General features: G+C 38.8%; 1 protein-coding gene across 1 annotated transcript; it reads right to left on the bottom strand.

Annotated features, from left to right (window-relative positions):
- Positions 1 to 14435: 14435 nt before the first annotated feature.
- CD200R1 (CD200 receptor 1) lies at positions 14436 to 69912 on the bottom strand. Its single transcript, XM_040980479.1, has 7 exons — positions 69732 to 69912; positions 27090 to 27158; positions 25110 to 25427; positions 22399 to 22647; positions 16402 to 16501; positions 16142 to 16184; positions 14436 to 15477 (listed from the first exon to the last, which is right to left on the bottom strand). Exons 1-7 carry the CDS (start codon positions 69880 to 69882, stop codon positions 15400 to 15402), a joined length of 1008 nt encoding a protein of 335 aa, XP_040836413.1. The 5' UTR covers positions 69883 to 69912; the 3' UTR covers positions 14436 to 15399.
- Positions 69913 to 72089: the final 2177 nt, after the last annotated feature.

The following is a 72089-nucleotide window of genomic DNA, read 5'->3' as shown; positions in this document are numbered from 1 at the left end:
TGGGTGCACTAATTTACATTCCCACATAATATATGAAACTTCACCTCTGTCCACTTCCTCATTAGCATTTGCTGCTCTCTATTTAACTATGTTGAACCATATTCACTTCCTTCAAACAATCATCATTTGGTTGTTGTGAAGAGTTTTTTGTTTGTTCGTTTTCTGTTGGATTTGATTAGTAGACAGTTTTCTGAATGTCTTTAGAACAGTGTTTGCATAATTTTATTTTTGTTGTTTTATCTTTGCCTGGTTTTGATATCAGAATAATTCTGGCCTTATAGAATGAATTTAGAAGAAATAACCTACCAAAACTGTCAATAGTTAGGAGTTTCTTGAGAAGAACTGGCAGTAGTTCTTCTTCTCCTTCCCCCTTTTATTTTGTATTTAATTTTATGGTACAATTCCATAGGCTCTGGGATTTCCCTTACCCCCTCCTCAAATTCCCTACCCCTAACTTATTTCCCATGTGCTTGCTTCAGCAGCATATATACTAACTTATTTCCCCCATATTGTTACAATAGTATAGTCTTTCATAAGTAGTCATAAGTCCATTGTTTGGTTATTTCAGTGTATCCTGATATTGCTGGTACAGACATTGGCAAATAGCCCAACATCCAATAGTCTCATCGGGAGTCCTTCTTTGATTTGGAAGCAGAGATGCATACTGCACTGTATCTTCACATCTGGATATGACAGTCTCTATTATGCAGTTACTATACATTCCCTTAAATAAAAAGCTATAAAACAAAATCAACAACAGAAATAAAGTTGAAAATTTTGCAACACCATGGAGTTAAATAGCCTACTACGGAATAATCAATGTGTCAATGAAGAAATAAAACAGAAAACAAAAAGCCGTCTTGGAGAAAATGGTGCTGCACTATGATCTGTGAGTCAGTGAAGAATTTAATGAGAGAAAAGAAACTATTGTGAAGAAATGAAAGTAAAAACAAAAACATCAAACCTAAAATCCATGGGTCGCAGCAAAAACAGTATTAAGGGGGTTATTGATCTTATAATTTGTGCAAAGGTTGCCTTATATCAGAAAGAACATATGATTTTCATTTCTTTAAATAAAATTTAATGTTTCTTTGTTGATCTTTTGTTTGGATAATTTGTCTGTTGATGAAAGTGAGGTGTGAAGTCTCCAACTATTATTCTATTAGCATCTATCCTTTTACATTTAATAATGTTTGTTTTACATAATTGTTATATAATAATTATATATTAATAGTTATATAATAATTTTATATATATTCACAAATATTGTGAATATATATACAATTATTACTTGTTCTTATTGAATTGATCTCTTCAATTGCATGGAAATTTTTAAAATGTTGTAGCATGTGATTTGAAGTCTTTATCATCTGGTAAATATAATCATCTTTATCATCTGATAAAATATAATCATTTGATAAAATAAAATCATCTGAAAATCATTTTTAAAATCATCTGATATAGCTAGACCTCCCTGCTTGATTTTGGGGTCCAGTTGTGTAGCATATATTTTTCTATCTCCTGCTTTTCAGCCTGTGTACATATTTAATGTTGAGGTGAATTTCTTATAGACAGCACATAATTGGGTCTTTTATTTTATTCAGTCATCCAACTTATATCTTTTCATTGGGGAATTCCACTTTTAATTGTTAAACTTATTCATTCAGATTGAAGAATATTATTAAGTAAAATATTGCTCTTTCTGAAAGTTTGTTTCCACTGATTTTGCATATCCATTGTTTCTTTTTTATCTTTGTGGTTTGCTGACCTTCTATATGATATCTCTTTTTTAATCTCTTGAGTATCTACTGTTGAGATTTACATTTTCATGTGTTTTCATGATTATAGTTGCATTTTTTGCTTCTTAAGTACACTTCCTTAGGCATTTCTTCTAAGTAGAATCTGATGGTTATTAATTCTTTCAGGTTTTGTTTGTTGTGGGAAGTCTTTATGTCTCCCTTATTTTTGGAAAGATACCTTTACCAATGGCATATTCTTGATTGGTATTTTCCTTTTCCTGTGAGTTGTATAACCAATCACTTCTGAGCTGTAAAATTTCTCTCAAAAATTCTACCATTAATCTAATAGCAATTGTCTCTTAAGTGACTACAAGCTTTTCCCTTTCTGTTTTAGAGTTCTCTGTCTTGTATTTTTGACAGTTTGGCAGTAATGTGCCTCAAAGAGGAACGTTTTTGTTCAAGTCTATTGGGGGTCCTATCGCTGTCTAGAACCTAGGTTTCTAAGTGTCTCCCCAAACTGAGAACCTTTTCAGCAACTCTTTCATTGAATAGTTTTTCTCTAACTTTTGCTTGGTCTTCTCTGTTTTGCCCATAATCAGTTTTCTCCCTTAATAATATCCAATTAGTCTCAAAGACATTCATTCTTCTTGTTTTATTTTGTTTTGTTTATTTTCTTGGTCTGACTTGATTATTTCAAAAGTCCCCTTTTCCACCTCAGAAATTCTTCTGTCTATCCATTTCTGCTGCTGATTTTCTCCACTTGTGCATATGCATGTGTGTGTATGTGTGTGTTTTATCTCACTCATTGAATTATTTTTAACTCCAAGGCTTTTTGTTGGGTCTTCTTTATGACTTCTGCGTCTTTATTGAATCTCTCCTTCTAACCGTGAATTGTCTTCCTAATTTGATTGTCTGTATTTTCTTACATCTGATTTTGTTATGCAAAATCATTTTTTCAAGTGCCTTGAAATCCAATTCATCAACTTCTATTTCTTTGTGATCTGTAGCTGGGCTTTTTCTTTATTTTCTTTTGGAGATGTCATGTTATCTTGAATTTTCATGTTTCTGTGTTTCCTTTGTTTTGCTTTTGTTTTGGTGTTGGGGGTATCTGCTGGGTCACTTGCCTCTATCAGTTTTTGTAGGGTAGATTTCCTGGTTAAAAAAAAAAAAACTCTGTTAAAACTCTTAGAATATTAGTTGAATATACTTTTTTTGGTACTGGCCCCTGTTGGAAGACTTAGTGTAATGACCTTGTAACTTTTTGGGAATGCCTGTGGGTGGCCTAAGTTGCGAAGCTTTGGGAATGTGCCACCAGTTACATTACGATGCAGCTTCCTGAAGTGGAGCAGTTTTGTTGGCAGCTATGTTTGTAGTAGGCTTGGCCTCATTAGTTTTTGTGAGTTGTATAAGGGTGAGGTCACACCTTGGCCTACATGGATGCAGGACAGCATGCCCAGGAGCAGGGAAGGTTGCCTCTCAATGTCTCAGGAATGTGAATGAGCAAGACCACACCAGAGTGCCACCTGATAGGGTATCTGTCAGTGTCTGAGGGCTGCGCAGGTGACTTCTTAGGGGCTCCCAGGGATGATCTACTCAGCAAGACCTTCTCAGCTGTTTCCTGGAACTGAAGATATGTGGGTAGATCAAGTGTCTGCTTCTCAAGGTTTCAGTGCAATGAGATTCTGAGTGTTCACCCGCTTCACAAAGCCCAAGAAGAGAGAGCAGGCCTTCCCAGTTGCTTCCTGTGGACCTCAGCAGGCTGAGACACAGGGGAAACCCTGCTCCTCTCTTCCTGGGGTCATGGGTATGTGCACCAGGATCTTTATCTGCCTTTCTTCGACCTCTGTGGGCTGACTGCCCAGTTGTTTTCCTGAGCTAAAGAATCAAGAAGAAGAAAGCTGATTGCTTTCTGAGGCACGGGGTGGGTGACAATGTCTCCACAGATTTTTTGGGACAGTGTGATGCTTTCTAAATGTCACCCACAATTGTTTTCTGCAGCACTAGCCAATTACAATGTGACATCTAAATTCTGCCTTGGACCATTGGAACACAGAGGAGCCTTCTTTCTATTTCATAGGGTTGCATCAACGGAACCATCAGGAGTAACTTCCTTCCACTTCACAAGACTCTGGGTAGATGGGTTGTCAACCTAGCTGCATGCAATAGGAGCCTGGGTATGGAATGTGAGCTGGGCACTTTCCCTGTAGCAATGCATGAGTGTAGTAGCAAAGCAGTTACTGAAACTGGGCTCAGGGCTGGCAAGGACCCCAATGTGATACAACTGTAAAAGCATAGGATGATTTGGGCTCAGGTTAAGGCTGCTAAAGACTCCTGTAAATCATTTCACCACCAAGCAGAGGCCGTCTTGGTTCAGGGTTGATCCTGAGAAACATAATGACTTTAGTGTCCTTCTTTGTAAGGCAGTGATATGTGTGTAGGCTGTGCAATGCCTGAGCCTGTGTTCGCTTATGATGTCCTAATTCCTAGCACATGAATTTTCACTCAGTTCTGTGCTGAGCAAGGCTTGGCAAGGGGTGATAAATGCATTCTCTTGGTTGGCTGGTTAATATAGCTCCAGAGGTTCAATCCAAATGTACTGTTCTGGGGGCAGGAATCATGGAATTTCTGTGCTGATTTCACCATGATGAATGCAGTTTGGGGCTGGTACTAAGACCTGAACTTTGTTATCTCTTCTTCCCCTTCTATTTACTTTTTACCATGGTTTGAATATTCCAAACCCTTGGAGCCTTGTTCTCTTTAAAAACTAGACTCTTTTATTCACATTAGAGATAACCTGTTCCCTAAATGCCAAAATAGGTTCCCTTTTAAAACAACTTTTGGAAATTTTTGCAGCATATTTCTATATTTTCTCACTTGCTGTTACCTGATCGTGTCAGAAACTTCAGCTAGTCTATAACCCAACAAAATTAGCTTGGATTACCACCACCGCCACCACCACAATCACCTCCCCACCACACACTGCTCTGAACAGCCCTTCTCACCCTTCCCTCTAACTGCATCTCTGAAGTTCATATTTAATACCGAAATGGTTACCCACATAAATTTCCTGTTCAGGTTGATTTTACCACAGACATTTCCACCACTAATGCAAGCACTTCATCTAATAGCATTAATTGCACAAATACAAATACAACGTAGACAGCCAAACCAAGTATCAGGTTCTCACAGTTGGGTTATTTGTTTTTGTCTGAACTGACCTAACTTAGAATTAATTGTTCTTTGTTTATTTCTCATCTGAACCACAGGAGAGGTGGTTTGCTTCTGTAGCAGCTCTGACATCTAAAAATCATATTCTTTAATCAGTAGTCGATAAGTGTTTTCATTAATTTCTTTATTTTCATTTTACCTGAAGGCAAAAAGCCAGAGATAGACAGCTGAGAAGAGAGAGAGAGAGAGAGAGAGAGAGAGAGAGAGAGAGAGAAGCCAAAGCTGGGAGCCCAGAATTTTGTCTGGATCTTCCACAAGAATATCAGGGAACCAATTACTTGAACTATCATCTGCTATCTTGAACATTAACAGGAAGCTAGAAGTAAAAGTGGACCAAGACTCTGGAATATTAACTATTGTACCAAACATTTGCCCTCCAAATAGTTTTACTTTATTCCTAAAAGAGACTCTTCTTTGGTCTTTTTTTCTCATTACTGTGAGTAAAACTAGCCTCGCTAATGATTTAGCTCATTAATTTACTGTCAAAATAAAATATGCTGCTGAAAAAGAGGTCACAAAGAAAATTGTTTATTATTGCACTTTTAAGTTTCCAGAAAAATTGAGTGGAAAGCACAACATGTTTCCAAATAACCCTTCCCTGCACACACATAAATACAGCCGCCTCCACCCAAAAACATCCCCACTGAAGTTGTGCATTTGCTGTAACAGACGCATCTACATTAACAAGATTATCACCCAGTCTATAGCTTATGGTGATGTTCACTCTGTGGCATTGCATGTGGTACAGACACTTTCATCTAAAATTTAGTAACTGCTTCAATTTATTTCTCAAGTTTAAAATCAGTGAACAGGGCCCAGCAGCGTGGCCTAGCGGCTTAAAACCTCGCCTTGAATGTGCCAGGATCTTATGCCATAGCAGTTGCTTCCCCTAGTCTGCCACAACTGTTGAATATTAAGTTACTAGAACTTTCATAGCAGAATAATAAGTTTTAAGATCTACAGAAATGTTTTTCAATAAATATCCTTTGAGTGCACGGCTCATTTTAAATAGTTATATTCCTTGTATCCAGAAAACCTGCAGAAATCCACAAGTCACTTCCCAGTCAGAATACCCAGAGGAAAATAAGGATGTATACACAGATCCCAAGGAGCTGGGGAAACTGGAGGCTCAAACCTTTAATCACAAACAAAAGCAATGACCCAAAATTATATTCCCCATTGACAACTCAGTTTAAACCATAATATTCATAATAGCAGAACTTAGTCTAAATTTTCTACCAGATTTCCCTAGAAGGAGTCTGTAAATTAGCAAATTTATGTTAACATTCCAATGAAAATGTTATTTTGTGTGTGTGTCATTTGATACCTTAGAGAATTTTAAATTGAAAAAATAAATAACACTATTATTTATCCAAAACCCTGAGTGCAATACTTTGGAATGTATCTGATATATTGAATAATAATTTTAAAAAACAAAAGAGACATCTGAGGAACACTGTGCTTACATGGTGTCTCTGATCTTCCCATCACTCCACTGAAATTGTCTTCAATGGTCATCAATTAAGAGACAATTTCATTAGAGTCAATTAAGAGTCATTTCATTAATTTTAATTTAATTTGTCTTCCTAACAATAATAGCCAAACATGTTTCTGAGATACTCAGTGGTAACTCAATATGTGTACACAATCTAATGATCCAGATTATTTATTTGTATTTAAAACCTTACAAAAAACTATAGTCACTCTATCATAACATAAAACACCAGGACACAGCCCTTCTTTGACATTTTAAACTCTAACTCTGTCTCTTAAAGGAAGTGAAAACTTTTGCTGCTTCCTCCCTCAAATTCTTCTATTGGTTTCCATTGGTTTTACTTCACTATTATCTCTCTTGGATTATCTTCCCTTTTTGACCCACCCCTTAAAGGTGGGTGTGCCCCAGACTCCATCCTGTGCTTACTTCTCTATTCAACTCAACATCTTGTCCAAGAAAGTTTCATTCATTCCCCCTGATTTACCCATAACATATGGGGGAAAATCCTCCAATTCAAATCTTGTAATGATTCCCTGTGCTTTAAAAGTCATATCCCAAACTCATCTCAAAAATGCACTGAATTTAAACAAAGCATCTCCACTTTTCTTTTTTGTATAAAATTTATTTCATTTTGGGTGATGTTCACATAGCTAAAAAGGTCATATCCCATGTGGACCACTGACTGGATGAAGAGGAGAAGGAGAGAAGAAGAGGAACACCCCCAGTACCCTAACCACACCAGTACCCAAGTATGTGGAATGCCCAGTGTGGAGCATGTTTCAAAGGTACTGTTTAAGTGGTTTTGTTCTGAGATGCTGTTGATTTTGTTGCTCCAAGGTTGAAAAAATCCTTCTAAGGTCCATCTGCTGACATAGTAAACCCTGGAGTCTCCACTTGCCCAGATACTTGCTTTCAAAGCCTGCCTGGGAGACTGGTCCAGTTTGCTCTGCCATCCATGATATTGGGAGTCCTCTGCAGACCTCAATGATCTGTCATTTCTGCCATGTGCACCTAGGCATGCCATCCACTGCCCAGGCTTCCACAGCCAAGGAGGTCCAGTTCTGACAATATGCACTCCATGATCAGATCCTGTGGTTTTCCCATGCTTAGAGTTCTGGGTCCAGTGGCCCAGTTGAGGGCTCCCCTAAGAAACTTCACCAGAGGTGTCCTCAGACCTGACCCCTGTGTGTGCCAGCCAGTGTGGGGTCTGGCTTGGTCCATCACCCACAACAGTCTGCACACACTGGTGATTGCTGTCACCCAGTCAGTTGCATCCACACCTCATCTCATATGGAAGCCAACAAATGCTGTGGCCCAGCCTAACTCTGCCCACCATACCCTTGGCCCTAATGCACAACAGTAGGAACAGCAGCCTGGTGGAAGTGACCCCCAATACTCCCACTAACCCAGCCCCAAGCCTCTGGTCTTATGCATTCCAGTATGTGCAGCCGACTGGTCCAATCTGTCCCGCATCCAGTCCAGCTCTCATATACATCAATGGGTGTGTGCTGCAGCCTAGATCAGCTTAAACAACCCCACTATCCAGCCCACACTTAGGCCGGCATGTGTTACTGCCTGTCCAGCCAGGTCCACCCCAGCCCTGGTTTTTATGCTCACCAGTGGGAGCTGCAACTCATCAGAGGGGTGTTCAGTTTCCCTACTAGGCCCACTCCCAGCTCTGGATCTAGCACTTTCCAAGTGGCACTGCGGTCCAGCCTGACAAGATTTGCCCCTAGTCCCAACACCTGCTAGCCAATGTTGCGCTTAGCCCAGCCTGGCTCTCCCCCTAACCCTGCTCACATGCAGGCCAGTGTGTATTGCATCCTTGCCCAGCCTGATTCACCCTAAGTCCCAACTGCCACACTCACCAGCAGGAACAGAGGCCCAGCGGAGGAGCTCCTGCAGACCCCCTACCTGGCTTCTTCTCCCAACCCAGGGTCTTGCATGTGCTGGTGGGTGTAGCAGCCTCATTTGGGATGGCCCACCTCACCGTGGCATTCACCAGCATGGTCTGTAGCCTGGCTCAGTCCAGCCTGTGCCCAGTTCCACCTCATGCTTCTCTGTGCTGCAGCCTAGCCCAGCCCAGCCAACCCCTAGTCCTGGCCTCAACTGGCTGGTATGGTGGGTCAACTTGGCCTGTCCTGCATCCAGTCCTGATTCTCACATCTGCCAGTGAGTGCTATGAACTGACTCAACCCACTCCTACCACACTCCCAGATTTGACCCATACATATGCCAGTGGGTTACTATAACCTGACCTGGTTTGAGCTACCTAGTCAGACCAATGCACTCACCTATATGAGTGACCTTAGCTAGGCTCAGGTGTGAATTGAGTCTAGGGTGTGCCAGACTGGGCTTCATTCCCAACAGATAAAGACGTTCACTACATGAAGACCTTTGTTCCACGAACCATTACAGAGTTCAGTTTAAAACAGGGAAGAGTATGAGGAAAACGACCCCAACTGGAAAATCTGAGGTTCAGGAAGTAATAGTGAACAAAAAGTATATATAAAGCGTATGTTTATAAATACTTGAATACATTTTTCTAGCCACTCATACTAACATCATGTGTGGTTAGAAGACATTCAGTTAGACATTATTTAGTTTGGTTAGAGAATAGTTTCAGAACCATTATAACTTTTTTTAAGATTTATTTATTTTTACTGGAGAGGCAGATACACAGAGAGAAGGGGAGACAAAAGGATCTTTGTGGGCTGTTTCACTCCCCAAATAGCTGCAACAACCAGAGCTGAGCTGATGATGCCAAGAGCCAGGAGCTTCTTCCAGGACTTCCAGGCTTCAGACATCCTCCACCCCACTACTTTCGCAGGCCATGAGCAGGGAGCTGGATGGAAGTGGAACAACAGAGACACAAAACAGAGCCCATGTGGGATGGCAGGTTAGCCTGTTGAATCACAGTGCCAGTCCTTAGGAGATAACATTTCAATCATGGATGACAATAATGCTAATATACAAGAAGAAACAGATTTAAAATGCTCTAAGGTCACTTAATTACTCAACTGGAACTGTATTAATTTGCTTTAGATTTTACACGTGTTGAATTTCAAAAATAATCTCAAGAAATGAAATACATGATTTCCAATATAATGAAAATGTAATTTCAAATCTTTTTAAGAGAGCAAGAAAATATTACATGCACAGAAAATTCTAAATAAACATATGTATTGTTTGTAAAGTCAATATATAAACATATAAATGTGCCAATAAATATCACAATTTTCATGTTTTATACAAATATTTAGCAAAGGATATACAAAGGCAGAGACTAAAAAAATGAAAAAAGATACACCACACAAACAATAACCAAGACAAACCTCATCCTAAAAGCAATGCCACTTCTAGAACATCAGGCACATCCAGATTCAAATTGTAGATTCTTATACCATTTCCTACTAAAAGGAACCATAATTCCCAGATTAATAGTTTCTTCCAGATTTGAGAATGAACCTAAAACATTCTGCTACTTGGAAAAGTGACCAAAACCAAAGGGACAATTTTTTTAAAAGAGAAAAAGACTTGAAAAGACATTTCTTCAAAGGCTGTGTACCGATAGTCAATAAGTACATGGAAAGATAATCAACATCATTAAGCATGAGAGAATTACAAATTAAAAAGAGCATTTCATGCCCACTAAGGTTACAAAAACAAAAAAAAAACCTTGAAGCTCTGCTAGTGGGATTGTACAAGGATGAAATCGCTCTAGAAAGGATGTGGCACTGTGTTGGTAATTGCCATTCTGGTGATCCAGCAAATCCATCTCTGGATGTATACCCCAAAGAATTGAAAACAGAGGCATGAACAATTATTTGTACACCCACATTCATAGCAGCATTATTCAAAATAGCCAAAAGGTGGAAGCAACCCAAGTGCCCAACAGTAGACTAAGGGACTGTAAGCATTAGTGTGCCACAACCAGTAATTGCAAAAACATGGAAGCAACCGAAATGCACATCAGCAGAAGACTAGATAGGAAAACTATGGTTCATTTACTCCATGGAATACTACTCAGCTATTAAGAAAAAAAAAAAATGCAGTACTTTGTGGCCAAATGGGCCCAACTGGAAACCATAATACTAAGGGAAATGAGCCAATCCCAAAAGGTTAGATATCACCTTTGCCTTAATTTAAGATGATATGTTGTCAATTTTGAAAAGCAATATATGTAAAATGTAATATTATCTCAACCTCAAGCAGCCTATCTCACATGCAATATGATACTGTGAAGTAACCAATACGCCTACAATCAATGTAAGTCAGACTGCTTATGATCTATATCAAAGAACTGTAAAAGCTAATATACTTTTAATACCCTATGTTACCCCATAGTGGGGAGGGAGAGCAGAAAAATCTTCCATCTCCCTAGATTGTGTAAGGAAGACGCGAAATATAACCTACCAGGATTATAAATGGTAACTCATAGACAACAGACTCGAATCAGCATTAGACTATAGTTAATCTACAAAGACACGTAAGGGGAATTAAGAGCAGTCCTGACAACCTCTTAATAGGAGGTCATATACACAGAGCTGGGGGGGACCCCAGAGTGGAGCAGGTGGACAGGAGGAGGCTTGTATCCCAACTCTGAAGACTCATGGATTCTCACCAAGGACCATCAGTATGAGCACCAAGGACTACATCCCAACCGCCAAGGAGACCACGGGGAATTGGAGTGCCTTCGGAGGCCAAGAACTCAAGTCATCCACTCCCGCTTGGTTCTACCACATGGGATGAAAGAAATCCAAATCCTTCCTCGCAGGATCCAAGGGCATCAGAACAACAGCCAGGAGCCTTGAGCAGTCCGCAGAAACAGAAGAACAGTAAACTTCCTTCGGGACTAGGGAGGAGAGCTTTCTCTGGTCCTCGCTTGGTTCCAACTTTGGGTCCCACCCCTCTCTCACAATGACCATCAGCATAGCTCCAGAAACCCCTCAAAACAAACAAACAAACAAACAACACTCTAGAATAGATAGAGAACAACAAGAAAAGCTTGGAATCAGACAAGAAAAGGTCAGTGTGGATACACTTATACCTTACTAGGTAGGACACAAAGATTGGTTACTCCTCACTAGGGTATTAAAGATTTCTCTGCACACCCCTCCTAAAAAATATTATGTTCCTCAATTGTTGACATATGTCCTGTTAGAGTTATAAGCAACTCTAGACTACCCGAAAAAAAAAAGCCAAGTCCAGCAAAATTATGCTTTAACGCTACATAATGCTAAATACTATAATGTAAATAGACACGAGACAGCTGAAAAGTAATCTATAGCCATTTTGAGGTATATAGAACCCGGTCATGTATAAGCTAAAATTGAAATGTCAATGAAGGAGTCACAGGATGTGGTAAAGAACTTGCATTTTTTTTCTTTTTTTTTTTTTAACATGTTGGCTACTCAATACTATGTGAATTAATTTCATAACATTGTAAATTGTTGCTGATGTTATGTCAGGGCTTTTAATTGATCTGGATGATACTCTTCTGGCTCTAGCTTCAGACCAGACATGGTCTCCCCAAGAAACATTGAACTTATCTGGACAATAAGATACTGGACTCTATGCTTGGTATATGCTCGCAATGAAAGAATCCCAACTGATCTTGAACTGTGGTAATGCAACAAGGTGGAGGAATCCACCATGGGGGAAGGGTTTGGGGAGGGGTGGGGTAATATCCTAGCACCTATAAAACTGTGTTACATAATGCAATGTAATTAATTAAATAAATAAAACAAAAATGTGATGTAAAAAAAATTAGTGTGCCAATTTTCCTAAAATTGATCAATGTTCCAATTCATTCCAATCAAAATCCCAGAAGACATTTTGTCAGAAATTGACAAATTCCAAAACCCATATGGAAATACAACATGTTATTGCTTCTTTGCCTTTTGGCCAAGATCAGGTGAAATACAACATGTCTTCTAATTCCAAAACTTCAGGGAAAAAAAAAAACAGTTTAAAGGCTAATGTTGTCAATTTGAAGACATTTAATGCTATAATATTGTGGTACTAGCATAGAAATAGATGCACAGTGAAATAAAACAAAGCAGAAAGTCTTATAAAAAATCATACCTGTCAGTGCAAGTGATCTAAAAGGTTGACAATTTAGTGATACCGAGATACATGTAAGTACTTGTTCAGCATAAAATGAATTTCTATTCATATCTTACCCACATACAAATTAAAGTGGATCATAATTTTATGTGTAAAATCCAAAGGAATCAAACTTCTACATTAAAATAGAGGACAAAATACAAAATAACACCGTTTCAGAAGGCAGAGCAAGTTTCCTGGGTAGATGAGGGTGAAACAATAAGAGTTTGTTTTTACGACTACACATAAGCACAAGAGGACATATTTAGGGGTAGTGGAAAGTTCCTAATTTTGATTATTCTGATGGTATAAAACTTGGCCCAAATAAGCTATACATTTAAATATTCTGAAAATTTCACAGATTGTACACTTTTAAATAGGTAAGTTACACATCAATAAAGCTATTTTTACATAATTGTAGATAAAATATATCTACTGATGATGTATATTGTAATAACTTTCTAATTATTTGACATTGACAGAACTAACCAATCCAGCAATGTACATAAAAGAAAAATTGAAACATAGCAAATGAGATTTATAAAATTAGATTATAAAATTGTGACTAAATCTACCAAAAAAATCATAATTAGTATGTATGGTTTATATTTTGCTTAATAAAAATAAATTTTACAAATGGCTAACAAGAAAATTAACTACATTTCTTTATTAAAGAGCTATAGTTATATTTTGAAATAAAAGATATACCTAAAATGGAATGTCACAGAAGACTTGAAACTAGGGAGACATGACAAACATGAGCACTGAGTTTTCTGGCCAAGAAAAGACTTGTTCACCCCAAGAGGGACAGTTGCTGGTGGCCTCCCAGTCAGTAAGGCCTTCAGAATCCAGTCCATGTTCTAAGCTTAGGCTGTGCTTGCCTGGGTGGTCCTCAGCTGGGGCTCCATGCCAAGATTCATCACTTGACACATCATAGTCTGCTGAGAGGGTATCACTGCTCCCCAGCTAGTTTGGCCAAGACTCAGACAGCTCTAATATTGTGATCATTCAATCTTGCTTCCTTCCCTCGTTACTTTCAGCTTCATTCCAATGAGTGTAATGTTTTTAAGACTTTTCCCTCACTTACGTTGGTTCCTCCTGCTTTAACTCTTCATTCCATGCCTGTTGGGCATGATCAAGCAACAGTTTCATTCTTCAGTGATATTTAAGTGAATAGAATTGGACCAACTCCCAACTAGCGATGCATGAAGCATTTATAAAAGTTTAAGAACAGGATTAAAATGTATAATGTAACATGCCTTCGTAATATTTATATTGTATGAAGACATTTAAATGCCTGGGTTTTTTCAGTCATGTCAAGTAGTTTAATCATGCTGTGTGATAATATTAAATTTAGATCTGAAACAGACTAAAATCCCTTTTAGGATAAAGTTGATAATAACGTAAATGATTAGAGGAAAGAAAATATATTAATATAACTAAATAAAATGACTCAGATGCCATAGCAGAAGAATGAATGGATACTGTTTTAATCTCCATAATGATGATATTGCTCCTGAGATTTCCCCCATGATTAAAAATTTTTTTCATGGTATTAAAAATGCTCTCCATATATAACACCAATATTTTAGTCCATCAAAATGGAGGAAAGAATCATATCACTCCTCTCCACTCTTTTAGCAAATAAAAACCCAATTCCTTCACAGTGCATAATTGGCTGCTCCTATGGCCCACAGACATGTATTATATCAGTAGAATGGACACTATAAAAACACAACTCCAACTTATCACATCTGCAAAGCCATTGGCAGTTAAATATCCACACTTTTAGGCACCTAAGTTCAAAGCTAACATTCTCACACATGTATTTTTTATCTTGCAAACAACAAAAATGAAAAATTCAGTTTTATTAAATAGTGTAATTTTTATTCTTACAACATATTTACCAACTGGTTAATTAAGAACAGAAAGTGGGAACTGGGGGTGCAGAAATGTTGCAAAGTGCTGGGAGAGGCACATTCAGCCACTGTTGGAGAGAATATAAATTGATACAATTTGATATATCTATTGATAATAAAAATACACACTCTTTGACCGGGTAATTCCACTTAAGCTTTGTGCCACAGATCTCCAAAACACGCAAAAAGACACATCCACAAGAAACACTGTAAGCAGAATGGTTTATACCCCGAAATTCAAAACAATCTAAATGTCCATTTCTAGGGATGGGTTCAATTACATTAGGACATCACCATACTTGGAATTTTATATAGCCATAAAAAGCATGAGGTAGTTCTGCTTGTACTAACATGAAAAGATATCTAAGACATATTATCAGTGTATTACAGCATAGATTGACATCACAGTATATTGTCATGCCTCTCTTGGCAGAGAAATATGTGTGTATGCAAATAGACACACACAAAAACACACATACATACCATAAATGACAGACAAATCATCTGTACATAGAAATGTCCTAAAAGAATACCAAAAAAAGCTATATCCCACAGAGTTATTTCTTCAAGAAACTTGGTTTTCATTATTTACTCTATTGCACAATTTGAATATCTTATCATACACACGTTTTCTTTGTAATAATAATGTCAGTCTTTGAACAGCCAGTTAGTTGGTAGCAGCCAAGCTTCTAAAATTTCCATTTTGTTAGGATATAAATGGAAATCCTTTAGAATATCTTATTCTTCTAAGGACTGTTCTGAAATCTAATTTCAGGATAGCACTTCCATTCTAGAACTGTAAGAAAATCAAAGGAGTAATTGGAATGCATCTTGACTCATTTTCCCTGATGTTGATTCCAGTAACTTACGAAATATAGAGACCCACACCATCAACTTCACTTCTTAACACCTAAGGCATCTTCGTCTTTACAGTATCATAGAGCGGATTGTTCTTCTCTGTGTAGCTGGCATAAGGCTGCAGTTCATTCTGAAAAATAATTCAAAGTCAAAATAAATTTGAAAATTCTAGAAATCATAACAGAAAATACTTATTTTTTCAGAACAAGTACCCACAGCTTTAGTATCTACTTAGTGATTAAACCTACACATAAACATAAAAAAAAAAACCTATGTTGCAATATTTTACAAAAGGTGTTAGTTCAGCCTTTATGCAAAGCTCGAGTTAAGTCTAAGTCAGTCTGGAGAAGAATTAAGTGAAATGAGAAGTATTTCAAGGGAGAGAGTCAAAGACACAGCCAACCACTAGTTATAAGAGATCAAGGATCAAGACAGGTATTATGCTTGGAAAAGAGGGAAATGATGATGACACTGTAAAAGAGAAGTAAAACATTAGAGATCATTTCCTGACAGAGGAAACATAACTTCAGTTTCTCCAAGGTTTCCCCAGCTGAGGCAAACATTTTATGAATTACAATGCAGTTCTAGAAAAAAAAATGTGGTTCTGAAATACTCTATAAGTAGAATTGGATAGACAATTTAAAAATTCACTCAACTGTTACAATAATTAAATCAGTACTTTGACTAGTTTTTTCAACTGAAACACTAACCTTGATGCAAACTACAATTTTCAAGCTATGTGGCTAAATCATAAAATAGTCTTCTTTGGTTTTTGTCTTTTAGTCTGATCTTACCTCGTCATCAGGAATAGCTTCCAGGTTTTTCGATTTGCATTTTCTAAAGAAAATAAATAAATAAAACAAGCTCCATTGAGCAATGCCCAAGAAACCCAGAAAAATCCCTCCCCTCCTTCAGAGTAGTTCAAGAGCAACACCATCAAGAGACTCCTTTTGATTACAGGAGAGTTGAAGTTAACATCCTAACTCAGTCAATTTAGTATTTGTAACTCTATCCCCACAACAATGAAGAAGAAAAGCCACTCATTAGTTAGTACCTGAAGATATAGATCAAAAACCAAATGAAACCCACGGTGATCAAAGAAACAATAGGGCAGATGACAGGCAGAAAATAGTCTCTTGATGTTCCTTCAGCAGCTGTAATTACAGACACAAAAACATATGATTCAAACATGGTATGTCTAGATAATGGGATATCATTCAGTACTAAAAACAAATATAGATATTAATCCATGAAAATACATAAAATAGCCTTAACTGCACACTGCTCCATGAGACAAGCCAATCTGAAATGATTACACACTATATGCTTCCCGTCACATGACATTCTGCAAAAGGCAAAACTATGGAGAGAGTAAAATTCAATCAGTGGTTGCCAGGTGTTAGAGGGCAGAAGGGTGAACAGGCAAACATAGATAATTTTTAGAATAGTAGAACTTTATCACTATTTTGTGTGATGCTGTAATGGTGGGCACATTGTCACTATAACTTTATCAAAGCCCATAGAAAGTACAACAGCAAGATTGAACTGTGGACTTTGAGTGATAATGGTATGTCAATATTGGTTCATCAGTTCTAATAAAAGAAACATTGCAGTGTGATATATGCATGATGACAAGGCTGTGACTATGCAGCAACAAGGATTCTGTGAGAATTTTCTGTGGTTTTCAGTTTTGCTGTGAATCTAAAACCACTCTAAAAAATAAAACCGATTATATATACATATTCATACACATATGCATATATATGGTTTAATGATGTCTCATAGTACATTTAATTTCATTTTTATGGTCATTTCTATTATTTCATTTCAAATAGCACTGATCAACAGCTCAAAGAGCTTTTAAAATAGACTTCTTTATCAATTCAGACTCTAGAATTTGCAGCAAAACATCCCCCTATATCTGGGTCTTGCTGTCTTGAGGATCTGTGAGTGGTGAATTCCCATACCAGCAATGTGCAATTTCTGGCTCACCATTACAATAAGAGCATAGTGTTTCTCACCTCCACACTCCGAAATAATCGAATTATTATAAGGAAAGTGGTTGGAAAAATAACCCCAATTCTGAAGTCATTTTCTGTTAAGACACTACAAAAACTGAATTATAGCAGCAGCTCTGAAATATTTCTTAGCGATGGCCATAGTGTAGCGTTAAATCTGATGAGTACACAAGTCAACAAAGGCCTTGCTAGCTCTGAGAGGCTGTGATTTTCTGTTTTTTGCTTGTTATTAAGATTTATTTACTTATTTACTTATGGAAAGTCAAATATACAGAGAGAAGGAGAGAAAGAGATCTTCCACCTGTTGATTCACCCCCCAAGTGGTCACGATGGTCAGAGCTGTGCCAATTCAAAGCCAGGAGCCAGGAGCTTCTTCTGGGTCTCTCATGCAGGTGCAGGGTCCCAAGGCTTTGGGCCATCCTTGACTGCTTTCCCAGGCCACAAGTAAGGAGATGGATGGGAAGCAGAGCCACCAGGATTAGAACTGGTGCCATTTTGGGATCCCAGCATGTGCAAGGCGAGCACTTGAGCAGCTGCTAGGCTACTGCACCAAGCCCAAGTCTGTGATTTTCAAATCATGAGTCTGAATTCCCTGAATATGATTTGGTTGAGGACAGCACAAGATGGCAAAGCAGAAGCTGAGCAGCCTGGCATCCAGTTCTTCCATTTTGCTTCAATAGTTTATGTTTGTCTTTGTTTTATTCTTAAGACTTATTTACTTATTTGAAAAGCTTACAGGAGAAGAGACAGAGAGATTTCCATTTGATGGTTCACTACAAAATCTCCACTAAAGCCAGGGCTGCGCCAGGTCAACTATCACAGCCCAGAGCGTCTTACAGGTTTCCCACAAGGGTGTAGGGACCCAAGCACTTGGAGGCCATTTCTGATGCTTTCTGAGGCCATTAGCTTGATCAGAAGTAGAACAGCCACGACGCAAACCTGTGATGTTGGCACCACCAAGAAAAGCTTAATATGCTAAGCCACAATGCCAGCCACAGCTTACATTTTTACGTATTGAGTTTGTCATTTTTTTATTTGAAAAAGAAAAAATGATTTTATTGTTAAAAAAAAACAGCAATAACATTGTTTTTCAAAGTCTCTCTTTCAAATAAATGAGTTCTCCCTTGGATGAGAGCTAGCGGAAGCTGACAATCCACAATACAAGGAAGACACAGGACATTGCACATTGGGGAGCTTAGGCTAGCTGGTCCCACTGATTCTGAGATTCTAGAACTAAGATACTGTACTGTAATACAGCACAGTGGAATACCAAGCACCACCAACATAACATCATTCAGTAAGTTCTGTTAGACTCCTTTTTCTCCCTCCCCGTTTTTTGTTGATTGATTGGTTGACTGATTTTAAAGCTAAAAAAAAAAAAATATTGCCTTAGGAACAAATATTGGAGAACTGGTTTAAACATATGAATTGTGTTTTTCTCATTTTTAAAAATTTACTGAAGTATCATTTAAGAAAGATTACAAAGTTAGCTTGCAAAAACAAAGAGAACATGGATGAAAACAAGAATAGATGAAAGGTTCAACTGCTTTTTTTGGTAAAAATTTAATAGAAAAGCAAATGACTTACCAAATGGAATAAGTCTTTAGTGCCCACAGAATTCCAGAGTGGGAAACATTAAGTGTTTTGAAATGACTAAAAAAGGCTGCAATGACCATTAGGGTCACCCCAGAGCCCCTCACCCCTCAAACACACACACACCCACACACACACACACAAACACATACACACATTCACATACACACACAAATTGGAATAGATAAGCAGAGAACAACAAGGAAAGATTGGTCAGCATGGACTCACACATACCTTACTAGGTAGAACACAAAGAACAAGTACTCCTCACCACGGTATGAAAGATTTCTCTGCACACTCCTCCTAAAACTGTTTTGCACCTCAATTGTGAAAATGTCATTGAAATAGTCACAGGATGTTGTTAAGAACTTACATGCAATTTTAACATATTGTTTACTCAACACTATGTCAATTAATTCCATAATGTTATATATTGTTGCTGATGGGACTTTTATTTGATTGGGATTTTACTCTTTTGGCCCTAACTTCAGACCAGAGAAGGTCTCCATAAGAAGCCGATGAACTTATCTGGACAATAAGATGCTGGACTCTATGCTTGGTATATGCTTACAATGAAGGAATCTCAACTGAACTTGAAACTGTGGTTACACAACAAGGTGGAGGAATCCACCATAAGGGGAGGGTTAGAAAAGGGGTGAGGGGAATCCCAGTACCTATAGAACTATGTGTCATAATACAATGTAATCAAAAAAAAAAAACAAAAGAAATGACTAAAAAAGGATCTTAAATGGTTTTTCCACTAAGAAATGGTATTTAAAGTGACAGATATGCTAATTGCAACAATTTGATCATTCCACGAAGTATACATGTTTCAAAATTCCTTTGTATCCCATTAACATGTGTGACTATTTGTCAATTAAAAATAAAATAAACTTTAAAAAAAAAGGTTTAAAATCAGAGACATGGAGGTAAGAAATCAGAACTTCTGAGTAAGTCGGGTAGGTTAACAAGTCCCCTAGCTCACACTAAACAGCACACCTTCTTCAGCTAGCAGACAAAAACAAAACTGACCCCAAAAAGAGGAACAAGAGATTTCACAGTTGAAGATCCAGACATGGTGGAGGGTGGAGGGGAAGTGCCAGGCTCGGAACTGGAATTCAAGCAGAGCCTGAATGAAGAAAAGTAGATGGCACACACAGACTCCCCACTTCCTCCCCCAATGCAGTTAGGACTACTCCTCTAAGGCAAGAAATGGAAAGCTTTCCTCTTCAAAACCTGAACAATTACAGAGAAAAGACCTTCCGATTCTAGAATACTTTAAAACATTTACAAAAATAAGTAATTAAGAGATACATTTACTGCACTGTGAGAACATTGACATGCATACATTAGTTCTTCCCAATACACATTTTTTGGTGAACTTTTAGAAGACTTCATATACATGGATATTAACACATTGTCACTATATTAAAGCTAACCAATTGATAAGCCCCGCCACGAGAGAGTAAGGCTTATAATTAACTCTTCGGTGCTCACTTTGAGTTGATTCAATACCTAAGAATTACTGAAGAGTTAAGAAAAGTTTGGGATATGAAAGAAAGAGAATAAAACACAATATCTGGGAAACAAAGGAACTAATACGTAGACACAAGAGCAAGCAGAGGATTGAGGCAAAGAGGAGATCCAGAATAAGAGTTGTACAGCAGGTGCTGCCACCAACCAGGACTAAGTTGTCCAAGAGAATGTAAAAAGTTAAGAAGAAATATCTTCTTCAAGAAAAATACTGGAGGGTCCGGCAGCGTGGCCTAGCAGCTAAAGTCCTCACCTTGAACATGCTGGAATCCCATAGGGGCACCAGTTCTAATCCCGACTGCTCCACTTTCCATCCACCTCCTTGCTTGTGGCCTGGGAAGGCAGCTGAGGATGGCCCAAAGCTTTGGGACCCTGCACCCGTGCGGGAGACCCAGAAGAGGCTCCTGGTTCCTGGCTTCAGATTGGCGCAGCACTGAGCGTTGTGCTCACTTGGGGAGTGAACCATCGGATGGAAGATCTTCCTCTCTGTCTCTCCTCCTCTCTGTATATATCTGATGTTGTAATGAAAATAAAGTAAATCTTAAAAAAAAAATACTGGAACTTTCAGAGTATCAAATAAATCTGACCATATGGGAAATATTACTAAGCGATTCTCTAATTTTGGCAGTGGGTTAGTGATCATTCACAACAGGTAGATTCGTTACTAAGGAAACCAAAAGTAAAACAAAAAGTCCAAAACATATAACATTTTAATTTGGTTTTAATAAGCCTCACATATGCAAAATAATGCATTCTAATGAAAAATACTGCTACTGCATGTGAAGGGTAAGAGAAAGGGAAAAAAGGAATGATGGTAAATCCTCATCTACTTCAGGGTGTAAACATAAGGTCCAAATTTAACAAAAAAAGAGCAAATGAGCACATTACTCAGAAAAACAGAGTTAACTGGGAGAATTAAATGAGAACATGGTGACAAGACTGCCAAGCAATTGTTATAAAACAATTTAAGTTTATGTATCAAGTTGATTAAAATAATATTTAATTATTTTAAAATAACAAATAGGTATAGAATGTGAATGGGGAATGAGGGAATTAAACAGTGATGATCTGAATCATGGGTGTTATCATAAACCATTTAAGAAATTCTACCAGGAAGAACCTAGAGAAGAAAAGTTTATCAGACTAGAAGCTCATGGAAGGCAATTTATAAGTGGTTTTATTCTTCTAGTTAAAATAAGTATCTGCTTAAAATTATACTTTATCCTTTAATTAAAATCATAAATGTTCTTTTGAAAGAATACTTCTTTGAGCCAGCATTATGACTCAAAAGATTAAGCTACCACTTAAAATATACACATCTCATATCAGAGTACAAGTCCCAGCTACTGTATTTTCAATGCAGCTCCTTGCTAATACACCTGAGAAGGCAGCGGAAGACATCCCAACATACTTGAATACCTGCACCCAAGTGGGATACCCAGATGGAGTTCTAGGGTCCTGGTTTTGGACTAGCCTAGCCTGAAATAACAGTGTTATGGGGGCATTTTGGGAGTGAACCAATGGATGGAAGATTTCTCTTTCTCTCTCTTTCTCTCTCTCTCTCTCTCCCTCCCTCACTCCCTCCATTCCCCTTTTTTTCTCTTCCCCCTTTTAAAATAAAATAAATATTTTACTAAAAAAGTACACTTCACAAGCCAATTTACTACTAGCATAAAAGTGAATGTTAAAAGTAGATTGAAGTACAATGTAAAAATAAAGATTTTTGTAACACATTTCTACGTTATTTTCCTAGACATAGCTCTTTATTGGAGAGAGCAATAGTAAGAGAAACCATAAGCTAGAAGGAAGTATCCCTGAGCGACATAACTACACACTCTTCATCCCTCCTTTCAAGGATACTTTGATGGAATAAAAATATCAAATGGAAAACTAGAAGCTTTACTAACCAGGAAGCAGTTTTTTGGACAGACTTTTTTCACTGCTCAAGTAGGAGACAGAGCACTTCACAATAGTCACGTTGCCGTCCGGCCAGCTGCATGTGCTCCAGACCGTCACTGTGCCATTGGCCCAGGAGTCTTGCCCAGTGAGACAGTCCCCTGGTGGGAACCAAAACACCTTTGCAGCCGGCTTCCCTGCAACAGCCTTGCACTCGGCGGTTCTGTTCTTGTGGACATACAGGATCACTTTGGGTGGAACTGCAGAGATTTAAGGGGAGAAAAAAATCTTACAAGCCAGGCAGCCAGCAAGGGTGGGGGAGTACACTATGTCTGCACATGCCACCAGGTAAGAGCCATGGGGGGGGGGGGGAGGCCACCAAGCTCCTTGTCCTGCTGCAGCTGTGTAATAAACTAAGGATGGCCTGAAGGGAGGCAACTGAATGCCACTTCAGGTGTACAAAATGGTTGCTAGGGGTTTTCACAGAACAGACCATTTCACACACATGTCAGCAAAATAATGGGTATACCAGAAAGTTTCCCAGTGCTGGGTTGTTATACTTGTTGACACAGCAGAGCTAGGCCTGGGGGTGAGCCAAATGAGGTACATGGAAGATCTTCTGGGCCAGGCTACTGCATCTGCCTGGTACGTAGAATCAGAGAATGGAGGCAGGTTGGGCCAGGATCACACCTACTGGTGCATGCAAATACTAAATCAGGAGCCCAGCTTGGTAGGGAATTTGGAGGGTCACCCTGTACAGGCCATGGTACTTGTTTGTGAGTACAAGTGCTGGGTCTGGGGACATACCAAGCCAGGAAGCTGTACCTATCAGTATAACTGAGAGTTGGGGAGAGGGAATAGGCCATATCACCACAACTACCTCCTCCACTCATAAGAACCATGTCTGAGAACTGGCCTAGTAAGGATCTGCATGGTTCCACCCATCCAGGCAGCTATACACGAGAGCCAGGACTGGGGGCAGGATGCATCTGCTATTGTACATGAAAACCAGGATTGGAGAAGGTGGCTCAGGTCTCAACACCTGCCAGCATGTGCCACAGCCAGGTCTGAGGGCCATCCTGATAAAATACTGGAGTGTCACTGGGGCATGAGAGTCGGGCCTTGGGAGCAGAGCACATTGGGGCAATGCATCCTCTAGCACACAAGAGAACTAGGTCTGAGAAATGGTCTAGTAGGGGCTCAAGGGGACATTCCCAACTAGATCACTGTATCCAGTGGTGTGCATGAGAGCTGCAGCGCTCGCACTCATGGCAACTGGAGTTAAGACTGACATGGTGGGGGTTCTAGAGGAAACCCTCAACCTGAAGATGCATACAGGAAATGGGGCAGGCAGCGGTGCCCTGCAGCACCACTGAGGAACACAAGAGCCAAGGCTGGGGGTGAGTCGGGTAGGGCTAACTGCTCAAGAGTGGGCCCCCTGAATTACATGTGTACCTTAGACTGACAGCACCCTAATCTCAGGGAACGTCCCATTGGCACATGGCACAACCATGCAGCACATGTTGTGGGACCTAGAAACCCTTGTTGCTATCTCCAGAGAAAAGATGAAGATGTGCATGGAAGGCAAGAAAACCAGATCCTCTAACCCAATAGAGGATTTCAAGTAACTCTTCAATGAGAGGAAAGAGGGCCCCAGGGAGGTAGCCTAGTCGTTAAAGTTCTCGCCTTGCATGTGCCGGGATCCCCCAGCAGTTGCAGCCACTTGGGGAGTAAACCAGTGGATGGAAGATCTTTGTCTTTCCTTCTCTCTTGTAAATCTGATCTTCCAATAAAATATAAATAACTCTATAAATAAATATATATATGTAGGTATGTATATATTTTAAAAGAGTAAAAAGAAAAACAAGTGTCATAACACTTCAGGCCAAGCACCTGGGTCTGTGGACACTCTGGGTGGACATGGAAAACCAAAGGCCTGAGAACTTGTACAGAGAACATGAAAGAGCACCTCTGAGAACAAACGCATTATGTTACCTCTTATACAAAAATACCCTTGGATTCTCCCCGACCCCAAGGTCCTTGGAGCAACGCCAATGGACCATCTCCAATCCTTCTCACCTGACGCTAATGTACTCAGACAACAAGGAGGAGTGCACCAATTGCCCTATTCCCTGCTTTGGTCATGTGACTCACTCTCCACTCACTGATCCACTCTCCATCCCTTAATGATCCTGTAAAAGGATCATTAAGAAATTAATGTTTTTTATTTTAATAAATAAATATACATGATATTCTACAGTCAAAAAACATATCAAGAGGGCCCGGAGCGGTGGCACAAGTGGTTAAGGTCCTCGCCTTGCATGCCCAGGATCCCATATGTGCGCCGGTTCTATCCCGGCAGACCCGCTTCCCTTCCAGCTCCCTGCCTGTGGCCCGGGAAAGCAGTCAAGGACAGCCCAAAGCTTTGGGACCCTGCACCCGTGTGGGAGACCCAGAAGAGGCTCCTGGCTTCGGATCAGCATAGCATCGGCCATTGCGCTCACTTGGGGAGTGAATCATTGGACGGAAGATCTTCCTCTCTGTCTCTCCTCTCTGTATATTTGACTTTCCAATAAAAAAATAATAAAAATAAATCTTTAAAAAAATAAAAATTAATAAAAATTTAAAAAACATATCAAGAATATGTAATATACAGAGATACTTGCTTTGTTCTCAAATCTAGTGATCAGTAAACCACAATACATGATGTTCCGTTCCTTACCTAACACTTGGAGGTGATATCTATGCTCAAAATACCCAACAACAGTAGCCATTTGACAGCTGTAGTTCCCATCATGACTGAGGGCCACTGGGTCAATCTGAAGTGTAGGATCCTGGTCAGGTCTGGAGGTCCAGGTTATTCTCTCATCAGCACAGTTGGTTGTTGTAGTCTCATTTGTTTCTTTCTTGTAGGCCATTGTGCAGGTGGGCCTGTGTCTCAGGGTTATTTTCCATGTGATTACCAACACATTTGTCAATGGGCGAGCAGGGCAGCAGAGCACAGCCTTTGCACCCATCAGCACGGGCAGTGAGGTGTTGACTGGACACACATGAAAGGAGAATGACAAAGACAAGCTAGATGAGGGACTTCACATGTGAACGTCATCCACAACATGGTAAATGAAGTTGTACTTACATAAGAAATTCACATTAGCAAAATATATTTAACATGTTAAAAGTAATCCAAACGTTAAGCACTCTTCCCTAGATCATTACAAAAACAATAAATATTATAGCATATACTGAAATCAATTCAGGAGCTATATAGTAATAAACAGAAAACAGAACTCCACTTTTTGTTTTAGCAGAACAAAGGCATTCCATAAATCCAATTTCTAATGACAGACACTATCAGATTTATCTAGTCTATATTTCATACTCTTAAGTGTAAAGTAGAATGAATAATAATGTAATGATCTCCTTTCTGAATTTTGGTGAGTGCAAAAACTTTCAGCAAAATCATGATTACAAATGCCTGACCCTGAAGTAGCTTTTGAGGCAAACATAAGTGTGGAAAGTATATGTACTTTCATTAAAAGTAACTAAGTTTAAATTCAGGTTGAAATATTTGAGATTTTTCTTATTTTTTTTTAAATTTAGATGTCACAAAATCAGTAAAATCAGCAGTTCTTAAAATAATCTCTAATTTTGCCAGGTTAGCAACTCCATAAAAATTAAAAATAATGACAGTGATAAGAAATGCTTTATACAATTTTATTTCTATAAACAGAAATAATGTATAAATTTAAAAGCATAAAATAAAACACAAGATCTGTTTTCATTTGGAGTTGTTCTACAGAAGGACTCTACTGTGAACGTGTGACAGTATCCAGTGCGGCCTCTGGATGCATCTATCTTCCTGCCTGTGCAGTCACACACGTTTCCAGACAGTGCAGCTGTGAACTTCAATCACAGATTTTGTTTCTGCTCTTGAAATCTAGTTACCAGGATTAAATAAAAAAACATAGTGAAATCCACCTTTTGAAATAAAAATTAACCTCTGAAACAATAAGCACCATCTAACATATGAGGGTATTTCAGAAAGTTTATAGAAAAGAACAAAAGATAAATTTAGTTTGGGATTAAAAATGCTGAAATCCATGCATAGCTTTTATACCGTATTTTATCTGAGCTTTTTGAAAACTCCTCACAGAAGCTCACACTTCCCACAGACAGATATAATGTGTCCACTGAGGTCAGTTTTGCAGAGAGATGGCTGGAGCACTTACCTCTGATACAGCTCGTTTGCAACAAAGGTGAGTGTCAGTGATGTCATCACTTTAGCATAATCATGAGGGAACTTTTCACATGGATAATGCTTTTCTTTGCTAAACTCTGCATTTACTATCTCTCTGTGCCTGTTTCATGTCACCTATCTCTCCTGCAATATCCCAGCGCTTGCATTTCATGGCTAATTTAAGATGATATAATTAGAGGAAGAAAAAGGTAAGATTTCAATGCAGGTCTGAGATGCAATTAAATTTACACTATTTGCACCACTCCAATTTGGCAAAGCTTAAGATGCCAGGAACCATGTGGCTTCTTTGGAGAACAACCTAAGACTGAGTCACTTAGATGCCTCCTGGCATCATATTCAGATCACCAAATGCTTCACTTGCCAGAGTGGCCTTCAGCTAATGCTTTAGCAAAATTCAACGCTCCCTCCCCACAACATCAGCCACTGCATAAGGAAGTACTTTACCTTCTGGGGAAGGAGTTGAAGTGTTCTGCATCATCTGCTTTCCATGCTGTATACATGAATCACTTGAAACTACAAAGTATTTAGAGAACAAAGGGAATCAGTGTTATGAACTCCAGTAGAGTAGAAGCCACTGTTTCTACTCTGATCTATTCAATGTGACAATCATTCATCACAAACAAAAATACAAAAAAAGTCATAGCAAAAGTATAGTTAGAAGTTATTCCGCTAGAAAGAAAAGTCATGTTGCTATCTTAAAGATTATATTCAAAGTCTATTAGTCAGTTTCTTATTATGAGGTACTCTCCTTGGTAAGTATTTTCAAAAAGGAAAGCCAGGACTGATGTTGTGACAGAGCAGGCTTACACTTCTGCAACACGTATGAATGTAAGCATCCCATATGATCGCGGGCTCAAGTCCCAATGCTGCTCTTCTGATCCACCACTCTGTTAATGAACCTGAGAAGCCAGCAAAGATGACCCAAATACGTGGACCCCTACCACCCATATGGGAGACCCTGATGGAGTTCTAGTCTGCTGGCTTTGGACTAGCCCATCCCTAGTCAGTGTGTCATTTGAGGAACAAAACAGTAAATGAAAGATTTATATGTCTCCATGTCTCTCTCTCTTTTTCTCCTTCTGCCGTTCCAATAAATAAATAAATTGTCATTTTTTAAAAAGCCAACCCTGTCTCCACACCACCCCTACCCCATCTCTCTAAGCAGGAGAATGGGGCCAATATAGGTATCCCACCTAGGAAGCTCTGATCATATACCCCTCTCCAGAATGCACTTTCTAAATAAAGATATTTAGTCAAATAGCAGACACCTCATAGAGATGAACAAATAGAACTTCTCGAAAATTTTAGAAACAAGAAGAGACATTTGGCATACTGATAAAGACACATAAGCTTGGAATGCCTATGTCCCCTAATGGGATGTCCAGTTTCAGTTATGACTCTGCTGCCAATTCAGTTTGCTGGTAATAAACACCCTGAGAAGCAGCAGATGATGGCTGAAGTACTTAGAACCCTGCCATCCACACAGCCTTCTTGGATTGATATCTAGTCTCCTAGCTTTGGCCTGACCCAGCCCTGATGTTGTAAGTATTTGAGCAGTGAACCAGTCAATGGAAGACCGTTCTCTCTCTGTCTGCATGTGTGTGTGTGTGATTCTGCCTTTTAAGTAAATATCATTCTACATATAAGAATAAAAAAAAACAACAAAAATTTGAGAACTATGGTAAATATTCACTCAGCTATGTCAGAAAGTATTTTGAGCATCAGTTGTCTAAATATAACAATTTTAAAATCCTGCCACAGTAGATCAAGAAGCAGGACCCATGAGGCTTGTGCCATGGCTCAACAGACTAATCCTCAACCTCTAAGTGCCAGCCTCCCATATGGTTGCTGGCTCATGTCCCAGCTGCTCCACTTCCCATCCAATTCCCTGCTTATGGCCTGGGAAAGCAGCAAAGGAAAGACCAAGGCCTTGGAACTCTGTACCCAGGAGAGAGACCCAGAGGAAACGCCTGGCTTCTGGCCTCAAATGGGCTCAGCTCTGGCTGTGGCAGCAATTTGGGGAGTGAAACAGCAAATGGAAGATCTTTCTCTCTGTGTCTCTAATTCTAGATGTAGATTTGCCTTTCAAACAAAACAAATCTTTAAAAAAAAATAAAGCAAGATCCAAATATATGTCTTCCAAGAAATTTTTAAGTATAAAAAGCACATTTTAAAAATTAAAGGATAAAGAATATGTGTCATGACAATGGTAAAAGAAATGGGAATCATTTATTAATTTGGGACTGAGAAGACTTCAGAGAAAGGAAAATTACCAGGGATAATATGGGCAATACATATCATATCATCAATCAATTCTCCAAGAAGACATAATAATAAAAGTAGTATGTGCTTAATCCTTAATATATATACTTCCTACAACAGAGCATCAAAATATGGGAAGTAAAAGCTGCTAGTTCAGCAAGGAACAGCCCCTATCACCCATGGGGGAGCCGCACATGGAGTTCCAGGCTCCTGGATTCAGACTGGCCTACCACTTGTAGCCAGTTGGGGAGTGAACCAGGGGGTTAAAGATCTTTGTCTCCCTATCTGTCACTTCACCTTTCAAAGAAATAAGTGAGTAAGTTTTTTTTGAAAAATAATTGGAGTGGATATTTATACTACATATACCTAATAAAATATTATCATATAGGATATACAACTGCGTAATGGAGACTATCATATCTAGCAGCATATAATTTGACCTTATGGCATTGTAAATTTCTATTTTTCTGCCTGTTGTTGATTTTGTATTGTGGTTTTTCATTTAAGGAGATATATAGTAATTGTGTAATGGAGACTATCATATCCAGATGTGAGGATACAATGCAGTATGCATCTCTACTTCCAGACTAAAGATGGACCCCCCAATGAAACTGTTAACTATATCTTGACAACAGGTTGCTGGACCCTCTGCCATTGTCCATGCCTGCAGTGATGGACACATGACTGTTTATGGAGAACTATACTATAGTAATAATATAGAAGAAGTCAGTGGGTGGGGGGAGGGAATTGGGGAAAGGATAAGGGAAATTCCAGGGCTTATGGAACTATATCATAAAATGATAATAATAAAAAGAAATTTTTGAAAAACTCGTTGTTAAATACTCAGCAAATGGCTTTAACAAAATCTCAAAAGAAAAGATATTCAAATGATCAGTAGAGACATGGAAAGATGTTCAATATTAATAACCATAAGGAAATATTAAGAACAGTGAGATTGCACACCAATAATCATGGATTAAAATTTTTAAAACTTGGATACACATATGTTAGTAGTTGAAATGCAAATTATATTACAACTAGAAACCTTTTGTCAATTTAAAAATATATATAATACATTCTTGCTACATAGCACATATTCCAATAACACATATCTAAGAGATAAAATATACATCTACACAAGAGATTTTTATAAAGATTTATTTATTTGGGACCCAGTGTGGTAGCCTAGCAGCTAAAGTCCTTGCATGTGCCAGGATACCATATGGGTGCCTGTTTGTTTCCTAGCAGCCCTGCTTCCCATCCAGCTCCCTGCCTGTGACCTGGAAAAACAAGTCAAGGACAGTCCAAGGCCTTGAGAACCTTCACCTGTGTGGGATACCCAGAAGAGGCTCCAGGCTCCTGGCTTCGGATCGGCTCAGCTCTGGCCATTGAGGCCACTTGGGGAGTGAACCAATGGATGGAAGACCTTCCTCTCTGCCTCTCCTCTCTGTGTAGCTGACTTTCCAATAAATATTTTTGAAAGGCAAAATAACAGAGAGCAATAAGAAGAGGTAGAGAGAAGGATTTTTCATCCACTGGTTCAATCCCCAAATGGTCACAATGACCGCAGACATGGAGTTCCATCTGGGTCTCCCACATGTTGGCAAAGCCCCAAGCACATTAACCATCCTTCACTGCTTTTCCATGTGCATTAGCAGGAGGCTGAATTGAAGGTAGAGCACCCGGGACTCGAACCAGAGTTCCCATGTGATATTGGTCTGGCCAGTGGCAGTTTAACTCTCTGTGCCACAACGCCATCCCTACCACACAAGGTATGTGCATAAATGCTCATCGTGGTTTAATTCACAAACTTACTTGCAAGAGTTAAAAACTGGAAACAATCCAATTATCAATCCACAGGTAAATTGATAAATTATGCATACAGAATACTAACCAGTAAAAAATAAAAACCAAAATATTGATGTATCTCAAAAGCTTTCTACTGAGTGAAAAAGGACACAACAGAACGCATACATACAAAACAGCACACAAATACTACTACTCATATATAATGCCAAGTACCTTAAGATAAGAAAGAGTTGTATGCAGGTGGAACCAAAGTCAGGGACACACTACACAAACAAACAGAAAAATAAGAAAATATATTGAAAGTGAATAAAATGTTATCCATTTTGTTTGTGGTGATGATTCACAATTATTATACAACTTTTACATTTTAAATTATACATTTAAATATCAAACTGCACATTTTAAATGAATGCAGCTAATTGTACATAATCTTTTTCTCAGTAATCTTGAGAGAGAGCATAGAAAGTAGTATCAGAAACCTTCAGTTTTAGAAAACACACCCATACAAATTAAAATGCAAAGATTCAACACTGAAAACAGTGTTTCAAAATCATTTGTTTCACTTAAAACAAAATCATCCGTAGAAATGAGCGTGTTTTGTGACTTTTTTTTTACTACTAGTGAAACTTCTTACTCACTTGAAGCCCCAGAAGTTTCCTTTCCCAAATCATCATTGTCATAACTGGCCTGAGCAAGCACAAGCCACCCACACAGCACAGGCTGCCTGGGCATGACTGTGCAGAGTCACATTCTGGAGAGGCTTCCTCCAGGGAGGGGAAAAAGGCTCTCGGAAGCAGCATGTGATCTCCTTGTGATGCTCAACAATCTTCATCTACTGGAAAATGCTGTGCTCTGCATGAGCTATGCTTAAAAAAAAAAAGACCAATGAACACTGCTGAAGCTTCCCTTTACATAAAAAACCCTCCCAATTTAATAACTGTTGATAACCAAAATATAGCATAGATTAATGGCAGGAGACAATATTTCTGCCAGTACCTATGCAGGACTTCTAATGTATGGAGATGGAAAACAAAACCATTAGGATCTCCTGCTCTTTCATCCATTTGCAGGTCTTTCAGAGGAACACAAATAAAGCAGGTATGAATCTAACACATGAACTACAAGCTGGCACCCACACATTAAGATGAAATTGTGGGTTAAGAAATGTGACTATGATTTAATAAGAAATCAGATAGTTGCCAAACATAACAACATATAAGAGTTTATTTTAACCTTTGTATTGATAGTTTTATAACACTTGTGGTCTCTATGCTAGAGCTGAACTAATCAGAAATCACTGCTATTTCTTTCAAAATCTTCACAGCTAAGCACTCTTATTGTTATTCAACATGTAATGAATTTCTTACTTCTTAAAAAAACACAAAATAAATAGCTGAAATCTGAAAATATCCTGACAATTCACACAAGGAAAACCAAGTAACAAAATCATTTCAGTCACCACTTAGTGATTTAAGTTTTTTCAAATTCAAAATCACTGTTTTACCCCAAATTTCTGTAACTCTTCAAAGTTATTATAACAAGTACAAAGCTAAATCATTATGCATTATGAAGTGAATTATTCTTATAGGCTAGGAAATGTGACGGGCAGGAATTTTACTTATTCTTTTCATCTTTGTTTCCTGAATTTTTCAGATAGCTATATGAATTTATTTGTCATCATTTTTACCTGTGCAAATCCTGGACCATCATTCTTACTTTACAGGAATAACCTGTAAGGGTCAGCAGTGAGATGCAATGGATTAAGTCACCTCCTATGATGTCCCTATCACATAGCACAGCACTGCTCTACTTCCAATCCAGCTTCCAGTGAACATACCTGAGAAGATAACACATAACAGCTGGAGTGACTGGGCCCCAGACATCCATACAGCAGAGACCTGAACAGAACTTCTGTGGCTACAGCCTGGCCCTGCCTGGCTGTTGGAGGTATTTGGGAAGTGAGCCAGTGAATGGAAGATCTCTCTCTCTCCCTCTCGCTTGTTCTGCCTTTCAAACAAATAAACTGCAAAGGCTTAAAAAGAAAGAACATGTGAAAGATACTCAAGCAGTATAATTCTGCTAAAATTTCATGATTATATTTAAATGAGCTCAACTTTATGAATTAGTTTTCTTAACATTTCATTGAAATATATATATATATATGTAAAATATTTGAATGAGATCAGGAGATTAAACATATATTGACAAAGTAAAGTTTATTTGGCTACCTTGAGAATATTTCTTTTTCCAATTATCATTATAATAAACATAATACAGTACAGATATTTTTGCTAGGCATTTTTTTTTGCCTCTAAAAACTTAAAATTCAAACCTTAACAGTTAGCTTCAACAGAAACTAAAATCAACAGAATACCATCAAGCAGCAAAACATACATGGCTCAGCCATTCCTGGAGGAGTAGAAAAGCAGAATGACTTGGAAAACTGACTTGGTAAAATATTATCAGGAAATTTCCCAAACTGGGACACAGATATGAACATTCAACTACAGGAAACACACAAAATCCCAGGTAGACACGATCAGAGAGGGTCTTCACCATGGCACATTATACTGGAAATTTCCAAATAAAGCACAAAGAAGCAAACACCAAACACTTTTAAAGGATCTCCTCTGAAGGGTGATTGGCAGCAGATTTCTCATCAGAAACCCTTCAGGCTAGGAGAGAATGGAAATAAATAGAACAAATCCCTTAAAGAAAAAGCTTCCCTCCAGAATACTTTATGCAGCAAGGTTCTCATTCATAAATGAAAGCAAAATACGAAGTACTTTCAAAACAAATAAAACTTGAATTTTGTGCCAAGCAGCCAACTTCACAAATGATACTTAAGGATGTGTCCTACACAGAAACAAAAAGATAACAAGCACAATGAAAGAATATAAAGGCAGAAAATCTACTAATCATACAAGGAAATCCAATACAAATAATAGGAATATTTACAGAAATATGGCAAGATCAACAAAGGTACACACAGACAGAAAGTGAAAGGTTGGAAAAATATATCCATACAATTAGAAATAAAAATGAGCAGGAGTGGCTACCTGATACCAGACAGAACAGACTTTAAGACAAAAATTATCAAAACAGACAGAAATGCCATTATGTAATAATTCAGGGATCAATAAGCAAAAAGATGTGACTACAGCAAATGTATATGTGCCCAATGCTGGAGCATTCACTTATTAAACAGTGTTAAAGACCTGAAGTGAGATACAGACTCCAGTACAATAATATTGGGGAATTTCATCAAAGGACAGGTGAGCCAGACAAAAAACAATGAAACAACAGAACTAATCAACACAATGGATCAAATATTAATATCCACAGAGCATTTCTTTCCCAGAGGTTCAAAATACACATTCTTTTTCATCAGTGCATTTAACTTTCTTTACGATAGACCATACACTAGACTAGAAAAAAGTCTCACAAAATTTTTAAAAATGCCTTATATCTTCTGACCACAACAAACAAAGCTGGTAATTAATAACTAAAGAAACTCTTAAGAACGTGCAAATGCATGAAAACTGGCCTATCATGCTTCTGAAAGAAAGAAATCAAAAGTTAATCAAAGTGACTATAAGTAAATTAAGATGATAACATATCAAAACCTATGGATTACAACAAACGCAATGTTAAGAGAAAAGTTGATAATAACTGCCATCTACACCAAGAAATCAGAAAGGCATCAAATAAATAACTTACAATACATCTCAAAGACCTAGAAAAATAAGAACAATCAAATCCAAAGTTAATAAAAAGAAACTATCAAAATTACAGAATACATACACAAAATTGAAATGAAAATGATAGAAAAGATCAGTGAAATGGTTTGGGTGTTTTTCTAAAAAAAAAAAAATAAGCAAAATCAATACATTATTCACCCAACTAACCAAGAAAAGAAAAAAAACACCCAAATTATTTAAATAACCAATAAAAATGTGAATGTCACAGTGGATACCACAGAAACAGAAAGAATCATCAGCAATTACTACAAACAACTCTATGCCGACAAGTTAGAAAATCTTGCAGAAACAGATTTCTGGATACATGCAATCTACTAAAGTTGAGTAATCAAGACATAGAAAACCTAAATGGACCAATAACTGAAACAGAAATTGAATTGAAAAAAATCCTCCAAACCCAGAAAAACCCAAGACCAGATGGCTTCACTACTAAATTCTACTGAACATTTTTTAAAGAAGCTAATTCCAATTTTCTCAAGCTATTCAAAATAATTATAATGGAGGAAATCCTTCGAAACAACCTCTGTAAGACCACTTTAAGCCCTGGAAAAGATAGAGCAAAGAGAACTATAGGCCAATATCTCTGATGAACATAGATGCAAAAATTCTCCACAAAATACTAGCTAACTGGTTACAACCATTCATTAGAAAAAAATATTCACTTAGATCAAGTAGGATTGTTCTATATACATATATCATTAAATGTGATATATCACATTAACAAAGTGAAAAATAAAAACCACATCATTATGGCAAAAGCTGCAAAGTATTTAATAAAATACAATATATATTTTCATAATAAAAAGCCTCAAGCAAATTGAGTATATAAGGAACAGTCCTTAACACAATCAAGGCAACATATCACAAACCCACAGCCAGCATCATATTAAATGGGAAAAATTGCAATCACTTTCACAAGATCCAGAAACAAATGTGCCCACTTTCACCACTGCTATTCAGTACAGTTCTGGAAGTTATAGCGAGAGGAATGAGACAAGAAAAAGAAGTCAAAGGGCTATGCAGGTAGAAGGGAGAAGAGGATAGGAAGTATCACTGTGCTAACTCTGTACTGTAAAACAAATGTAATTTGTACAGTGTGTATAAAGAAAATACATTAAAATCAAAAAGAAAGAAGGAAGTCAAATTCAAGTTGTCCCTGTTTGCAGAAAAACAAAGACTTCACTAAAAGACTATTGGAATTTATAACACAGTTTGATAAAATTCCAGTATAGCAAAGCAATACACAAAAATAGTGTTGATACACACATACAGAAAGCCATAGTTGAGAAAGAATTTGTAATATAAGTATCATTCACATTAATGACAAAAAGTTACATACCTCGGAATAAATTTAACCAAGGATGTGAAAAACCTCTACAATGAAAATTTTAAAACACTAAAGAAAGAAATAGGAAGTAGCAAAAAATGTGAAAGTATTCCATGTTCATGGATTAGAAGAATTAATATCATAAAAATGTCCATGCTGCAAAAAGCAGTTTATAAATTCAATGCAGTCCCAATCAAAATGACAAGGACAGACAATGTTCTCATGTGTAGGAAAAAATGGTACCAAAATTCATATGGAAACACAAGAGATCCTGAATAACTAAAGCAATCTTAAACAATAAGATCAAAGCCAAAGTCATCACAATACCATACCTTAAGACATACTGTAGGGCAGTTATAATCAAACTAACCTGGTACTGGCACAAAAATAGGTATAAGCTACTGGAACTTAATAGAGATGCAGGAATTAATGTACATAGCCACAACCAACTAATCTTTGACAACCTACCTAAAATAAATTCCTGGAGAAATGGCATATAAGGAGAAAAGCTGAAATACTGAAAATGAGATCTCTTATCTTAAGCTATGCTTATTCTTTATGCTCCAGAATTTTTCCAACAAAGAAACACATTGCAAATATTTAACATTTTAGAGTAAAATTAACATATATTACACATACACACAAACGAATAAATCTCCAACAGAATACTAAGTAAATAAAAAATGTTACAAAAAAACATACACAATGTGATTTATTTATGTAAATACTATAAGGCAAAATAGATTTTATTGCACAGAGCTCCATGTAGCAAGATAAATTTTTTTTTAAAGCAAATAGAGAATCAAAATGGCGGAATAGGGTAAGGACATATTTAAACAGAGGTGAAGCAAAGAGGGCACATTCCATGAAATAGGAAAGGACAAGCCAATGACAGAAGGGCAGCTAGAGATTGACAAGCATGTGAAACCAGCAGAGACAACACTGTGATGTTGCAGTGACCAGACACCCCAGTGGCAGTCAATGAGCAGTGATCTGAACACCAACAGTGAGCTACACCCTCAACCAGATGGGAAGGAGAATTCACCAAGAGTTCAACAAGTTAAACCCATCCTGCTGATTTGTTTGGTTTGACCAGGAGCAGAGTCAGAACAGTATATCCCAAACAGTATACCCCAAACGGTGGAGAGAACAAGGTAAGTCTCACAGCCCAGATCCCCCACCAGAGCTGAATCAGGCACCATTTTGTGTAAGGAGGCAAAGGTTGTGGAATGGGACTGCACATGCATTAAGCCAAGAGCAAACTAATTTCTGGCTCTGTGCATTATACTATTGGGGCATCCTACAGGTTCCACCCAAATAGGACTGGGCTGCACCCAGACCTAAGAGCAACAGATCTAGAACTCCACAAGTGGCACATTAGGTGCCATTTTGTACAGTGTGGCAAAGGCTTGAGACTGCAGGGACAACAGTGAGCTGTGCATACACTGAGCTGGGAGTGAACTCACTTCCAGTTGAGTGTGTTACACTGGTCCCACAGGGAAAATAATACCAAATTTGCTATCCTATGGGTCAAAATAGGTCCATGGGGCCCTCAGACCTAAAGCCCAAGAGGTTCCAGGAAGATCAGCACCACCAACAACCTAGTTATTTAGGACACCTGATGTCTCCCTAATCCTTGAAACTGCTTGAACCAGAAGTGCAAGAAAGGTTGTACAGAAAACCATGCAGCCACAGCATAGTGTCACAGGTTGTAGAGAGTGGTGATCCAGGAGCTGTGGTTACAGAAACCATAGTGGAAGTTCAGCACAAGAGCACAGACCTGAAACTTGCTGGAGGGAGTGGCACAGTGACTGTAAACAAAAAACCAGGTACTAAATGCAGTAAGTAAAATTGAACTGTAGACCTTGAGGGTGGCACAGCTTAAAAAACTGCCCTAGGGAGAAGAATCTGATAACCAGAAGTACAATGACCAAGAGCAAAAGAAGAAACAGAGGCACAATGAATATTACTGAAAAATTCCCTGCAAAGGAGCAAAAGCTTTTACCAACCTCAGAGTTAACTGAGGAAGACATCAAGGAAATAGGGGATACAGAATTCTGAAAATTCATTATAAAGCTTCTTATCAACAATGAGGAGCACATATACAAGTTAAAGGAATTTAAGGACTATGTCACACAGGAAATAGCAATACTGAAAAAAAAAATCAAGTCAAATTATTGGAAATGAGGGACGCAATAGAGCAAATTAAAAATTCCATGGAAAATCTGTATAACAGATTGAATGAGAAAGAAGAAAGAATCTCAGAATAGAATGATATTTCTTGTCACTGTGAGGATTCAACCAAACTGCTGGAAGCTGGAAAAAAAAAATATTCAAGAATTAAGAGACACTGTTAAATGGCCAAATATAAGAGTTATGAGAGTTTCAGACAGTACAGAAAAGGAAGCTAGATTTTAAATGTATTTAATGAAATAATAAAGGAAAACTTTCCTAATCTGGAGAAAGAATTGGGAAACAACATCCAGGAGGTGCACAGAACTCCCAACAGGGTTGACCAAACCCATCTTCATCATGACACATGATGATCAAGCTCTCTTCAGTCGAAAATAAGGAAAAGATCCTTCAATGTGCACATGAAAAAAATCAATTGACCTTATGTATATCATAACATTCTACAACAAATACTATACTGAGAAATGTTAACACAAATGGGAGTTTCAATAAGTGTGAAGAAATATAAAAGTACAAATTAGTATTTATTTTTTTCTCTAACTTAATTTGAACAGTTGATCATGGCATATACTTCCCATTCTTACATTTTAGGAAACTAACTTTCATCTTTAAAGACATTCATAACAAATATCATCTAGATATTCAATGACCATCATCTTGGGTAAAGATTCAAAATTTTAGCACAGAAAAAATATATTTTTAAAAAGTCAAAATTGGAGTAATAAAATTAACTAATGTTTTAACTTTCATTTATTTATCTTTGTAGTCATGAACAGATAATAATGTTGGTTGTTTTAGTAGCAAACACACAAGATTACTCAAATTGCTAAAGAATGAGTACTTACAGTATTGATAACTTGTATTAGGAGAACTAGCTAGCTATTTGGGGAGAGGGAGAAATATAAAGTTAAAATTAAATTATTCGAAGATCCATATTAAAATGAAAAATAAAGTACTGGAAGAAAATATGAGTGATTTTGTTTCCTGCGCGCACACACACACACACACACACACGGACGACAGGGTAACTAACATCTTGATTTACCTGATCTGCCAGGATTTAAGTGTTTCCTGGAACACAACATACTCAGTGTCAAGTGCCAGGAGCAAAGCCCAGGCCAAGTGATACAGTTGCTCCCTTGAGCTGAGAAATCTTTCTAATCTTGACTCAGAACTTCTGTGCCATAAAGAAAGATCCTGAGAAGTTGACTATGAAAAGCAGTCAGAACTTTGTAAGACCAGAAAAAAGTTTCTAAATAAGAAACTTTAAAATATTTATAGCATTTATGACAAGCAAATGCTAATTTTCTTCAGAAAATATAAGAAACAATAAAAAAGAGATAACCCCCAAAGTGGGAAAAATATATGAACATGTTGACAAGAAATTAATATGTTGAAGGTAACACTGCTTGTATTTCTACTTCTTACATAAAATACAGAGACAAAAGTGATTTATAAAGAGAAAATGTGAGGTATATGTATGAAAAGTAACAAGTTCCAAGACACAAGAATTCAATAATTAAATCACTGAATGGATAAAATTTAGAAAGTAAAAAATATTTATGATAAACAAATTTGACCCTAGTTTACAAGGCAATATAATTGTAATGAGCACCCCAACTGGTTTATGTGAGGGCCAAGTATGTGCTGGGCAGAACCAGGCTGGACTGCAACACCCATTGGTTCCAGTGGAAGTCGGGAGCGAAAACAGAACCAACCCAGCAATCGCAACCATCAGCTGATCGGGGTGATGGACTGTGCTGGGTCCTGTACTTGCTAGCACATACAAGAAGTCTCTTTGGAGATCTTCCTAATCCAAATGCTGGACTCAGAACCCTAACCAAGAAAAGAGAGAAGACAGAACAGGTCAACCATCTCAACTATAATGGACTATGTCAATCAGTGGATTTTTCAAAGACCTCATAGTGCTTGGAGTGGCAAGACTGGTAGCGATTCATAACTGTGGCAATATCAAAACCACTTGAGCAAGAACCTCAGAGCATACCCTACATCCGGGACCTGGGGAGGGTGGGAAATTGGGTGGGCCTTCTCCCTTAATACCCCCCTTTAAACATGAAGGAAACAATATGGAAAAAATACTAGTCTTATTCACTTTCCTGTAGCCCTTGAACCTTTTTACCCTAATTAACTATGTAAAGATTTTCAAAATAAATTAAAAATGTAAAAAAATATATATATTAAAAAAACAGTTATAATCCTACTTAAAAAAATTGTAATGAGCACCAATTAGTTGGTTAGGACACAAGACCACAAAGCTAACAAAAAACATCTTGTTGGACCTATTGTTTTTTTGTTTGGCTTGCTTTGTTTCTTCAAAGCAGTTACTAGTATATAGTCCTAAACTGGTTCATGGAGATATACTCATTCCTGGACCAAATGTACATATTGAACAAACGTACCAGTGATCACAATGGACAACACGTTCAATGGATATAAAGGTGTTCAATATACACATATATTCACATATGCAAAGAATTTTAATTCTTTGTTAATTCCCCAAAACTAAAAATAACCAAAAAGTTGATCTATGGGAGACTTAATAAATATCATAAAATGGGACCTGGCATAATAGCCTAGTGGCACTAGGCTAATCCACATGGGTGCTAGTTCTAATCCCGGCAATCCCACTTTCCATAGCTTCCCACCTGTGGCATGGGAAAACAGTTGGGGACAGCCCAAGGCCTTGGGACCCTACACCTGCATGGGAGACCAGGGAGAAACTCCTGGCTCCTGGCTTCCAATATGCTCAGTTCTGGCCATTGCAATCACTTGGGGAGTTAATCAATGAATAGAAGATCTTACTCTCTGTTTCTCCTCCTGTCTGTATATCTGTCTTTTTAATAAAAATAATTTTTTTAAAAAAAATTTTGATGTCATAAAATAATATATGTGAAAGAGTATTGAAAATTAAGTTGCCACTTTTTTCAACATTGATAAATGTAGACACAGTGCTGGGAAATATATAGGCATCATCTGACTTAATCTTTGCAACTCCAGGCACTAGATCAAGAATTGCATAAAAAAGTGTCCCAATTTTATTATTAATTGACAGCTAATTCAAACTTTTAAAAATATTACATGAGCCAACTAAAAGTGTCTGCAGACCAAACCTAGCCCACAAGCTGCTAAGCTGCAGTCTCTGATGTAGAAATTAGGGCAGAGGTCAAAACCAAAGGGATGAAAACATTTATGATTAGGGATCTGTTGAAAGCAATGGATTTAGCAAAAAGAAAAAAAGATGGTGAAAAGTAAAAAGCAAATGTGATGCCATAAAGCCAGGGAAAGAGACTGCAACATGGGCATGTTCAAAATCAACACATGCAGGGGAAAACCATAAAGCAAGAACTAAAAAGCTTCATGATTTACTTGCAAGAAAGTTAGTGACCTTTAAGACAACAGCTGCCATACAGAAGTATTAGCGGAAACCAGACTGAACTAAGCTGAGCTGACTCATGCAGGTCAACTTTAAAAGTAGGCTTAGCCCTCCAGAAATCTGACCTTGAAAAATGGAAGAAATGAGACACTTGCTTTACCCTTTCACATTAAACTTAAAAGAGAGAGATGGGACAATACCTGGAGCTATGAGGACCAAGAGGGTGTTTAGGGGCTATATTATTATTATAAAACACAGGTGAGAAGAGAGAGGAGAGAATGAGGAGGGAAGAAAATGAGGGAAAGTAGGGAAACCCTGTACCTACAAAACTGTAAAACAGAAAACAAAATAAATACATTAAATTTTTTAAAAGACTCATGGAGAACACAGCATGTTTGTAGATAGAAATAGCGGCCGCTATAAGGTGGAAGCTAGAGGAATGAAGGTGGCTAATTGGCAAGGAAGAGTCCTAGAGGTATTGCAATAGATGAGACAACAAGTGAAGCCAAGGTTTACTTTGGGAAAGACTGGTATTTAATCTTTGAGAGAGAAACAGAAGATCAGCAATGGTACAGACACAAAACATTCTGGGCAAGTTCAAGTTAGGAAGTATTTTGGGAGCACCTATGTGGTATCAAGTTCCACACAGAGCTCTGAGGAAGGTAGGAACAAGAAGACAAAGTCCTTGCTCTCAGAAACTTTACCATTCAGGGACATTATAAAGTCCACGTTATATAATGCACAAACCAAGTCTGCTGAATATGAAAGACAACAGATACGGCTTTGGGTGATGAAGAAATTAAGACAGACCAAGGACAGTGCTCTTAACTTGGGTCCCTACCAGAATCATCTGCCAAGCCTTGTGCAAGTTTCAGATGTTTAAAATGCACATTTGGTCTACTAATTATGTTGGTTGAGACACTTGCATCCATATTCGAGGATATGGCTTGGGTTCAGCTCCACTTGCAATTTCAACTTTCTACCAGTGTGTGCTCTAGCAGCAAACAGGGGCTCCAGTGGCTATGTCCCTGTCATCACCTGGGAAATCAGACTGTGTTCCCTGCAGCTTCCAGGCTAGCAGAGCTCTAGTTGTTGCAGACATTTGGAGAATGAGTCAGTGCATAGGAGATATCTCTCTGTCTCTCTCTCTCTTTCCCTCCCTCTCTTTCTGTCTCTCCCTCATACAAATGAATTTTCAGAGCCCAGAAACCTATGTCTTAGAGAAATTGGATTAACTAAGCTTGAGAGAAATCAGTATCTTTAATATTCACTTTTTACAGGCTTATTTTTTTCTTTAACATTTAAGGTTCTGCAGACAATTCTGTCAACTACTTTAAAATTACTGTTTTAAATCAATCCTGGGGAAATGTAAGACAGAGCCAATTAATTATAGAATGACTTCTTTAGAGGGTAATTGTGATTTCATTAGTGGAAGCTACCAATATTTACCACTTGGAAAGTTTGTTATTTTTTTTTTCAAAAAATTGTCAATACCACAAAATGGATTGCATAACCAGATATTCTCATATTACGTAATACCCAAACTTCTGGGGAAAGATGACATTTTGTGGTGAAGTAACAAAATGGCAAAGACAAAGAAACAAAATTATTAAACACCTTTAAATGACATAAAGAAGTACAGAATTGGGAAAACCCTTTAGTAACTTTTCTCAAATAATATTCTTCAAACACATTCAGGTCCCCCTACACAAATATTAAAAAATGACTACATGCTGTCTGACGCTTTCAGCCATGATTTCTAGAATGAGTGCTCTGTGACCACAGCCTGTTTCCACCCCACCCACTCCTGCCTCAAGGCAGGCAATCTTGCTGCTCTCATACCTTTTACTAAAACTATAATTCCAAAGCTTATCAGCCTTTCGGGCCCCTCTTCAGCGACCCCAGGTTGCTTGAAACAGACTTGAACAGACTTGAAACAATTAGCCACTTTCTTTTTCTAAAATCTCTGCCTTCAAATTCACTCCTGTGTTTCCCTGTCTGCCTTCACTGTCTACTCCTAAATCTTCTCCACAAGCGACCCCTCTCCTCAGGCACCTCCATGTGGGTGTTTCCTTAAAGTCTCACCTGCTTCTCTTCACAGCTTTTCCACCATTCACTCTCACCAGCAGAATTTCACAATATGTCTACAGATCATTTCTTCTTGTTGCCCCAACTTGCTCTGACCATCACAGACTCTTACCTGCTAGAACGTTCATTCCACAACTCTTGTGCCTAGTCATTTCTGCTCATTTCAACTAAAGCATCATTTCCTCAGGGAAACCTTCCCTATACTTTAGACCAGATTAGATTTGCTAAATACATTTTTCTAGATAATCCTAATACTTCTCTTAGCACACTTGACATGATTGATCTGCCATCACTTATTGAATAGCTGTCTCATATTCCAAGCTGCTGACAGCAGCTCTCTGCTGACCTTGATAAAGGCCTTCCAGATAATGCACAGTGACTGATGCTTGACAGACACTCCCTTATTTACTGGATCATACAACAACCAATCGACATTTCAGCTGTCACTTACTCTTCCTTAACAAGACTCTCAAAACATCAGCTGCTATTTTACCCACTTGAATGCTTGCTGTTATTTCAAGGGTATCACCTCTAAAAATCACAAGCTTGCCATACAAACACTTGCAGCGTCTCTTTGCTATCTATTATCAAATATGTAGTTCATTTGCTAAGAAGTTGGGGATCACTGTCAGCAGTGATTTCTTGAACAGACGTGGGCTTTACTTTCCTACATAAGAAAACAAAACAAAACAAAAAAATTTAAGTCTAGCATTTCTAACCTCCTTCCAATCAAAAAGCTCCGCATTTCTTAATACAGTCTTACAGCTTCATCATTTCACAAATGAGGAAATTACCACCTAAAGAGGTTATGCAACATCTTAAAGATAACACAGCTTAAGGAGTAAGAATGACTTGATAGACCTTCCCATTCAACAGAGACACCTTTGTATCTGGAAACTAAGGGAAGAGCAATGAGCTGTCATTGAGAAAAGTGGGAAGCACAGCAACATTCCATGCTGGATGCTATTTAGAAAGCAAAAAGGCACTGAATACTATAATAAACTGAGTCTCAAGGATCAAAACAATATAGCCAAGTTATAATAGCTGATATCGACACACTGACAGTATAAAAGAATTTAAATGTAACTTGGCAGTGTGATATTAAACCTTCTACCTTTGCCTATACCCACAATGCCATGGAACACTTCAATAGCAGAAAGTTAAACTTATAAGTTACTGAAGGCTTATACTACTGTGATAATATGGGAGCAAATGATCAGAGGGGACAACAGGGATGTAAGCAAGGGGTGGGATAGTACGAATCCCCATACCTACAAAACTGTATCATGGAAAAGAATCATAAAAGAATATATTTGATGAAGGTTTCACATCCTTTATAGTCAAGTAAGCTCCCAGTGCTAACAACTATGAAGTGACCACAAGCTGGAAAATCAACCACCTGAAACCCCTGGAGAGTGAAAGAAGGAAGATTCAGTGTTGACTCTCAAAGGAAGGAAATGGTCCAGAGTTGGAGTGTCAAGTTCCTGTTTCTTCCAACTAGAGACCATCATGCTCAGTGAAATCAATCAATCCCAAAAGGACAGGTATCATATATTCTTCCTGATATAAGGCAACCTTCAGGGCCCGGCACAATAGCATCGTGGTTAAAGTCCTCGCCTTGAACACACCAGGAGCCTAAGTGGGCGCCGGTTCCAATCCTGGCAGCCCTGCTTCCCCTCCAGCTCCCTGCTTGTGGCCTGGGAAAGCAGTCGAAGATGGCCCAAAGCTTTGGGCCACATGGAAGACCCTGAGGAAGCTCCTTGCTCCTGGCTTTGGATTGGCTTAGCTCCAGCTGTTGTGGCTGCTTAGGGAGTGAATCAGTGGATGGAAGATCTTCCTCTCTATATATCTGCCGTTCCAGTAAAAATAAATAAATCTTTAAAAAAAAAACAAGGCAACCTTCACGCAAAATGCAAGATCAGCAGATATAAACACACATATACATGTATCCATCTAGAAGAACTGTATAATACATATTAGCACACCAAGAATTGAAGACACACTGCAGTATGTATCTCCACTCCTAAGCAAAAGATGGACACCCAACAAAACTATTAAATATACCTTGCCAATAAAATACTGGACTTTGTACCATTGTCTATATCTACAATATCATGATACACTTAAATAGCATAATGATGGGCTTGTGACTGTTGTTGAAGGACTATACTATTGTAGTAATATAAGGAAAAACAATAGGGGGTAGCAGAAATGAGCAAGGTAGAAGGGGAGATCCCTGAGCCCACGGAACTGTATCATGAAAAATAAAAAGAAAATGTTTCCATTTCTACTGATCTGAGGTTCAAAGAGCACTAGAGTTAGCACCATCTTAGGAAGCTAAAACTCTGCTACAGAAAAAATAGTTGCATGAAAAAAACTGAGATCAGCTTTCAGGGAAACCCTGCATTGAAAAGTGAAAGGGCCAGGAAAAAAAAAAAAAGAGTCCCAAGCTCAGCCTACAAACTCTACCCTAGGGGCTCGGGGAGATGGCTAAATCCTCACCATGTGAGTACAGGATTCCTCTCTACAGGGTTCTCTCTGTAAATCTGATCTGCCTTTCCAATAAAAATAAATTAATCTTGGGCCTGGTGCAATAGCATAGCAGTAAAAGTAATCACCTTGCACACACTGGGATCCCATATGGGTGCAGATTCTAATCCTGGTGGCCCCGCTTCCCATCCAGCTCCCTGCTTGTGGCCTGGGAAAGCAGCGGAGGATGGCCCAAATCCTTGGGACCCTGCACCCGCATAGGAGACCAGGAAGAGCTCCTGACTTCAGATTGGCTCAGCTCCAGCCGTTGCGTTCACTTGGGGAGTGAGCCAATGGACGGAAGATCTTCCTCACTGTCTCTCCTCCTCGCTGTATATCTGCCTTCCCAATAAAAATAAATAAATCTTTTTAAAAAACAATCTTTAAAATAAGTAAATACAACTCTACCCTAGAAGTCAAGCAGCCAAAGTAAAAGAACTTCTAAGATGCTATCCAAATATATGCAAAGATGCCTCAGAAAGTCCATGGAAAATAGAATGAAAAAGGTAAGGTTATTTCGACACAACAAAATTTTGAAATCATGTATGTTTTTTGACAATGTACATTTTCTACTTACTTTCTGAGACTTCCTTTATACACACACACACACACACACACACACACACACACAAGGATATATCCAAAATTTCATGGAAAATGGAACTAAGGACAATTATATCTTAATATCTCAATTAAGGCAACTTTAACACCAAAAAGTTCGAAGTCCATGCATAGAAAGATCTTCTGGAAATGCATTTCATGTGTAGATGTCAAAATGTTTTACCCAAAACGACTTCATCTTCAAATTTCATGTTTCCATGAACTTATCCAGATTCTGCTGATGTAAATATATGTGTGAGAGCAAAGGATCTGGACTATAGCAAAAGGTTTGAAATATACATGAGTTCCATGTAATATTGAAATAAATAATGATTTAAAATTTCTCAAATATAGGGAAAACCGTAAACTGGACGTCATGGAGTTCAGTGATTCCTCAACAGGACAACCATGAACATCACCACACACAGGCACACTAATTGAGCCCAAATCAAGCAACAGTTACAGCTGAACAGATCTGATGCTAGGAGCCAGGAGCTTCCTCCAGGTCTCCCAAGCAGGTGCAGGGTCCCAAGGTTTGGGGCCATCCTCCGCTGCTTTCCCAGGCCACAAGCAAGGAGATGGATGGAAAATGGAGGGGATGGAACACAAACTGACAACCCATATGAGATCTCAGCATTTGAAGGGGAAGGGTTAGTCAACTGACCCATCTTGCTGGGCTCAGAAATTAGTAGTTGGATTCCTGCCATCCATGTGAAAGACCAGAAGTAAATCTCCAGCTCCTAAACACTTCTCGGCCTTCTGGCTAAGATCAAGGGTGGAGCTCTCAGCTCCCAGAGTTTGCATCTGAGGAATGAATCAGAGGGTACAACACCTCCCTCAACATCTCTCTCTCCCTCTCCCTTTCAAACAAGCTAAGTTTTGTTTGTTTGTTTAAGAATGAGGTCCAGGTTTTTGTACATGCAAGGCAGGTAAATTTTAACTAGGAAAACTGAAATCATTTGTTTAGCATTAATGCATGAACAATGTCATTCCACTCGGGAAAACAAATGAATTGAGTGTGGCTGTGGCTATTACATAAACCATGCTAATGTTCAACATTTATTATCATTATTATTACTTTAAAAGTAATGGTGTTGATTTGCTGCTGAGCAGATATCAATATCACACAGTCCAAAGCTATTTCATCACCACAGACCCACTGCCTGATCCCAGCCAGGAGACAGCAAATGTGTTAGTGTCAGTAATGGGAAGGCAGTTATAATATTTTAATCATCATAAAGAGTAAGTTTTCAGATAAAACATGAAACCCAATTACAACAGGGTGATTTTATTATAACTGGTACCATTAACAGAAATTGTGAGACGTGCATTTCATTTGTTTCCATATCCTTATCACCACCCACTACGTAGGAGCAGCTCTATACCTATCTATTCATCTTATTCTTGAATTTTCGGAGAAGTTTTCTCCTATTTAAAATTGAGTAGCCAATTTATACACCATATTTCTCTCTTCCTGTCTCTTCCGAGATCACACCCTGTTACAGAAACGAAAGAGATCATTGTGGCTCCTACGACCTAAATCCAAACATCTCTAGGTTTGATTCTATTACATTTTTATCTCCATTTTTTTTATTTGCAGTCTCATCCACTCCATCCTCATGCTAAATTTTGAAAAATACATATTTATTTGAAAAGTAGAGACAGTAAATAAGAGACACTGGTTCACTTTCCAAAAGCCGAAGCAGCTAGGGTTGGACCAGACTGAAGACAGGATGCTAAAACTCGGTCCAGGTGTCCCACATGGGGGGCAGGGACCCTAGTACTTGAGCTATCATCTGCTGCCTCCCAGAGTAAGCATTAGCAGGAAGCTGGAATCAGAAGCATTCCTGAAACTCAAACCTGTGCACTCAAATACAAGATGCGGGGGTCCCGAGTGGCCTCTTAAGTACCCTGCTAACCTCCTGTATGGAATTTAACATCTTCAGCAAGCTCCCTCTCAGCCATCGGTGTCTCTCAGGGCTATCACAGAACTTTCTAAAATGGGAACCCCAGCCCAGAAACTCTTGATTCCTGCTTTAAAAAAAAAACTCTTTTACCAAGTGATACTACCACACTAAAGGTTTCTATTGCCACATTATTCTAGAAAAATATTCCCTTATTGTGTGGTTTTTCTGTTCCCAATACAACAGATGACTCCTTATTGTGTAAAGCAGAGTACCCAGGTTGCTCTAGTTAGTCATTAAGGACATCCAAACTTCGACATTTTTCATATATATACATATATATATGAGAAATATATATATATTCAAACACAAAATATTACATATATTACATATAATCTCCATTCCATCCAACTAGAGTTTTTCTCATTCTAAATCATCTTATTTTTGTTCATGTTGTACCTTCCTGCCTCCCAATTTCTTTCTCTCACATCCCTCATCCAGGCAAACATATCACTCAGGATCCAGCTCAATGCTTTTCTCCTCTATACAGCCATCATCAACTACAGTGTAATTGTATCTTTAGATTTTTATAAGTTTCATTAACACTTTCAAGATCTACTGACTCTAAATATTCAACAACAATTTCACCTTAGCTTCATCTCCTTAATTTAAACTGCTGATAACTTCTAGACACTATTTTCCATACATACACACACACACACACACACACACAGTGCTCTTATTAAGAACTTTCAATTAATTTATTTACTGATTAGGGAATGTTTAGAGGAAATACATAACTATAAATCATAATATGTAACCTTGCAGTTATAAACCAGAAAAAGAAGAGGGGACTAATGATGAGGATAAATGCTTTCTTCTTCACAACTGTTTTTAATCTTTATTTTCCATCTTCTGCCAAATCTGCTTAGGCTTCCAAACAGCCCACACTTGATTTGTGTCTCCTTCTCTTATTACTGCCTGCCCTCTAGTGGAAAACAATGATAAGTAAGTAAAAGCTAGCCTGAACAAGACTTAGGGCGTCCTGTTCCACTAACTCACAGTTCCAAAAAACAGTAATTTTAATAAGGGTGGAATGATTTTAATTGGAATATAAAAATGCAAATTGAACATAAGAAAAGCTCTAGGATACAACAGATCTGAAAAATAGGAAGAAAGTGGCATCAAATATGAGGAGTCAAGAAAAAGGACCAGGTACACAGTTGAGAAGTTTCCTCTGACATGAACAACTTAAGTTGTTTTTTCTTTTCTCCCTCAATCATTTTGTTAATGAATCTGTCTACTCACTGCAACAATGCTTGAAGTTATAAGCAAGTCAGTAAATGAAACAATCAGTAAAATGAAAAAATACTACTATGTGTTACACTGAAATTCCTTTGTGAATTTATGCTGTGCACAATAAGTTATTTCCATTTGGCAGTATTAATAACAAAGCCTTATTTGTAATAAAAACATAAATTCATTGCCTGAAATGGTTTTCCTCTCCTTATTCTAAATCATTTACTGGTAAATTTATCACACTAAATCATTCCACATAAAACAATTTGCTTTTTTATATCTCAATGGTAAACATTTTGACAGCTTTTTAATGATACAAGCACAGACTTCAAAAATTTGTTATATGCTGTATCTCCTGGTTACTCTCAGGAATACCTTTAAAATTTAAACCTTTCAACTTTTAAAATCCAAAACTAAAAATTATATTTTGGAGCCAGAGTCATGTCATAGCAGAAAAGCTAACAGCTCAGATGTTAGCATCCCCTATGCATCATGTCCTGACTGCTCTACTTCTGGAACAGCTCCCTGCCAATGCACCTGGGAAAGCAGCAGAGGATGGCCCAACCACGTGAGCCCTGTACCCACATGGCAGACCCAGAAAAGGTTCCTGGCTCCTGACTCAAGCCTGGCCCAACCTCCATCTTTAGGGCCATCTGGGGCGTGACCCAGCGGAAGGAAACTCTCTCTTGTTTCTCTATCTCTCCTTTTCTCTCTGAATTCTGCCTTTCAAACAAATAAATAAAGCTTTTTAAATTTATATTTTAATCTTGCTTGTTTCTCTGCCAAAAGTAATGGTGCAATTTGGCACAAACAACTCCCTGGCTGTCTGGCACAGGTTTCCAGAAGAGCTTTCCACAAATTCTCAGAAGTGAAAGATTTAGATCACCTATGGTTTTACTAAACAAAAAGTTATAAGTAAGTTTATAAGTAAGTTTTGGCTTAACTTTTTTTCAATGATGTTATGAATTGTGCTTCTCTAGTTTAAAAAAAAAAAAACTAATGGTCAGATAGTCAGGAAATGGAACACAAATGAATTGCTCAAGTGTTACATGACACTGTCCAACCCAGTAACAGCTAACCTTTAACAAATCATTTCACCTTTCTGAGCCTTGGTCTCTGCCTCTGTGAAATGCAGCTATCTCCCATGCCTGCTTCACTGGGCTGCTACGCAGATCAAAGGACAAAAAGCATGTGAAAATTCTCAGCAGAGGGGTACAGTGGTAGAATATGGTTGCACCTATTTTGTGAGTGCTCACGGGTACAGTTCACCTGTAGAAAGCAGATCGTTTGGCTAGAAAACAGACAACGTTTTAAAACTGCCCAGAGGAGAGCAAAAACTACGTGTTCTTCCAATGATCAGAACGTAAAATGTAAACCCAACTACACTGTTCCTTTGCAGCTGCTCCATCTACTAAAAGTGAAACCTGAACATGCCCTCCCACATCCACTCCTCTCAACCCTCCCTGGTGAAACCTGGACGCCCCCACAGTAGCCCCAGTCTCTTTACAACTCCTACAGGAGCCTAGACGTTGATGAGTGTGCTCTCTAATTCGGAAAGTGTCTCCTGGAACCCACACATCTTTGAGATAAACACAGACTCACATCACAGATGTGCCACCATGACTGTGAGAGTATTACATTAGAAAAGCACCAAGTCATAGAAAATGGTAGAGCGCAGTAAACTAACCTGTAATATAGCAACAACGTAGAATGAAATGGGTTAGGAATATTGTTTGGATTTTTTAAGATAAAAGGAGTTAAAGAAAACTCAGGTGATCTTAACTGATACTAGTATGTTTTTAATTTATCCTGAGTCATCCAAAAATAGGATGACAATAAGAAAGTGGAGAGCAAGACAACTTCTAGAGATGTGTATATTGTAATACAATGCAAAGCAAATAAACAAGGCAAAGAAGAAAATGAGGATGATAAAATAACAAAATTTGGAGTAACTCCCCATATCAATGGTTGCAACTGGCTCACATTGCCCCATACAAGAAAAGCAAAGAAATTTTCAGAAAAAAAAGGGTGAGATTAACTCTTTCATCAATCTTTCTCCCAAAGTGTATTCAGACTTACCAGTCACTAGGAAGACAGTCAAAATGAAAAGGAGCCGTAAGTGAGAAGGTCTCCAAGGGTAGAGCATTTCTGCTTTATTTTTCTCTGCCTCTCACTCAATACATTCCTTCCATGCAGGTACAGATGCAGCTGTGAGCATGACGAGGCTCCTTCTGGTCAACTTCGCAGTGGATTCATCCTCCTAACCCACCAGCTGTGGGGCACTCCTTCCCTCCCAGTCCCTTCCTTCAACGCTATGTGTTTTAGCCTGATTAGTAACTTGGAAGAGAAGTAACTCTTCTGTGGAACTTGACACAGCATTAGATTTCCTGTACGAAGCACTGAAGCAAAGACGGAGGAAGCAGAGTGATTGAGCTATCTCCCAGCCCATTGGTTCTCGTCTCACTTCTGCTGCATGCAGATAAACTTTACACAAAGACCTTGACTATGCCCAGGATAAACGGATTTGCTCAAACTTGTGTTAAAAAGAAAATAATGTTTTAAATAAAACAAGGAATTCATCTGTTTGGGGCCAATCCCTATAAATGGCCCAATCACACTGACAGAAGCTTTCTTCAAGTTAAAGAGGTGTAAAACCTAATTTTCCCTGAAAATTCTTGTGTGAAATTGCTGTCTACAATGGAAGTTAGCATACAACTCCAGAAGCATCTAAGTGATTTTGCGTCTTGTTCTTACTGCAACAAATTACTACAAGTTTAGTGATTTAACACAGCACAAACTTCTCATCTACCCCTTGGAGCTCAGCAAACTTAACTGGATTATGGGGTTAAAATAAAGGTGATGGCAGGGCTCCATACTTTCTGCAGGTTCCGGGGGAGACCCCATTTCTCATCCTCTCTGCGGAGCAAAGGATGCCTGCATCACTCAGCTGACAGCTGCATCGTTCTGACATCTGCTCCTTCCATTACATCTACTCCTTCATTCCATCTCCTTCCCACATTGGGATCCTTCTGCCTCCTCCTTGTAAGGACCCTTGTGATGATATTGAGGGCACCTGTATGATTTGGGGTAATCCCTCATCTTAAGATCCTTAATTTAATAACTTCTACGATATCCCATTTTCCATGGGGGGTGACAGATTCATAGGTTATTGGAAGCAAGACATGGACCTCTTTCTTAGGCGGCCATTACTTGTCCACAATTCAGTACCTACTGCCATTCACTTTCATCTCTGAAGGGTTAGACTGATCATTTTAATCAGATTGCAAATAAACACTCCATAGCTGACACGCATAGGGAATTCAAAGTTTCCAGGGGGAAAAACATTGTCTTGATGTTGCTAGTTAATATGCATTTTTTCACAGATCAAAGAAAAGAAAATTCTTGATGTGCTAAGAATTTCCTACTCCAAGGCAAAGCTCTCCAGGAAGGGGAAGAAAACATTGCAAACAGGAAAAAGATTAAACAGCACGCACTTTTTTTTTCTAAGTTAGCAGTTCCATCTTCCGTCTTGAAAACCATTCAATTCTGTTTTCCCCTTCCCCCTCTCAAGCCTTCCTTCCAGTGAATCCGTTTGATTCAGATAGTGAGACCAAGTCGTTAAAGTCATGGAATACTACGGGGTGACAGCTGACAATGATGGACTGTAACAATACCATCTCTTCTGCCTGATATTTAATGAGGTGTCAGAAAAACCAGTGGGAAAAGATCATGTAAAATACAGCACTCTGGTTTCCACCACAAAAAGCAGTAAAGCCCAAGAGCTTTGACTGGTAGCAGATAGATCCAGGGTTAAGGCACTTAGCAGTTCCATGATTCAGGACAAGTTTTTTAACTGTACAACCTGCTTTCTCCATAAATGCTACATCAACATAGAGCTTTTCTCATCGAAACTTTTTGAGGATCACTTAATTTAAATTTAATAATGATATCCCTAAAATGGTTCCTTTAGCTATCTTTAAAACAAAAATATGGGCCCGGCGCGGTGGCGCCAAGTGGTTAAGTCCTCGCCTTGCACGCCCGGGATCCCATATGGGCGCCGGTTCTAATCCCGGCAGCCCCGCTTCCCATCCAGCTCCCTGCCTGTGGCCTGGGAAAGCAGTCGAGGACGGCCCAAGGCTTTGGGAACCTGCACCCGCGTGGGAGACCCAGAGGAGGCTCCTGGCTCCGGACCGGCATAGTATCGGCCCGTTGCGCTCACTTGGGGAGTGAATCATCGGACGGAAGATCTTCCTCTCTGTCTCTCCTCTCTGTATATCCGCCTTTCCAATGAAAAAAATAATAAAAATAAAAATCTTTAAAAAAAATATATATATATGGGGCTAGCACCAAGGCACATTAGGTTAAACCTCTTCCTGCAGTGTGGCATCCCAGATGAGCGCTTGCTTGAGTCCTGGCTGCCCCACTTCTGATCCAGCTCCCTGCTTGCTGGTGGTGGCTTGGGAAGGCAGCTGAAGATGTCCCAAGTCTTTGGGCCCCTGCATTCATGTGGGATTCAAACCAATCTGGTTTCAGACTCACCGAGATCCAACCATTACAGCCATTTGGGGAGTAAACCAGCAGATGGAAGACTTTTCTTTTTCTCTCTTTGCCTCTGTTTCTCTCTCTGTAAATCTGCTTTCCAAATAAATAGATAAATAAATCTTTAAAAAGTATAAATAAAAATAAATTAGAAAAAAGTATGTATATCATATTCTATGGGTTATTTTTCACTATAATTTCACAGACAGTTGAAAAACAAAACTTTAGAAACAAATCTTTGAAATTAAATGTGACCACATTTGAAACTAAATTAGTGACCACATTTTATATTTCTCTGAATACCAATTCTAGGTCTTACTGGTCATATGCAGGATAAATAACACTGATAAAGCCCCAAACTAACAACTACCCTATTCTGAGCAGTTTGTAAATATTCCCTCATTGAATTATTTCAAGAACTCGACACAGTAAAATTATTATTATTCTACGCTAAGAAAATGGAATCCAGACAGGAAAATATATTGTCCAAAGTTATACAGCTGATAGGTAATAAAGTCAGAATTTAAGCCTAAGAAATCTCACTCCGAGTCTATCTCTTACTACGTAGCTATTTTGTCCCTCCTTTACTGTCTGCTTTGACACCTGTCTTATCTCCAACACATCGCCCACACTCCTAACCCTTCTGAATCTATTCATCTTTTCACTCACTGTCAGAGCTACACAAACAAACTCTGTGCAATCTCCAACCTATTTGCATTAAGATCATTCTCTGCTGCCCCCTGGAGATAATTTGGTGAAATCAATACTAGCTTTTTTGGCAACTTAGGTAGAAAATTCAGTGTTAGTCACACATTGTGATTTGATCATAGAGTATGCTAATGTGTTTAAACATTGTGCATTTATCTCTTTTGGAAGCTAATTATATGTAACAAAAGACTGATGGATAGTCTAGATATTATAACATGAAGAGAATAGTTAACAGATATTGTTTTGAATTGCCAACTTGGTTTAATAAAAAAAAATAGTAGGAGAAGGTGATGGATGGATGAATCTCCATGTCCATTTCAAGGCATGGAAACACTGTCATCTTTGGGTTCCTGGGAAGCAATTCTGAGATGTAATTTAGTGTGAAGGACCATTTTTAGGAGTAACTTTAGACCACTGCTCATGAAAATGAAGGCTTCACAGAGGGAGACGTCAACCAGTAAGAAAAGCACACATCAGACTCAGCTAACCTCATGCAATGCTATGAATCCTAACCCATCCCTTATATCCATCCTCTATGGTCCTCTATCATTCAGTCACGGGATACAACCACAGAAAAATGATGACCTTGAGCCCGGCGCGGTGGCGCAAGTGGTTAAAAAGGTCCTCGCCTTGCACGCCCGGGATCCCATATGGGCGCCGGTTCTAATCCCAGCAGCCCCGCTTCCCTTCCAGCTCCCTGCCTGTGGCCTGGGAAGGCAGTCAAGGACGGCCCAAAGCCTTGGGAACCTGCACCCGCGTGGGAGACCCGGAAGAGGCCCCTGGCTTCGGATCGGCATAGTATCGGCCCGTTGCGGCTCACTTGGGGAGTGAATCATTGGACGGAAGATCTTCCTCTCTGTCTCTCCTCTCTGTATATCCGCCTTTCCAATGAAAAAATAATAAAAAAATAAATCTTTAAAAAAAAAACAGAAAAATGATGACCTTGGAGGAAGCAGTCCATGTGGGGTCTGAACCCTGAAGTGTATCAACACGATCAACTCTGCAGCAATGAGGGCCTCCAGGGAGGGGACTGAATGTCAGTCATCTCAGAGCCTAACATATAGAGAAAAGTTACAATATAATCTACATTAACTCTGGTCTCAATTACAGTGCTATCTATCCAGCTAAGTGTCTTCCAGACAAAAGAAGGAAAAGTAATGGAGCTCTTACTGAAAATAACGTGCATAACGTGCTTTCTACTTCTGGCAGTTATGTTATTTTCATTTCTGAGTGGCAACTAAGAAGTCCAAAAGAACACAGGAATAAGTGGGAAATAATGTAAAACCTAGTCATATACCTCGGGTTAAAATATCTGGGCAAAGCATCCTAGAGAGGCAATTATCTGATCACCAAACACCCTAGTTATTAGTCACAAAACAGCAGAAAGTTACAGAGAAACATTTCACACAGTCAAGTGTCACAGACCATATTCAGTTAGTCACGAATTTCATGTAACTTTCTAGTAATATACATACATATATATCTGTATGTGTGCATATATATGTCTATGTAAATAGATAGATAGATATAGATATAGATATAGATATAGATATAGATATAGATATAGATATAGATATAGATATAGATATCATGAAAATCATAGCTCACACACAGGGTCTAATATCAGCCTGTGTTTTCATTCAATTTAATTGGACCCTTTTCAGGATTATTACATTACATTATTCATTATTAATGATGTTCTGGAACACCGTAATGGTTGGAGAAACAAGATAGCAGAATAGGATAAGGATACATTTAAACAGATAATCATTAGCGAGGGTAAAGCAGAGAAGTCGTGATCCTGGGAAATAGGACATGACAGCACAGTGGCAGCGGGACACCTGGAGACCCATGGGGAAGTAGTGGAGACAGCAGAACAGTGTAACAATGACCAGATACCCCAGTAGCAGTCAGCCTTCGGACCTAACGGTCAGCAGGTTCCAGCAAGATCAGCACCACTGATAACCCAGTGACTTAAGGCAGTTGGCATCTCCCTAACCCCGGGCACGGCTTGAACCAGGAGTGGCAGAAAAGTTGTATAGGTAACAGTCTGGCCACAGCACAGGATTACAGTGCATGGGAAATGGAGATCTAGGAGCTGGAGCTGTGGAGACCATGGTGGGAGCCTAATGCAACAGCCCGGGAATGAGGGAGGGAGTAGCATAAGTAACTGCAGATGAAGAACCAGATACTGAACACAATCAGTAAGATCAACCTGTAGACCAGTAGGTAACACAGCTTAGAAACTGGCCCTATGGGGAGGAATCTGCTAACCAAAGTGCAATGACCAAGAGCAAAAGAAGAGACAGAGGCACAATGAGTATTACTGATGCCTCCCCCAAAGGAGCAAAAGCTTCAGAGACATATAGGAAATGGGGATAGATAATTTTTAAACTTATTATAAAGCTTCTTAACAATAAGAAGCACATACAGGAGTTCAAGAAATTTAAGGAATATGTTATACAATAAAAACAGCAATGAATCCGATTAAAACTGAATGAAGCAAATTACAGAAATGAGAGACTAAATGGAGCAAATTAAAACTTCAGTGGAGGGCCTGGCGCGGTGGCCCAAGTGGTTAAGGTCCTCACTTTGCACGCCCGGGATCCCATATGGATGCCGGTTCTATCCCGGAAGCCCCGCTTCCCTTCCAGCTCCCTGCCTGTGGCCTGGGAAAGCAGTCAAGGACGGACCCTGCACCCACGTGGGAGGCCCGGAAGAGGCTCCTGGCTTCTGATCGGCATAGCACTGGCCGTTGCGCTCACTTAGGGAGTGACCCATCGGACGGAAGATCTTCCTCTCTGTCTCTCCTCTCTGTATATCTGCCTTTCCAATAAAAAAATAATAAAAATAAATCTTAAAAAAAAATTCAGTGGAAAGCCTCAATAATAATGAATGAGGCAGAAGAAAAAAAAAACTCATAATTGGAAGGCATTACTTTCAACAATGGGGGAAAAAACCAAAAAGCTAGAAACTGAACTGAGTCAAACTAAGAAAAGTATTCAAGAATTACACCATTAAAAGGCCAAATACAAGAGTAATGGGAGTTTCAGAAGGCACAGAAAGAGAAACTGGGTTTAAAGATATACTCAATGAAATGATAAAGGAAAATTTCCCTAATTTAGAGAGAGAATTGGGAAACAACATCCAGGAGGAGCAGAGAACTTCCAATAGGGTTGACCAAAAGTGATCTTCACCACAACACACAATGATCAAGCTCTCTTTAGTTGAACACAAGTAAAAGATCCTTAATCATGCATGTGACAAAAATTAATTAACATATAGATGAACCCCAATCAGGCCCACTGCTGAACTCTCAGAAGAAATTATTTAGGCAAGAAGACAATGGAGTGACATATTCCAGATTCCAAAAGGAAAAACTGCCAGCCCAGAATAACTTATCCAGTAAGGCTTTCTTTTGTGTTTGAAAATAAAATATAATTCTTCCAGAGTAAAGAAAAGCTCAAAGAAGTCACCTCTTCCAGGTCTTCCCTATAAATTATACTTAAAGATGTTCTATTGACAGAGAAAAGGAATAGCACCCACCAAAACCAAAGGCAATTAAGAACATCCCAGATAAATAACAACAGAAGACTAAATCAAACAGTGACTAACCCACTGCTAAAATGGCAGGACCAAATTGCTATCTATGGATATTAACCCTGAAGTGAATGAATTAAACTTATCAATCAAACCTCATGGATTAGCCAACTGGACCAAAAAGCAAAACCCATGTGTCTATGGCCTACAAGAGACACATCTTGGGCCCGGTGCGATAGCATAGCAGTAAAAGTAATCGCCTTGCACACACTGGGATCCCATATGGGCGCAGGTTCTAATCCTGGTGGCCCTGCTTCCCATCCATCTCCCTGCTTTTGGCCTGGGAAGCAGTTGAGGATGGCCCAAAATCTTGGGACCCTGCACGTGCATGGGAGACCTGGAAAAGCTCCTGGCCCCTGGCTTTGGATCAGTGCAGCTCCAGCCGTTGCAGCCACTTGGGAAGTGAACCATTGGACAGAAGATCTTCCTTTCTGTCTCTACTCCTCAATGTACATATATCTGACTTTGTAATAAAAATAAATTTTTAAAAAGAAATCTTAATAAAAAAGAGAGAGACACATCTAACCAACAAAGATATGCAGAAACTGAAAGTGAAAGAATGGAAAAAAATATTCCAAGCAACTAAAAAGGAAAAACAAACTGGTTTGGCCCCTCTTATATCAGATAATATAGACTTCGATGTGAAAAATATTAAAAGAGATGCAGGACACCACATAATGATCAAAGGATCACTCAACAAGAAAAGATCACTTCACTAGTTTCTTAGGATAATTTTTCATCTCTAATTATACTTTGTTTTCCTTTGTTGTTTTTCTTTGCTAGGTTGGTTAAGTTTATTTTGCTCATCTTCTTAAAAATGGCTCTTTCTTGCTGCAATTTGTAGTTTCTAGCTCTATTTATTTTTGCTGTGATATTTGTAAGTTCTTGCTTCCCTCTCATTTTTCTTTTTCATAAGTCCTTGAGATGCATTACTAAGTCATTTACCTGAGATATTTCAATTTTTTTTACACCAGATGTTATAAATGTTCCTCTCAATATTGTTTTAGCCACACCTCATTGGTTTGGTATTTTGTTTTTATTGTCATTTCTTCAAAAAGGTTTTTGTTTTTCTTATTGATTTCTTCAGTAACACATATGTCATACAAAAGCATTGTTTTCAAGAAGCCTTTTATTTTCTTTTTCATTTCTTCAGTGACAATTTGGTCATTCAATAGCATGTTAGTTAACTTCATGGCAATGCAAATTTCTATTTTTCTTCCTGTTGCTGATTTTGTTTATGGCTTTTCATTTGAGGGGATGTATAGTAACTATGTAATGCAGACTGTCATATCCAGATGTGAAGACACTATGCAGTATGCATCTCTATTTCCAGATCAAAAATGGACTCCCAATGAAACTGTCACCTATATCTTAACAATAGGATGCTGGACTCTGCCACTGCTCATACCTACAATGTCAGGAAACACATAAACAGCCAAATGATGGACTTATGACTCTTTGTGAAGGAATATACTATTATAATAATAAAAGGGAAATCAGCAAGAGGAGGAGATATTGGGAAAGGCAGAGAGGAAATTCCAGAGTCTATGGAACTGTATCATAAGGTAATTATAAAAAAAACAAAGATGTTACTAAAACACAAAATAAAAACCAAACCAGTTTTATCAATGCCTAAAAATTTTGTCCCCCTATTACATATTTGATATGCTCTCCATCCTTATGAGTGATGACTTCACACGTTTTCCATAGCCTATAACACAAAACTGAAGGCTTAGTGAATAATAAAGCAATGAGGCTTATTATAGCTCTAGTCTAGTTCAAGGTCTAGGGTCTATATCTGAGGCAAAAGAGAGTATAGTGTAGAGGGTGAGGGAGCATGGCAGAGAAACTGGATTCTCTTGCAGATTCTCCCTAAATCAACCTATTAATCAATTAAGCATGTAAATAGATTAATCCATTTGTGAGTGCAAAGCCTCTTAAAGGTTCCCCGGCCCTGTCTCCTAGTATCTCTCTAAAAACACAGAACAAAAACATGTATCTGTTTTTGTTGGAAGGGCAGATCAGGATTTACAGAAAGAAGGAGAGAGAAAGAGAAAGATCTTCCATGTACTAATTCACAACCCCCCAAATGGCCACAATGGCCAGAGCTTTAGCCTATCCAAAACCAGAAGTCAGGAGCCTCTTCCAGGTCTCCCAGGTGGGTGCAGAGTTCCAAGGCTTTGAACTATCCTCTACTGCTATCCCAGACCATAAGCAGACCCCCATGCTTTCCCAGACCATAAGCAGGGAGCTGGATGGGAAGTGGAGTGGCAGGGACAAAAATTGGCACTCATATGGGATCCCGGTGCTGCCAAGCAAGGATTTAGCCAAGGAGCCATCATACCAGGCTCCTAATATTTCTTAATGGGTATGAAATATTAGTGAGTTCTGGAAGGAACAAACCATGATCAAATCATCACAGATGATTCAATGCTTTCAGTGACTTACTGGAAAATAATTTAACTTGGCTCCACTCCAATTAGTTAAATTTAGAGTTAAGAACATCCCAATTTTATTTCCTAATGTTAAGAGAAACTGTTAAGACTATGGATCCTAAACTGCACTTTCTGTATTCAAACTTCACTTCTGCTATTTGGTTTCTAGCTATTTTTTTCTGCTCTAGAACTTATATCTAATTTTATTTTCAAATCTACTACCATCTTTACAATTTCCTGTCTTCCACAAAAACTTCTGTCTTTTTTCTCTAAATATGCACAAAAAAAGAATGTTTTAATGTCCTTTCGTGTAAACCTGTACTGGTTGTTTTTTGTGAAGTCTGGTCTTGTTTTCCAAATTGTAAACAATTCAGAAATACTGTAACACCTTTGATTTTTGCCTTCTTGGGAGGATTTTAATCTACTTCTTCCAAGAGCCAATGTTTATTAGGAACTCTTGTTTCAGATCATCAAGGAACTCAAAGTTATGTTGAAGTCTCTACAATGAGTGATGCTGTTGTCCACTCCATCCCACCCACCTTGCCCCACTCACCCCCATCTGAAGTGGCTATCAAAGGCCCTGCTAACCTTTCAACCAGCAATTCTAGAACAATCAGCAATCAGGCCAGAGCAAAGTAATTCCAAGTGTCAGCCTAATTTATTTGTATTTCTTTCATATTCTGGATCTTGGCAGCTATTTCTTTTCCTCGTACCTTGGTGTGTATTTATTTATTTATTTATTTTAAAATCTGAGGTTCAGAAAGAGGAAGAGAGATTTCATCTATTGGTTGATTCCCCAGATGGCCACACAGGCCAGAGTTTGACCAAGCTGAAGCCCAGAGCCAGGAGCTTCTTCTTCTAGGTCTCCTACATGAGCAGCAGGGGCTCCAGGCACTTGAGCCATCTCCCTCTGTTTTTCCCAGGTCATTATCAAGGAGATGGATTGCAAGTGGAGCAGCCAGGACTTGAGCCAGTGCCTGTATGGGATGCTGGTATTGCAGCCAACTGCTTCACCTGCAGCCACACATGACCCCCAAGTAATTCTTCATTATTGGCTGATGTCTTCCAGGCTTTTTTGTTATTATTATTATTAACCTAGCTTTCCTACTTGCCTACAATGGAAGGGTTAGTCCGAATCTCTTAAACTGCCATGATTTTATATAGAAGTATCATCTCTTGATTCTTTGTCTCTCACTTTTTTTCAACTCTCACCAGCAAGGTTTTTGTTCATTTCTTTTTAAAAATATTTCTCAAGGTGCATGCATTTGGCATTGCTTGAAATACCCACAACCCATATCAGAGTGCCTGAGTACAAGTTCAAGCTACACAACATCCAATCTAGGTTCCTGTTCTTGCACATCATTGGAGACAGTTGGTAACTGATTCAAGTACTTGGATCCATATCACCCCCAGGGAGAACCAGACGGTTCTCTGCTCCTGGTTTTGACCTGACACAGCTTCAACTGTTGTGGGCATCTGTGGAGGAAATCAACAACAGAAGATACATCTGTCTGACCCTTTGAGTTTCTTCCAAATGAATCAAAATTTCTAAAAATAAATAAATAGATTAGAAATATTGCTAGAACTTGACCAATTTACATAATCTTCATTGTTTTGGATTAGGGGAGAAAGGTGACTAAAGGTAAATATTCAAAATTACAGTTTTTAAAAAGTAATCACTGTGTCATGCAACTTGAGGGCTGCAAACAAAAGGGGGGAAAGATACTAGGAGCCGCAGAGGCCTTGAGTTTTGCACACCCCTCCATTAAGATATAAGTTTCTTTGACATGTTTTGGTTAAATTTTTGTTGATTTTGGTCACTGTAGCACTGACTAAGCTATGAGACATAAGATCTGATATACCATGCATGGAATTTAAGAGTATTAGAAATCTGAAGTCTCACACTATTTTTGCCTAAAATAATTTATTTCACATGAGTATCTAAGTTATGTGTTTTCTGGGAATATTTCTCTGCTAGTCGTCTTTCTTGTCTGCATTTTTTTTTTACTTATTTCATGTGCTACCAATAATTCTGGAGTGGTTTAATTATGCTTTAAAAATATATGTAGGGGAATTTTCTGAAGAATACTGTTATGATTACCTCACCTTGGGAAAAGAAGAAGTAAGGATTATGAGACTATTGAAAATGTTTAGATGTTGCACATAGTGTACTGAGAAAAGGAAGTAGATAAGATCTTTGAATTACTGTTTCTGCATTTTACTTGGCAGAGCATGATCAAGCAATTACACCTGTAAGTGGTAGTGCTTTTTCTAACGGATTTGTGTTAAGAATAAACAAGCCGATGGAAACTTAGCTCTTGAAGATGCTAGTGTAAAGCTCATTGGAGAGGACAAACCAGGGATAAACCAACGCCGCAAGTTGCTCTGTAAAGTTTGCTTTGTCAAACTGAGGACTCCCAGAGCCAATGGCAGAGGGACCACAGGCAGCATTTAGTCTTCAGAAGTAGATCATTTCTGAAGTGCACCACCTCACACCTGGGCCAGAGGGAGGTGTGAAAGTATCTTGGCCATAGAAGGTCTCCCCAAGAGGCCACTGAACTTATCTGGACAATAAGACGCTGAACTTTATGCTAGGCATGTGTTTGCAAGCAATGAATCTCAACTGAACTTGAACTATGGTTATGCAACAAGGTGGAGGAATCCACCATGGGGGGAGGGGTATGGGAGGGGTGGGGGGAATCCCCAGCGCCTATAAAACTGTACTACATAATACAATGTAAGCAACAATTAAAAAAAAAAAAAAAGAAAAGAAAAAAAAATAAATTAAAAAAAAAAAAAAAAGAAAGTATCTTGGGAGGTACTTTTGGGAGAAGTGATGTGAACTGCAACATATGAACATTAGTCTTCTGCCTTTGACCACTGTGCATGTATTAAATACATGATTGCTTAAATTTGGTTCATCCAAGTTAGAGAATTATAAAGAGTGGGTTAGACTATCTCAAGTGTTGCTGAGATTAAAATTCACTAGGAACATGCTATCAGGGGCTTAATGCTTATCTAGGACCCATTAGAAGCAAATAACAGTTCTTCCGTGCTGGGATATGATAATGAAAAAGACTCAATACACAGATGAAACCTGTTTAGGGGAAAGTGGAATTCCTGAACATTTTTGTTTTTTTTTTTAATTCAACACAGTCATATTCCATTTTTACTCTTCTTCTGAAAGATATTATCTCTACATTAACTCAAACATGCTATGAAAACACTAATCTGTACCTCTATTAAAAGGCGTTATTTTAGGCACCACAAAGACAGGAGAAGAATGCTTCTGGAGGGAAAATAGATATATGATTTAAAATAATTTTCTGGGAGCTGGCATTGTGGCACAGTTGGTTAAGCTTCTGCCTGTGGCATCACATCCTATAAGGGTGCCAAGTTCAAGTGCCAGCTGCTCCACTTCCAATCTGACTCCTTGCTTCTGGCGTGTGAAAGTTGCAAAAGATGGATCAAGTCCTTTTTTTTTTAGGATTTATTTTATTTTTATTGGAAAGGCAGATATACAGAGAGGAGAGACAGAGAGGAAGATTTTTGTCCAATGATTCACTCCCCAAGTAAGTGCAACGGCTGATGCTATGCCGATCCCGAAGCCAGGAGCCTCTTCCGGGTCTCCCACGCGGGTGCAGGGCCCTAAAGCCTTGGGCCTTCCTCCACTGCTTTCCCAGGCCACAGGCAGGGAGCTGGATGGGAAGCGGGACTGCCAGGACTAGAACGGGTGCCCATATGGGATCCTGGGCGTGCAAGGCGAGGACCTTAACCACTGCACCATCACGCCGGGCCCGATGGATCAAGTCTTAAGGCCCTTGCGCCCACATGCGAGACGAAGAGGAAGCTAAGATATATAAAGTATGGCACACTGTCACATCTCATGGTCCTAGACACATCCATCTCACCCCACCCCTATCTGGAGCAGTGTCACTCAAAACATGCTAAAAAAAAAAAAGTCTGATATCAGTTGGTGACAAAAAAATTTTTTTTTTGTTGTACCAATACTTAAATCATCAATTGTGTCACTAACACTTTTTTTTCACAGCAAAGGAAGCATCATATTAATTTGCATTCCTGTGCAAGCTTATTTCATCTGGGTAATTAACAAATCATGCCTGGGCTAATCCATTGGTCTAGACTGGAGTTTTAGTTCCACATTGTTAGAATGTGTCCTTTCGTGTCATTGCTTTTGAAGTCAGCTGTGAACATCACACAGGTATTGATTCACTCCCACTTCCTAGATTTCACTGTTCCTTTCTGGATTTATTTCTCTTTTGGCTGGAGTACTTCCTTCATGTTTGTTCTTAAAATGATTCACTATTACCTTATATATCTGTGACTCTGCCTTTAAATTTAAATGATTAATTTTTAAATTCTATTTAGGTGTTTATCTTCCTCAATGCTTTAAAAGACCTACTTCAGGCCTGGCACGGTAGCCTAAGAGCTAAAGTCCTTGTCTTGCAAGAGCCAGGATCGCATATGGGTGACGTTTTGCGTCCTGGTAGCCCTGCTTCCCATCCAGCTCCCTGCCTGTGGCCTGGGAAAGCAGCAGAGCAGAGGATAGCCCAAAGCCTTGGGACACTGCACCTGTGTGGGAGACCAGGAAGAAGTTCCTGGCTCCTGGCTTCTGACTGCTGCAGCTCCAGCTGTAGCGGTCACTTGAGGAATGAGTCAGCAGACACAAGATCTTCCTCTCTGCTTCTTCTCCTCTCTGTATATCTGACTTTCCAATTAAAAATAAACAAATCCCTAAAAAAAAAAAAGATCTACTTTATTCTTTTGTTTTCCCACAGGGTATCACTACTCAGAAAACCTAATCTTACCAGTGTCGATTTGTAGGCGATCAGCTCCTATCTTCTGGAAGCTCTGAATATTTGCCTTTTTACTCTTCATTCTCTTAAATGTTAATTCAGTATGTCTAGGTGGTGGGTTTCTATTGTCTGGTCCATGATGAGCCCTCCAAACCAAGTCTTATATATTTAAATCTGTAATTCTTCAGTAATTATTGTCTCACAAATTTTTCTTCATTTAGTGACTCAATAATATTGATTTCTTCTTTTCATCCCTATAGCTCTTACTGGTTTTATGTATTATTTCTTATTTTTTCTAGTCATTTGTTGGAATACCCTGTCACCTAATCATCTAGCTCACTACTTTGTTCTTTAGCTAAATTCCTTCTCATATTCAATTATGAAACTCACCCCTGATCTCAACAATAGCAAATTTCATATATAAATTTCATATCTAGTGTGTTCAAGTGGTACCTCATAAAAGCTTCCTATTTCAAGATTGCCATATATTCCCTATCTCTCCAAAGAGTTACTGACTCTGTTCTAAATTATTTTCCCACTCATCCATATACTCTGATTCCCTCTAGAATGACAAATCCTTCAGTTACAGCACTTTATAATGTAAGTATGGGAACAGATCTTGTCATAATCATAAAATCAGCTACTTTGACTAAGCAGTACAAGGGCACATCAGAGCCTGCAGAGCACCTGCCATTACACTCAGCCGTAAGTCATGCATGACCCTCCACCCATGAAGTTTTGCTGAGCAGGCAGCTACCTAGCATTTTTGTATCACGCATCATTCCTTTCTAGAGAACAAGCGCTCTCTCTCTCTCTCTCTCTCTCTCTCTCACACACACACACACACACACACACACACACACACATCTGTAATTGATCATTCAGCCCATGGATAAGGGTTGCATAGCAGGTTAGAGGCAATGCTCCAGGACCTAGTTGCATACAGCGGCAACCAAATACTCCAGGATTCCATCTAAGATCTACAGCTCACAGCAGCTCACCACGTCCTCAGCACTGCTCGTTCAAGGCCCTGTACGTCATCCCCAGTAACTGAGGCAGTAATGTTGTGTCGGATTTTGATATCCCCAAAAAATCATCAAGTCTGAAGTCGGTGCTAAGGCAAAAGGTGGTTTATTCAGGTTAGCCTAGGTCTCCCAGCCACCTCCCCCAGCCCAGCCAGGCTGGGCGGGGGAGGGGAAGGGGGAAGGGCAGCCGCAGCCTAGGCAAAAGGGAAGGAGAGAGAGCTAGCGAGCGAGAGAGCCAGAGAGCCAGAGCCCCCCAGTTCTTATACATTTCAGGCTATTAATTATACAGTCATGATTTAGCAGGCTTCTATTGGTGGGTTTGAAGCAAGCAACTTTCAAAAAGTACAAATCGATGAGCTATAGGGCAGTGAATCTTATCAAACACCAGGTACCTCCTTCCTGAGGAGTGGTCTGCCTACCTGACCTGCCACGTGTCCTGCCGGGTGTCACGCAGACTATCAGGCCTGGAGTTCATACAACCCCCAGCCAAGCCATCAAGGCAGAATCACAAAAGGCAGAAAACACGTAGGTTCTTCAGCAACATTGATTATCATCACTGCGACATGAATAATTCACATTTTCCCATGTTCTACTGAAATGACTAGAACAGGTCTGTCCTACTTTCATCAACACTCAAGAGAATGCATTATATTTACAGCAGAACGAAACACCTATACTACATCTAAAAAACACTCCATTTTTATTAAAGTTTTTACTTTTTAATCTTTCATATAGCAGAGCAGTGACTGATAGTCTTGGAAAGTTTATTAACAACCCAGGCCCAGGGCTGCCACCTACCTGAGAACTTGACTGGTAGACAGTTCCCTACACTGACAGAGAATGCTCCCTAAATGACTAAGAAAGGCTCCTTGAGCCCTGTTTGCACAAACAGCATGGTTTATACTGAAAACTGGCCTTTTTTCTGAGAATCTGGCATTACAAGGACTACAGTCAGTCACATAGGCACCAGCTGCCTACAGGCAGTCTGAAATATAAATCGTGTTCTCCTAGGCTCAGGTAAGCCTCCTGGCACACCACATTTCATGTGTTGTTACGACTTGGTGCTGGCAGAACTGAGTGTCCCTTCCCATGGTGAGAGGATTCTTAACTTGTGTCAGGTTTTCTCCAGCCTCACTTTAAGTATCTTTTCAAACCTTAGCCAAATTTGTAATCTTTTTGCTGTGGTTAGCTACAGGCATGAATACAACTATACGTAAGCCCTATATATTCTCCTAGTGCACTATCCAATCTGGGGATCCTGACATGTACTACCTGGGAATGAGTCTGAGGTCTGAACAGATATCAATATCTGAGTGGCTGCTGTGGACCATTTCATGTGTTCAAGGTGTCAGAGAGGACACCAGTCATTTCCAACACCACAATGAGATATAAATTAGAGGTATACAGTTCTCTTCTGTGGTTTCATTTTCCATCGTTTCATTTATCCATAGTCAATCATGGTCTGAAAATATTAATTGGAAAATTCCAAAATTAAACAACTCATGTTATAAATCATGTTTTTTCTGAGTAGTATGATGAAATCTCACACTGTTCTACCCTGTCCACAATGAGTATGAATGATCCCTCTGTCAGATGTACATGTGCTGTATTTACTATCTGCCAGTTAGGTACTCAGGTCATTTTTGTTCTCAGCCCAACTTTTGGGTATGACAGAGTTTGCATAAATAAATAACCCTTACTTTACTTACTGATGACCCCAAAGTGCAAAAGAAGTAAAACTCAGGAAACTCAGGTTTTAGAACTCAGAAACTCAGGTTTGCCAAAACAAACAAGAAAGTGATTCCAATAAGTAAAAAGGTAAATATTTTATCATGTACACATATGTATATTCAAGGTTTCAGACATTTACTGATAAAGGGACAGTAGTATATTATAAAATAAACTTGTCTACAAAAATAACTTCACCTAAGAGGTGATAATTAAAATGGTAACTGATCAGTTAGAACAGCAAAATTTATACTTTTTTCCAATGACTAAAAAAAAAAAAATACCCAATACAGAAGTGGGAGTTTAGCCTATTGGTCAAGAAATCTGCAGCCTACAATGAAGTCCCTGGATTTCATTCTCAGCTGCAGATTCCAATCTCAGTTTTCAATAAGGTAGACCTGGGAGCAGCAGTAATGACTCAAATAATGATTACAATCCTGGCTCCCAGGGCAATGGCGGGGATGGGGGGTTGGAAGCATTCCAGCAGAAGCATTTTATTTCCTCTCTCACATAAATAAAATTTTTAAAGAGAGAAATATATAAAAACTGGCTATTGCAACTAAAAGGTAAAAATAACCTGGGGCAGGCACTGTGGTAGAATGAGTTACACATTGCCATTTGTGACATCTGCTACCCATATCAGAGTACCTGTACAAGTCCTGCTTCTCCACTTCTGATCTAACCTCCTGCAGGTGGGAGGCAGCAACAATGGCTCAAGTATGGTATCACGAGCTCCTGTCTTCAGCTTGGCCCAATCCTGGCTGCTACAAGCATTTGGTGGAATTAACCAATAGATGCAACAATCTCCCACCCCTCCGTCTGTCTGTTTGTCATTTTGCCTTTCAAACAAATAAGCAGAACTTTTTAAAATACACACAAAGTTAATATCATAAGGAGTGTTCTGAAATATTTTAGCAGCACTGGTATGACAGAGACTCAAACACAGAGTTACAAAAGAGAAAAATGAAAAGTACTTAAAACAATTCTTTTTCTCTCTTTTGATAAAAACAACTTGAGGGAAGTGAATCTTTCCTCCTCCTCCAGAATCCAAATATTCTAAGAACTTACCTCCCACACATGAGTAATGTCTGACACTTGATCTACAGATCTCTTTAGGGAAAACTCCCTGGAAGAGAAAACCACAAATAAAATTAGATATATTCTCTACAGATGTAATGAGAATAAAAACATAGAATAATATACAACATATCATAATCATACATAGTAAAGGTTAATGAACTGTAAATGAAACAGATTTTATAGGCCTCCAAAGAAGAAACTGTGTCTGCTGCTTGTCAAATAAATCTAGATATTAATGGCCAATATACCAGTAAGAAGTGTGATGGATAAGTCATACATATCAGGCTGCATATGTATCGCACAAATCTGTGTCAATGTGCAAAATAATATCTAATGTGAATTTTTACAGTGAAACATTTTGCAGAAAACTTGAGGATTAGCTAAATGCATTTTAAGTTATTCATTCAGACAACATAAAAAATTCACATAGGGAAAGTTCTCACATCACTCTCCCTCATACAAAGCTTGTTCCTGCTTCCTTTTCTAATATAGGAGTTTAAGGTTCCAACTTGAATGTGAGTTATTTATCCCTGATATCTAGATCAATTCCTGGTACAGCAGGTAATCTACAAACCAGTTCTGTTTTTTTACAACAAGGAGAAATTGATGGTAGGAAAAGAGCTTATGGGAAGAGGACACTGAAACCTAATCCTTTACCTCTCTCTACTTCTACAAGTTCTCCTGGTGTTTCTGCCCTTGCTTCTGTCAGGGCATTCAAGTCATGCCTAGGTTAGGCTCACAATCTGTGTATACGCTGTACTTGCTGCCTCTCTGATGTCTGTGGTTCCACCTATTTCTTGTCTTAGATGGATTTCCCAAATGTGACACCTGTAATACTTGGACACAACTGGAATCATTTTGCTACAGTAGCCATACTTTATTAGAGGCAGACATTAAGAAAGGAACAATCAAGATGATCCTAATGGTAAGATCTGTCACTGTTCTACTTATCTTTTCCTACTCTCAGTATCTGAACACAACGAAAGAAAACTATGGCATTTATGTCAGGTGAATTTCAGCACTAAGACATGATTCTAAGAACTGTGTGTAGGGGCTGGCTCTGTAGTGTAACATGCTAAGCGTTTCCCTATAATACCAACATCCCCTATGGACACTGGCTCATGGCCTGGCTGTTGCACTTCCGATTCATCCCCTTGGTAATAGCCTAGGAAAATAGCAGGCGATTGCCAATGTCCTTGGACCACTGCCATTCACATGAGAAACCTGGAATAAGCTCCTGCTTCCTGACTTTGGGCTGGCCCAGTCCAGCCACTACAGTGAGTCGGAGAGTGAACCAGTGGGTCTATCTCTCCCTTCCTGCTCTCTCTCTTTGAAATCCAAAAAAACAAACAAAACAGAAAACCACCTGAATGTTAGGAGAATCAGGCATAGTAATTAGGGGCAGGCAAGCATTCCAGGTAGCAGTGTGCACAGCTTATTTGGAGAAGAGCAACAAAGCCAGTACTGTCAGAATGGAATTACCAATGAAGAAAATAATAGTAGGCAAGGTCAGACAAGTAAGGTAGAGGAGGAGGAGGACCAGGTAGGATCTTCTATGTTAGTGCAAGGATTTCTGTTGTTTCTGTGAGACAGGAAGCTATTGGAGGTATTAAATCATGTTTTCACAAAATCACAGTTGTGGTTGCTGCGGTGCTGAGAAAATACTAAAGGAGTCAAACAACCAAGATGTGTGACCAGTTTGTAAGTCATTCAGATATTCTAGGTGGGAGATAATGGGGACTTAGGTCAGGATGGTAGCAACGGATGTGCTAAACAGTGTCAAATTCAGGGCATGCTTTAGAGAAGTTAAGAGAACTTCTAAAGAACTGAATGGTTTTTTTTTAAAGATTTATTTTTATTATTTTTTGATTGGAAAGGCGGATATACAGAGAGGAGAGACAGAGAGGAAGATCTTCCGTCCGATGATTCACTCCCCAAGTGAGCCGCAACGGGCCGATACTATGCCAATCCGAAGCCAGGAGCCTCTTCCGGGTCTCCCACGTGGGTGCAGGTTCCCAAAGCCTTGGGCCGTCCTCGACTGCTTTCCCAGGTCACAGGCAGGGAGCTGGAAGGGAAGCGGGGCTGCCAGGATAGAACCGGCGCCCATATGGGATCCTGGGCATGCAAGGCGAGGACCTTTAACCACTTGCGCCACCGCGCCGGGCCCTAAAGAACTGAATGTTGATTGAAGAAAAAGGAATTAACTGCTCACAGGAGTTTGGACTGAATAATTGAATAATTATTAATATAAAATAATCACTGTTAATTGATAATATGAAATTAATAATTATTAAGGTGGGAAAGGTTGCAAAAAAGACATAACAGTAAACAATCAAAAAATATCAA

This window comes from Ochotona curzoniae, unplaced genomic scaffold (genome assembly GCF_017591425.1).
Source record: "Ochotona curzoniae isolate NIBS_2020 unplaced genomic scaffold, NIBS_Ocur_1.0 contig_3498, whole genome shotgun sequence".
In the NCBI taxonomy this organism is placed as follows: Eukaryota; Metazoa; Chordata; class Mammalia; order Lagomorpha; family Ochotonidae; genus Ochotona; species Ochotona curzoniae.
This window is presented reverse-complemented; position numbering and strand designations above follow the sequence as displayed.

What these genes read in the sequence shown, in the direction of transcription:
- CD200R1 (XM_040980479.1), bottom strand. Translation starts at nt 69,882, where the DNA reads ATGATTATGATATGTTGTATATTATTCTATGTTTTTATTCTCATTACA. An exon ending in ACATTACTCATGTGTGGGAG is followed by an intron (nt 27,159 to 69,731) that starts GTAAGTTCTTAG and finishes AATACTTTGTAG; the next exon opens with TTTCAAGTGATTCATGTATA. An exon ending in ATATCACCTCCAAGTGTTAG is followed by an intron (nt 22,648 to 25,109) that starts GTAAGGAACGGA and finishes AAATCTCTGCAG; the next exon opens with TTCCACCCAAAGTGATCCTG.